Source organism: Tyto alba, unplaced genomic scaffold (genome assembly GCF_018691265.1).
Source record: "Tyto alba isolate M040663 unplaced genomic scaffold, T.alba_DEE_v4.0 Super-Scaffold_27, whole genome shotgun sequence".
Taxonomy (NCBI): domain Eukaryota; kingdom Metazoa; phylum Chordata; class Aves; order Strigiformes; family Tytonidae; genus Tyto; species Tyto alba.
In genome coordinates this window covers 33641416-33713504 of record NW_024881301.1, presented here as the reverse complement: position 1 = coordinate 33713504, position 72089 = coordinate 33641416, and the positions used below count along the sequence as shown (strand labels likewise).

The following is a 72089-nucleotide window of genomic DNA, read 5'->3' as shown; positions in this document are numbered from 1 at the left end:
CATCATCAGTCCATTTTCCAAATTCTCAAGTCTCGTAACCAGTCTGTCAGTCCATGTTCCAATCTTATGCAGTCTTATGTAGCAAGAAAACCACCCTTACAGTTTTAAAAGTGTCAGCAATTGTAACAACAGAGTATGCAATACAGAATGTAATACAGGTTTCACCATGCTGACGTGCGGAAAACAGACTCCACAATCTGATAGATTGTAAAGTAGGTATGTTTATTCAGCGCTGGGCACACAGGGGATCACTCCTCCAAATATGTGCTACCATGTGGCACCGTTGCCTTAGATTTATAGAGCAAATGATTACATATTCATAATATTTCGCAATACGCCTATACATATGCATCACCTATCCCCGCTTCGTATTAAAATTAGCATTTCCATGATCTCCTCCCAGTTGAGTCTGCGCAGTGAGTTCCTTTGGTCCTGGGCAGGGGTCGTGAAGGACTGGGTGGTGGTCGTGGGAGGAAGTATCTCCTCTTCCTCAGTGCTGAACTTTTCACCCCGAATTCCTGCGCAGTCTCTGTCACCCCCTGGACCCACAGAGCAGGTTTGTGCCCTTGTGGGGTAATCTTCGCTTACTCGGGGGTGGAGGAGGCTTTTTACTTAAACAGGAGATAGTGGTCCATCAACACAAACATCTTCACTTACTCAGGGGTGGAGGAGGCTTTTTACTTAAACAGGAGATAGTGGTCGAGCAACACAAACACCTCGTACAAGCTAGGCAAACTCTTATCTCGACTATTTCCCTCCTCATCCCCTTCTTGCTATTCCCACATTAACCCTTACATCCCCTGTTCCTATCTAGGCCCTGTATCAATGCTATGTTCAAAACATTGCAATGAACCCACAACATACAATGAATCCGATACTACATGAACAAGTTTTTGATACCAGTGTCGATGTTGAAACACCATACAATGAACCTGATACTACATGAACAAGTTTTTGATACCAGTGTTGATGTTGAAACACCCAGATGACAGTTCAGAGTTCTAAAGTTCGTAAGGAGTGTCCAAACGCCCCGAGGAGAATCTTGTGATCTTGAGTTTCCAGGTGTCCCCCATTCGTTGTCACTACTGCGCAGGCCAACGCCCCAGCAGCATGCCAGTCCCCTTTTAACAAGGCATCATGAATCACCCCACTCCATCGGGACTGAGCTAAAAGCGGAGGTGGTTCTGATAAGGGTGATGGGAGTGGGTGTGGTGGGGGCTGCCGGCAGCGCTTCCTCTTCTTGTAATTGTAAATGCAGAGTTCTGTTCTGTAGCTTAACTTCTGTAATTTTCTTTCAAGTTCTCGGACTTTGTCACTGTCCTCTACCGATGTGTGACCCTGGTGCTTTAATTCGGACAGAGCCGCCGCTTTTCTCTCTGAGCCAGACGCTGACGCGCTGTCAGGGGCGGAACCATCCGAAGGGTGGGGGGGCGGGCAGAGTTTATGGTGGCACGCCGCTCCCCCTGTCCCCCCGCGCCGCCTGATTTCTCTGCGGCTTCTTGCGCGGTGGAGCAAACAGGAATACTTGGTGACATGCCCTTAATAGAGCGGAGCTGCTGATTAACCCCGAAGAAGGTGGCTAATCGTGACGGACGGTTGGTTTCGGCAGGGACCGGCGGGGATGGTACAGCGCCGACAGCCGCCATGGCAGCAGCAGCTACTTTCTTTTCTGCTTGCATCTCCCTCAGGGCTTTTACGATCGTTCGCCAGACCACCCCTTGCTGTCGTGCTTCACTGCCTTTATTGCCTCCAGTGATGGTCTCGTCCCACAATAAATCACCTACTTCGCACCACTCCTGTTGGCTAAATATTAGCGAGGGGCCATCGTCCCTCTGCCCCTCCGCCTCTGAGGTAGGGGGGGTGGGGGGGGGCATGACTGTAAAGATACTGGGGGGGGGCTGGCCTCCAGACTTTCCCTATTCACATTAACTGTAACTGGCCCTCCTGTTGATGGTACAGGAATATGATCACTGTCAAAAAGCATAGATCCAGATGCCGCACTATCTGGGGTAACAGTGGAACTTTCCTCCCCCAACTTTGTAGTTGCCACAGCTGCAAGGTTCTTTTCAAGCTGATACCGCTTACTATTATTCACCACCTCCCGCCATGGTTTCATCATTTTCCTTGCAGCTTCATCCTCGTCTATTACCATATCCCATAAAATATCACCTAATCGTCTCCACTCCTTGACATCAAAAAGAGAATTAGGATCTTGAAAACATCCTTTGACCCGTCCTAATGCTACTAAACCCGCGAGTGATTTTATGCAATCCACTCCCTGCTTTTCTAAAAAGTGCTGTAATAAATCCAGGGCTACCTCCTGTTCCATCTTGTCAACCTGGTGCTCCTTGATTAAGGCACCTCCGGTCCTGTGCTCCCTGGATAAGGCACAGTACCGTTACTGCTGACCCACCCCTGATTAAGGCACTGTCGGCCCTTTGCTCCCTGCTTAAGGCAAAAAAAATACTCCCACCGGCTTGTGCTCCCTGTTTAAGGCACAAAAATATACTCCCGCCGGCTTGTGCTCCCTGTTTAAGGCACTAAAAATACTCCCGCCGGCCTGTGCTCCCTGTTTAAGGCACTAAAAAATTACTCCCGCCAGCCTGTGCTCCCTGTTTAAGGCACAAAAAAATTACTCCCTTACTGTGATATGTTGCTGATGCTCCGTGATTAAGGCACCAGGTGCAGCTCTTGCCAGCAGCCCTTGCGGAGAGCGACCCTCTATCTTGGTTCAGGACCTCGGAACGACCTGTCGGAGGCCCACTGTCCGATCGTTCTTCATTCGGCTAGGCGCTGCTGTCTCTGATGTTTCCCCTGTGTTTGTTTCTGCCGCCGCTGTATGCAGCACCTTTCCGCGTCAGCTTCCGTCGCCCCTCTGCGTCAGTTCCAGCGCCTCCCTGCTTCCACTGCTGGGGCCACCCTGCGCTCGCCTCCAGCGCCCCCTCACGTCCGCCCCCGGGGCCGCTCAGCGTCTGCCTGTGGCTTCCCTTCGCATCCGCTCCCGTGGCTGCCGCAGTCGGCTCCTTACCACATCAGTTCCGGCGCCTTTCCGCTTCCGCTCGCGGGTCCACTCACTTCCCGTCTCGGGGCCGGTCCGTCTCCGCTCTCCGGGGCCGGTCCCTTCCGTTCTTTGGGTCCGCTCCGCCTCCACTCTCGGGGCCGCTCCGCCTCTGCTCTTTGGGGCCGCTCCGCCTCCGCTCTCGGGGCCGGTCCAGCCGGCTTCTCTCCGCGTACTCTCCCTGGGCTGCCGGGGCCGGCGCCTCTCCATCTCAGCTCGTGGACCCTGGACGCTGCTGGATTTGATGTTTCTCCGGGTCCGTTCTCGAATTCCTCGGTCGTTGCTGTTTTCTCCGGGTCCGTCACTCCGTCTGTGTTATTCTTCTATTCAGGTCCCTGTTCGGGCGCCATCTTCCGGAGCCGCGGACGAACGACACACCAAGACGGGTTCAGTGTGAAAGATAGAGCATCAATCACCGCGCGTGTTTATTGGTCCAGGGTACATATATTTATACAGACAATGATAATTATTATGCCTACTAGTCACTAGCTGATTAGGCTTAAGCTCTAAAGGTTGTATTTGCACGGTCCACCTACTTGCAGTTAGCTTACAGCACAAGCTTCTCATAACACTAAGTTTCTCATGCTACTATTTCTGATTCCTGTTGACTTGTTTTCGATACACGACAGTACCGTAACACAATGTTTCTCAGACCACCAGTTACCATAACACTAGGTTTCTCAGACCACTATTCCTAATTCCCCTTAACCTGTTTTCGACACACCACGGTACACAGGGCTGAAGCGTCCTTGACATTCCTCCTGTATCAGCAGCTGTGAGCAGCTGCAGGCAAACCCTGGTGAGGCCCAGCATCAGCAGCTAGAGCAGGCTCTGATCATACAATTGCTCGGTGGGCTCAGGACCCTTGTCTCTGAGCCATTCTCCAACTATTCTTCTCTTGTTCGGCACTTTACCTGTCTCACGTTAATAGTAATGGCTGATTTAAAAATGTTACCAGTTCACAAGCAATTAGGGCAAAGATAGATCAACAAAAGCAACTTTTTTGTGTGTTAAAATTTAGTTACAATTCAACCCAAATAGTATTAAAGAGAACGGAAAGTGTTGAGAACATGACTTTTGGTTGCTTTTCTTCAAAACTATTATACAGTCTGATTTATTTCAACTGTTGAGTGTAGTAGGACTGTCTACAAATGGCAGAATCACAAACAAAATGAACTTCTAAAAATGCTGATTTTAGTTGCATGCACTAATTAGGAGAACAGTGAACTCTCGGGCAGATAACAAATCATGGCACATCCATCATTTTACACCTATTTGGTGAGGTACTAATGAAATTTGAACACTACACAGGTCTGGTTCTGGCCTCTCCAGCAAACCAGACAAACACTTCAGAAACATTTATTCAGTAGCTATATTAATTATATGTGATATCAGTTACTCCTTTAATAATGCAGCTTTATGTTTATTGTACTGGATCGCAGACCTGCTTCTGTATGCAGAATCTTTTCTCTTGCCATTTTTTCTGTTGGCAGGACAACTTATCCGGTGCTAGTACATCGCCAACCACCTGCTGTGGGCTATGTATCTGTTTTCGTAATTGCAATGAAATCATTTATGCCAAATAATGCCACATTACAACAGCATAATTTAATTTGGAGCTGTTCATTATAGTTTTATTACCCTTCAGCTTTGGCACCCTCCCAGAAAAGGACCCATGAGTAGCAGGTTAGACAGTTTCCTGAAGTGATAAAAATGCACCCCACACAGCTCGCTGCCAGGTCTTTTCTGCTGCAGAATTCTGGCACAATTACATTTCTTGGGTGCTGCTTGTGTCATGCTAAAAAATAATAATATTAACAGTGGGTTTTTTTCTTAGCCCTTCAAGTCTAGATTGCAATCACTTGCTATTCTAACTTAATCATGCTATACTATGAAAAATAAGGGGGTTTAATATACATTACAAATGTTGCTTACATTTGAACAATGTGGCTTTTAACTTAAAACTTGTACAGAATCATGCTCTACATTAATAGACGCTAAGGCTAGAAGAAGTTCAGGGTGCTTCGCAATTATTCCCGAATGAGAGTAGTAATGAAAGTTGAACTTGTGAGCATTTGGCTTTCTGTAGTACTTTGAATTTAATGTTCCTGGTTTAAGGCATTTACTCCATTATAATTTAAGGTATTACCATGCAGAATGTAGTTTATTAACCATTCCACTGTTTCTCTAAAGGTATTTAGAGAAAACTTTTTACAGTTAATCAAAAGCAGACATTGTAAAAACGAAAATCAGATTTATTGCCAAGTTCATAAATGTCAAGTATACTGTTATGCAGGCTTTGTATTACTTCACTTGCAACTTTAAAGAACATTTTAAGTGACTGGAAAAAGGAAGTTTATTAAAGGCTCAGCAGGTCTTCTGTGCACTCTACTGTTATTAATGTAAATCATTGCACCATGTGGTAGAGGAGCAGGCAACATGGTAGTAGCAGTTTTTAATCAGGTTTTCTCTGTGACTGCCAGTGCCTTCAGGAAGAAGCACCCTGTTTCCTCTGACAAACAAATCCAATGAGATTTCAGAAGAAAGGATAGAGCAAACCATCCAGGGTAGTTAATTGCTGAACTTGTCTTTGAATATATCCCCATATCTTCAAGTAGCAGCTGGATGGTTAAAATATACGGACAGGTTTCCCATTCACAGACAAAATATTCCGATGTATTTCTTCCCCATAGCCAGTATCTCAGGATAGGGAATTCTCTGCCAGAGATCTTATCAGAGATTTTGTGCATTGTTCTTTTGGTAGTAGAGTCTTGCTCTACTACCAAAAGTCTGTGGAGAAAACATTGGCCCATAGTGAGGATTGATATTGCAGCAGTTCCTCAGAGCTGCTGAGGAGCACATGCTGAAAATGTGTGATGTCCATGGACCTGAATGAACAGCTGTATTTCTTCCCCCGCCCCATACTGGAAGGCTTGCAGTTTGATATAGTTGGGTGCTGCGAAGTGCATCTATGAATAAACCACACAGACTAACACAGTACAGTGATCTGGAGAGCAGCTCTTTGCGAAGACCGGAGAAAACAGCTGAGCGTGAGAGCGGGAGCACTGACTGTCTATCAAAAAAGTAGTTTAATGACATAACTTGGTAATAAGCCTTGTAATCTGCATGAGTATTAAAGGCTGTGGAAAAGAGCTGTGACTCTGGTGGACAAAGGGAATAGTTAGAAGGTGGAGCTGGAGAAAATCAAAACAGTTGATGAGAAACAGCATTACCTTCTAGGACAGTAGGTGTACAGCAGCTGAGGGAGTTGAAAAAAAGGCTTTGGGAGATTACTTACCTGTATGGCTACTCCATGTAACATGGCCTGAAACACGCATACACACCAAGGAGAGCTAAAAAAGAAGCTGTAAATTTTTTACCTTGCACCATGGTCTTGCATATTGGGACACAAGTTAGCAGACAGAGTTTGTGATGTTTGTAAGGAAATTCAACACTCCCAACTTTTTTCCGGTTTGTAGTTGGCTTTCTCTTCAGTCCAATATAGTTTGTAATGCTTGAGGGAAAGGTTGCTAGTTTTTTTTAGACAAGACTAATATGGTCCTTTAGCTACTAAGCTAGGGAAAAAATCTACTGAGAAAGTTAAATGATTTTAGCACATGATCTAAACTTGAATTCTGGTTGGTTGATTTTTATTACTTCTGCCATGATGGAGACATGTTGAAGACTCAAACATGACCATAGCACAGAAGGCCCTGGGCTGGGATTCTGGCTCTGGCCTCAGCCTCTCCATGTTTCATTTTATATGTCTGTGAAATGTGGGAAAGAGCCAGCATCTGCTTTTCAAAGATGCTAGTAGATTAAAAATGTCACTGAAGAAAAGGACATTGTTTTACTGTTTATATGCACTTAATTAAGTTATATAGAGGACAGAAGAAGGAAGTGAACAAGTTTTCCTCCATTTTTGTGGCTGTGACTTCTAAGCAGGGAAGACTTGGGATAGGCATAGAAGGCTAGAGAAATACTGTGATAGCTCTCCTGTGGACATTTTGGAACCTTCATCTTTGAAGGTCTTTAAAACTATAACTGTCTGAGAGATGAGTATAAAGGATCCTGTTCTAGAGCCGGGTATGTATCGATGCATTCTTGAAATCGGTTTTAGTCCAGCTCTTCCATGAAATACAAAGTAAGGTAAGAAGGTAAGATGAGGAAGATAGGTAAGGAAGAAATCATAACTATTTAGGTTAAAGGCAAAGCTATAATTTCAAATGTTTGGTTCTTATTGTAATGTGTGTTTTCAAAATATTGTAGTCCATGAGATGATTTTAAGTGCCTTTCTGCTTTGGAAAGCCACTGATCATTTCAATTGAAGTGTTAAACACAGTTATTTTCATTATCTGAGAAGCTTTATCACTAAGAGGTGTTAGCTAACACTAAGAAGTGTTTTTGCGCTGTCAGTGCAGGGAAATCTACTTAAAGATGGAGTGAGCAGGACACATGCAAACAATCCAGATTATTTGGAACACTCTTACCATTGATTAAGCTGATAGGAAAAGCTGCTCTTGGGTCAGGGAAGTAAAATGGATATTTTACTGATATTTTGCCTGTTACAGAAAAGATTCTGGCAAGTGATACATTAAGTAGTTTTTGACACTGTCATGAGAAGTCCTAGTGTGCAGGTGGTGGCTGACTTCTGCACACCTTGGAATTCCTCCTACTCACAGAAGCTCCAAGGCCTGACCGAACCTGTTTCTGACTTATGAGGTTTTGCCTCAAACAAGGTGTTCACCCCTTTCTCAAACACACACAGAGCACTGCTTACAAACCAGCATTGCCAGGGATGTAAATAAAACGAGCCCTGTAGAACAGATCCATTCCTGGGACACCGCTTGGTTGATTTTCTAAAGGGTAAATACTCGTATCAGCATTAGACTTGACTTGGAGTTGTGTTTAATCAGCAAGAAGGAATTTGCTTGTGGCTTTCCACAATGCCATTCTGCACCCAAGTAACTGACCTGTAGAGTCACTTTTTAAATATCTAAATGGAAATATATGAATAGGTTAGGTTTTAGTTTGAAGGCTAGTTTCTTCATAATTCTACCAGTTTAAGATTATATTTAGAAGATCTAAATAGAAAGTATCAAGATTTTCAGAGCTGCCCAGGGATAGAACTACAGCCCCGCAGCAAGGCCTTTCCTCTTTTTCTTAGGTTCCTACAAGGAAACATACTTCAGTTGAATTCTCCTTGATACCCCTCTTGCAGTGAGAAGCTTTGAAATGTCTTACAGATTCTAGTTGTGACAGAATGAGACAATTTGGACTTTCAGTCCTTCAAGAGATCTGTAGCATTTCAGCACCTCCTTTCATGTAAATTGACCTCAACTTCTGCATGTGGTGGGACAGTTGATGTCACAGCCAACTCAAGCTGACTTCCAGTTTTCTCTTGGATTTTCCCTGTAGGTTTCCTGACTACAGTTAAATTGCCTACAAAGCGAGGTGTCAGCTGAGATGAGTAGAACTGGAAGAAAATGTCTCTGGTTGTCTAAGGTACACTGCCATATGTGTAATTTGTGGATAAGCAGCAATCAGCAAAACTCACAATAAGCGGTAAGTGCTCTAAATGTCATAATGAGCTCAGTCGTTGAAATTTGAATGCCATTTATGTTGCCTTTTGGTAATAATTTGTGATTTCCACTCAAGAAGGCAATCATGTATCCAGTACAGCTAAAAATTCGATGCATAACCCAGACTTTCCATTACAGTCTGAACTGCTGTGAAGTATACTAAAAAGATCTTTTGACTTCACTCATGTTTACATGGCTTCCATCCATGTCACGCATTAAAAGAGAAGGGAATTTTAAATAACAGAATTTATTTGGGGAAAATGTGTGTAGATTACAGGTGTTCTTTGGAGAACTCTGCAGATAATATTCTAGCTCATAAAATAAATGTTACGATGCTAACTATATCTGGTCTCTTTCATGCCCACGTTCTTATGTTTTGAAGATTTTGCTAATCCAGATCTGTCATACTAAGTACCTCATTTGGAGGGATGGATTTTTTAAATTTTTTTTCTTTCTTCCTCCTTTCTTTTCTAGTTATTTATTGCTGACTGCTGAGGTGTTTTGGCTTGATTTTCAGACTATAACACCTTTTGTTTCTTTTCTGCCTCTAGACAGAACAATTTTTTAGTATTTTCTTATTTGCAAAATTTCTTGAAAGGATGTAATGCTATGAGTCTCCTTTTGGTTGCTTTTTCTCCTTGTGTGTAAATTCCAATTTAATCACAAATGTAATATAAAACCATGTTTGATACTGATGGGCAGGTAAAAACATGATATTGTTGGCAGAGAGGAGAGTACGTGCTTTCTTCTTCAACATAAAAGAGAAAGACAGGAAGAAGAGACTGGATGTAGCTCATTCAGTGCTGACATGAATTATTCCACTGAATATCAGTAAGTAACATGCCCTGTGCACGACACACTAAGTTGATCACACGTCACGTCATCCGGTGGTAATGATAACCAATTGGTAAGTAAGCTTAACATTTGAGGGGCTTTAGTAGACTTATGACAGAGCAAGTCCTCCAGAGAGGTATGTAGAACCAAATTACTACACTGGTTGCTCAGCAGATGCAAAGAGAGGATGTGAGTCTAACGTTCATGCTGCAGATCTACCCCAGTCCCCCACAGTAAATGGCTAAATAGTTTTTCCAGGCCTAAATTTAAGCCTTCCTCAGGGAGTGTGCAGACAGTTTGCTCAAGTGGCTCTTCTCTAGCAAGTTCATTCTCTGTTTTTTACATCATCTGTGTTAGGATCTTGGCAAGAGCTATGCATCCACCTTTGGCTCCTTTTATTCTGCAAGAGCACCACCACATTGACAAAGAACATTTTGAGCTGCAGAACTTGCACGCTTCAGTGTTGCAATACTGTGTATCCAATTCTTAGAGCCGTTGTATTAAATATAGGGACATAAAGACCAGCATACAATTCATACCAACAAGATACTCAGCACAGTAGCCTGTGTCCAACAATAGCCATGATTCACAGACCCGCGATATCTGGAGTACCTTCCTAAATGGTAAGTACTTTTCACCTGGAGGATCTCTTCTAGAGTCCTCTAACTAGTAGCTTCTTGAAAGAGCCAGTCACAAGTGGCAAAGTGAGAAAATTTCATCTTTCCTAGTGTAACAGTTTACCAGGGGGTTTGGAGGTCTCCCAGTATCCCCATATCTCCTCTCTTACTGCTTCCTTCCACCCAACAGATCTTCATCATCAGGTAGTGGAGTTTGGCCTCTGTAAACATTCTTTTGGGAATTCCTGCCATTAGTTATCCAAGAATAAAACTTCCCAAGGTCTTGGAGAAATATTGACCAGATGGTTGTCAGCCTTGCACTTTTTGTGAGTCTTCACTATCATATTTAGTAGTACTTCAGTACCTACCTTTAGGTATCTGATGCTATCTAAGACTATGCTAAAAGTTACAGAATGAAGAGGTAGTGAACAAAAAAGGGATGCCAAAGCAGAAAAGGAAAACTGATGGCAAGGCTAAATCATCTCCATAGGAAACAACTTGCAGAGGGTGTAAGATTTTCCCATTAATGGTCTGTTGCTTCTCTGAGAGGTAAGTGTGGGCATGTCACTCCAGGGATAAGAGGGCAACTCTTTCATGCAGAAATCAGGAGTTCTTTCCCTGCAATTACAGTAAACGTTTCCGTGTTAGTCACTGGCAGGTCAGATGCTGTACATAGCCTTCTGTGCCCTGATTTGGCTTAAGGATATATCAGTAGGTGGGTACATTTCAGACAATGCTGAAAGGCTCCCAAGGTGTGATAAAAGTGATTCTGAATTCCTGAGTTTGATGGAGTTTATCTACTGGAACGGGTGCAGAGAGGTGAGCGTTTCCTCTGTTCATAGCAGTACTGTGCCGTACTCAGCTGATCAGTCCCCCACACCCTGACATGTGTCAGAAAAACTGTCAAAAATAAGATTTGGAGAGCCTGGAAACAACATGAACTGGACTCCGGAGGAGTAACACGTGTATACTGTTTGCATCCGAATAAAAAGACTGAGAGCTCATTCAAATGATTTCAAAAAGCCTACTCCTATTTTTGAAGTAACACATTTGCTTACCATATTTACCAGTTGTTCATTCCTAGTATAACTGGGTTTTATTTTTTTATCATAAATCTTTGCAGAAAAAACAGTCACTACACCACATATACAGCAAAAAGAAATTGTGTGTGAATGTAGGATGCCAATCTTAGAAACATAAACTTCTTCCCAGGCCACAGGGCTCCTGCATGGAGTAAACCTTATTTCGTACTTTCTGGATTTTGCAAGCAGACTTAGAAGAAAATCTGTATTTAGTAAGGGTGTAAAAGTGTGCGTTGAATCAGATGATCATAAGCCACCTACATCAGAGCAGCTTTCCTTTGCTGTGGTGGCTCTTACATATTTTGCATATGTTATGTAAACATTGAGACATTGCTCAACAAGTGAGGTAAATGTAGAAAATACAACTTGGGTACTAAGTACGACCATTTGCTAGTGGATTTTGAGGACTTTTCATCCAGATTATTGCAGCAAACCTCAAAAGAGACTAAAAAAAGTAATTCCATTTGATACTGAAAGAGAAGTATGCTGCAGTAAGGAACTATTGAAAGTGAGTTTGTAATTGTGTTTGCCCAGAGGCCTGAAAGATGCAAGATTTATAGGAAGAGATACTGAGTATCTTTTATTAGACCAGCTGATTGTATCTGGAAAAAGCAGATGAGCTTTGGGTCACGCTGTCTCTTCTTCAGACAAAACAGCGGCAAACTTCAAGCCACATCTGACTGAGACAAATTTGATAGGAAAAAGATAGCTGGCTCTTGCAATAGGAAGCAAATGTTAACAGTGGAAGAGGTGATGAGCTGTGCCTCTAATTAGTATATGTGGAACAAAAAGGCATTATTAGGGGCTAAAGAATGAAGTTTGTAGTATTATAAAACTCATATTACTGTTGATTCTTGTGATTGATTTACTTTTTTAATCCAGCTGTAGTTCCTAGGCTTCCGAAGCCTGTAAAGGTAAGATCCGAGAGGGCAGAGAGAAAGGTAGTGACTTTGTGAAGACATTCTCCAGCTGGTCTGTGAGAGTTTCTGTTTTTAGACAATACGTGTTCCCTCTTGTTGGAGAATGGCTCAGAGACAAGGGTCCTGAGCCCACCGAGCAATTGTATGATCAGAGCCTGCTCTAGCTGCTGATGCTGGGCCTCACTAGGCTTTGCCTGCAGCTGCTTGCAGCTGCTGATACAGGAGGAATGTCAAGGACGCTTCAGCCCTGTGTACCGTGGTGTGTCGAAAACAGGTTAAGGGGAATTAGGAATAGTGGTCTGAGAAACCCAGTGTTATGGTAACGGTGGTCTGAGAAACATTGTGTTACGGTACTGTCGTGTATCGAAAACAAGTCAAGAGGAATTAGAAATAGTAGCATGAGAAACTTAGTGTTGTGAGAAGCTTGTGCTGTAAGCTAACTGCAAGTAGGTGGACCGTGCGAATACGACCTTTAGAGCTTAAGCCAATCAGCTAGTGACTAGTAGGCATAATAATTATCATTGTCTGTATAAATATATGTACCCTGGACCAATAAACACGCGCGGTGATTGATGCTCTATCTTGACACTGAACCTGTCTCGGCGTGTCGTTTGTCCGCGGCTCCGGAAGATGGCGCCCGAACAGGGACCTGAATAGAAGAAGAACACAGATGGAGCGGCGGACCCGGAGGAAGCAGCAACGACCAAGGAATTCGAGAACGGACCCAGAGAAACACCAAATACAGCAGCGTCCAGGGTCCACGAGCTGAGACGGAGAGGCGCCGGCCCCGGCAGCCCCGGGAGAGTACGCGGAGAGAAGCCGGCTGGACCGGCCCCGAGAGCCAAGGTGGAGCGGCCCCGAGACCGGAAGTGAGTGGACCCGCGAGCGGCAGCGGAAAGGTGCCAGAACTGACGTGGTAAGGAGCTGACGGCGGCAGCCACGGGAGCGGACGCGAAGGGACGCCACAGGCAGACGCTGAGCGGCCCCAGGGGTGAACGTAAAGGGACGCTACAAGCGAACGCTGAGCGGCCCCGGGGGTGGACGCGAGGGGGCACTGGAGGCGACTGCAGGGTGGCCCCGGAAGTGGAAGCAGGGAGGCGCCGGAACTGACGCAGAGGGGCGACGGAAGCTGACGCGGAAAGGTGCTGCACACAGCGGCAGCAGAATCAAACACGGGGAAACATCAGAGACAGCAGCGCATAGACGAATCAAGAACGATCGGACAGTGGGCCTCCGACAGGTCGTTCCGAGGTCCTGAACCAAGATAGAGGGTCGCTCTCCGCAAGGGCTGCTGGCAAGAGCTGCACCTGGTGCCTTAATCACGGAGCATCAGCAACATATCAAAGGGGGTAATTTTTTAGTGCCTTAAACAGGGAGCACAGGCCGGCGGGAGTATTTTTTAGTGCCTTAAACAGGGAGCACAGTCCGGCGGGAGTATTTTTAGTGCCTTAAACAGGGAGCACAAGCCGGCGGGAGTATTTTTAGTGCCTTAAACAGGGAGCACAAGCCGGCGGGAGTATTTTTAGTGCCTTAAACAGGGAGCACAAGCCGGCGGGAGTATTTTTAGTGCCTTAAACAGGGAGCACAGGCCGGCGGGAGTATTTTTTAGTGCCTTAAACAGGGAGCACAGGCCGGCGGGAGTATTTTTAGTGCCTTAAACAGGGAGCACAGGCCGGTGGGAGTATTTTTTAGTGCCTTAAACAGGGAGCACAAGCCGGCGGGAGTATTTTTAGTGCCTTAAACAGGGAGCACAAGCCGGCAGGAGTATTTTTTAGTGCCTTAAACAGGGAGCACAAGCCGGCGGGAGTATTTCTTTTGCCTTAAGCAGGGAGCAAAGGGCCGACAGTGCCTTAATCAGGGGTGGGTCGGCAGTAACGGTACTGTGCCTTATCCAGGGAGCACAGGACTGGAGGTGCCTTAAACAAGGAGCACCAGGTTGAGAAGATGGAACAGCAGGTAGCCCTGGATTTATTACAGCGCTTTTTAGAAAAGCGGGGAGTGGATTGTATAAAATCACTCGCGGGTTTAGTAGCATTAGGACGGGTCAAAGGATGTTTTCAGGACCCTAATTCTCTTTTTGATGTCGAGGAGTGGAGACGATTAGATGATATTTTGTGGGATATGGTAATAGATGAGGATAAAGCTGCAAGGAAAATGATGAAACCATGGCGGGAGGTGGTGAATAATAGTGGGCGGTGTCAGCTTGAAAAGAACCTTGCAGCTGTGGCAACTGCAAAGTTGGGGGGGGGAAAGTTCCACCGTTACCCCAGATAGTGAGGCATCCGGATCTATGCTTTTTGACAGTGATCGTATTCCTGTACCATCAACAGGAGGGCCAGTTACAGTTAATGTGAATAGGGAAAGTCCGGAGGCCAGCCCCCCCCCAGTATCTTTACAGTCATGCCCCCCCCCACCCCCCCCTACCTCAGAGGCGGAGGGGCAGAGGGACGATGGCCCCTCGCTAATATTTAGCCAACAGGAGTGGCGCGAAGTAGGTGATTTATTGTGGGACGAGACTATCACTGGAGGCAATAAAGGCAGTGAAGCACGACAGCAAGGGGTGGTCTGGCGAACGATCGTAAAAGCCCTGAGGGAGATGCCAGCAGAAAAGAAAGTAGCTGCCGCTGCTATGGCGGCTGTCGGCGCTGTACCATCCCCGCCGGTCCCTGCCGAAACCAATCGTCCGTCACGATTAGCCACCTTCTTCGGGGTTAATCAGCAGCTCCGCTCTATTAAGGGCATGTCACCAAGTATTCCTGTTTGCTCCACCGCACAAGAAGCCGCAGAGAAATCAGGCAGCGCGGGGGGACAGGGAGGAGCGGCGTGCCACCATAAACTCTGCTGCCCCCCCCCCCTTCGGATGGTTCCGCCCCTGACAGCGCGTCAGCATCTGGCTCGGAGAGAAAAGCGGCGGCTGTGTCCGAATTAAAGCACCAGGGTCACACATCGGTAGAGGACAGTGACAAAGTCCGAGAACTTGAAAGAAAATTACAGAAGTTAAGCTACAGAACAGAACTCTGCATTTACAATTACAAGAAGAGGAAGCGCTGCCGGCAGCCCCCACCACACCCACTCCCGTCACCCTTACCAGAACCAGCTCCGCTTTTAGCTCAGTCCCGATGGAGTGGGGTGATTCGTGATGCCTTGTTAAAAGGGGACTGGCATGCTGCTGGGGCGTTGGCCTGCCTGGTAGTGACAACAAATGGGGGACACCTGGGAACTCAAGATCACAAGATTCTCCTCGGGGCGTTTGGACACTCCTTACAAACTTTAGAACTCTGAACTGTCATCTGGGTGTTTCAACATCGACACTGGTATCAAAAACTTGTTCATGTAGTATCGGATTCATTGTATGTTGTGGGTTCATTGCAATGTTTTGAACATAGCATGGTGAAACCTGTATTACATTCTGTATTGCATACTCTGTTGTTTCAATTGCTGACACTTTTAAAACTGTAAGGATGGTTTTCTTGCTACATAAGACTGCATAAGTTTGGACATGGACTGACAGACTGGTTACGAGACTTGGAAATTTGGAAAATGGACTGATGATGGTTGCAAATCTACAAAACTTGGAAATTACTGAGTGGCTGAAAGCTTTGTTGATGCATGGACTGGTAATGCTGATTCTCATTATGATTGTCATGATGGTATTGGGGTCTGTGTGGAAATGCTTTATGAATGCTATGATTCAAATGTTAAAAGGAGTCTGGATTGTCCAAAAAAGAAAAAGGGGGAAAAGCTGGTAGGAATTTGTTTTTGGGGGGGATCAGGGTCATGCACTGATCCTACAGGGTTTGGACAATCCAGGCTGGGTCTCTGATCAGAAAACTGCCACGTGGTAATCCTGCCCTTGGGATCACCTGGAAGGGCAAGAAGGAGGAAGTCAATCTACTGCTTCCTTCCTGTTTGAATGCCTGGATGCACTAACCACAAAGTAGATTTAGTTTGTTCACGCGTGCTAACGATGCAGACCTATCACAGCACTTCCGGGTGCGTGATAAGTGCCTTTAGCCAATAGATTGTAAGCCTGCATGCTAAAGTTGTGCCTTGTCATGTATTAAGAAAATCTGTGAACGAACGTTGGCGCAGGCTCTGCTCATACAAAAAGAAAAAGGGGGAATTGTTGGAGAATGGCTCAGAGACAAGGGTCCTGAGCCCACCGAGCAATTGTATGATCAGAGCCTGCTCTAGCTGCTGATGCTGGGCCTCACTAGGGTTTGCCTGCAGCTGCTCGCAGCTGCTGATACAGGAGGAATGTCAAGGACGCTTCAGCCCTGTGTACCGTGGTGTGTCGAAAACAGGTTAAGGGGAATTAGGAATAGTGGTCTGAGAAACCTAGTGTTATGGTAACGGTGGTCTGAGAAACATTGTGTTACGGTACTGTCGTGTATCGAAAACAAGTCAATAGGAATCAGAAATAGTAGCATGAGAAACTTAGTGTTATGAGAAGCTTGTGCTGTAAGCTAACTGCAAGTAGGTGGACCGTGCGAATACAACCTTTAGAGCTTAAGCCAATCAGCTAGTGACTAGTAGGCATAATAATTATCATTGTCTGTATAAATATATGTACCCTGGACCAATAAACACGCGCGGTGATTGATGCTCTATCTTCCACACTGAACCCGTCTCGGCGTGTCGTTCGTCTGCGGCTCCGCAAAGAATGAGGTAATTGCTCCTTACAAGTTAAACATAAAATAAATAAAGCGGGTGTCTTCCAAAAGTTTCCTAGGCCTATTTCATCTGTGCATGAACACACAATCGGATGCACTTCACCACTCTTTGAAGATGCAACTGAAAGCTCTACGCAAACAGGGAGCTCCATTTGTACAAACACCCGCTCTGTTCCTTCACCCTGAGCGCTGCAGACAGGTAAGTGCACAGCACAAGGCAGTACAGAAGAGCTCCTGGAGAGCAAGTCCTCCAGAGGTTATAAAAATCTATACAGCCATAGGGGACAACTTGTTTGCATGCACCAAAAGCCATGCAGATCAGGATGAACACGTATATCAAAGGAGTCCTTTCAATGCAAATTCTCCAAGAATATGAAAAAGAATATTTTCAAATTCGTATAGATAGACTCAAAATATTTATGGTGACTCGAGACAATGCTGAAAATGAGCCAAAGTCTTGAGAAGTTTTCATGCTCTATATTTTCTTTAAAGATGCTGAATTATATGAGTTGTTTATTTTTTAATATTGTCGTTCTTCACTGAGATATGTTGCTCTGTTCCCCACATAACACAAAATTATACTTCTCATATACTTTTCCTTCTCTTCATCACATTTCTACAGGCACAACACTAACCATCAACTATCCATAAGATATCTTAATTTTAGTCTGTCTAGTAATACACCTTCTGTTTCAGACCAGAACTAAAGAGCCTCCAAGTAGATGCTTTTCCAGAACCATGCATAAGAGATTTTCCCGGTATTTCTCTGCAGAGGCTGCGATCAGCTGCCATTTCAGACAGGTTAGGGCAACTCTGGTCTTGTCCAGTATATTGGGAAGAATTCGTTGGAGAGAAATAACATAAACACCTGATAAACATTAGGGATTCACATCAGTTGAGTTCTGAAGACAAACTGGCTTGACATTTATTGCTCAATCCAGACACTACAGCTCTTCTCTGTCATTGAAGAAAATTTTGCACAAAGAATTTTAAAAATAAACCACAAATTGAGATCTTGATATTGTTGAATCCCACAGGTAAAAATCAGACATCACCTTAAAAATTAATACCAGAAAACATCAAACAGAACCAAGGTTAACTAATACTTTTCTGTGAGAAGTTCTCGACGTAACCGTAAAAGAGCTTGTACAGTCTCTGCGTAGTGTTTCTGTGTTCCCAGTGAAAGGAAGCAGCTAGACAGGGATTGCTATGTGCAGCGTGGTAGTTTGGTGGGGACACTGCTGTACAGCAACAATCGTACGTGTTAGCGTTTTCTGTGAGAAGTTCTCACCTTGATCCTAAAAGCACTTGTACTAGCTCTGTCTAGTGTCTGTGTGTTGGCAGGCAAATCAAGCAGAGAGACACGGATTGATTAGTGTACATTGGTAGTTTGTAAGGGAGACTGCTGTACAGCAACAATCATACATGCTTACCATTTCTGTGAGAAGTTCTCGCTGTGAGCCTCACAGAGCTTTTACTGGCTCTGGCTCGTGTCTGTGCACTCCCAAGCAATGCAAGCAGAGAGACACGGATTGCTTAGTGTACTGTGTTAGTTTGGAGGGGAGAATACTGCACAGCAACCAGCGTGCATGCTAGTTTCTTGCCATGAGCCTAACAGTGCTTGTACTGGCTCTGGTTAGTTTCTCTGCTTTCTCAGACAAATGAAGCAGAGAGACGCAGATTACTAAGTGCTCCATGGCAGTTTGGAGGGGAGCACGCTGCACAGGATCCTGAGTGCGTGCTAGCCCTATCTATAAGAATTTCTCGCCTTTGGAATTAGAGCGCTTGTGCTGCCTCTGGCTAGTGTGTGTTCCCAGGAAAATGAAACAGAAAGCCGTGGAATGCTCAGTGCACTGTTGTCATTTAGAGGGGAGAACGCTGCACAGCAAGCAGCATGAGTGCTAGCCCTATCTGTGAGAAATTCTTGCCGTGAGAATTACAGCGCTTTTGCTGCCTCTGGCAAGTGTGTGTGTTCGCAGGTAAACCAAGCAGAGAGCCTCGGAATCCTCAGCGCACTGTTGTTGTTTAGAGGGAAGAATGCTGCACAAAAAACACCGTGCGTGCTAGCCTTATCTGTGAGAAGTTCTTGCCGTGAGAATTAGAGCGCTTGTGCTACCTCTGGCTTGTGTGTATTCCCAGGAAAAGGAAGCAGGGAGACACGGAATGCTCAGTGCACTGTTGTTGTTTAGAGGGGAGAATGCTGCACAGCAACCAGCATGTGTTCTAGCCCTAACTGTGAGAAGTTCTCGCTGTGGAAATTAGAGCACTTGTGCTGTCTCTGGCAACTGTGTCTATTTCCAGGCAAACCAAGCAGAGAGTCACTCACTGATTAGTGCACTGTAGTAATTTAGAGGGGAGAATGATGCACAGCAACCAGCATACGTTCTAGCTCTCTGAGTGCGAGTTTCTCGCCATGAGTCTATCGGCGCTTGTTCTGGCTCGGGTTAGTGTTTGGTGTTCCCAGTCAAAGGAAGCAGAGAGACGCAGAATGCTCAGTGCACTGTTGTCATTTAGAGGGGAGAATGCTGCACAGCAACCAGCATGCGTGCTAGCCCTAACTGTGAGAAGTTCTCGACGTGGGAATTACAGCGCTTCTCCTGCCTCCAGCCAGTGTGTGTATTCCCAGGCAAAGCAAGCAGAGAGCCACTGACTGCTTATTGCACTGTATTAATTTAGAGGGTAGAAATCTGCACAGCAACCAGCGTACGTGCTAGCCTTATCATTGCGAGGTTCTCGCTGTGAGTCTAACACCGCTTTTACTGGCTCTGACTAGTGTGTGTGTTCCCAGGCAAAGGAAGCAGCGCGCCTCAGAATGCTCAGTGCACTGTTTTCATTTAGAGGAGAGAATGCTGCACTGCAACCCACGTGCGTGCTAGACCTATCTGTGAAATGTTCTCACAGTGGGAATTAGAGTGCTTGTTCTGCCTCTCGTTAGTGTGTGTGTTTTCCCAAGCAAAGGAAGCAGAGAGCTGCTGGCTGCTTAGTGCACTGAAGTAATTTAGAGGGGACAACACTGCACAGCAACCAGCGTGTGTGCTAGCCCTATCACTGCGAGGTTCTCACCACAGGTATAACAGAGCTCATACTGTCTCTGGTTAGTGTTTGTGTGTTCCTAGTCAAAGGAAGTAGAGAGCTGCAGAATGATCAGCGCACTGTTGTCATTTAGAGGGAGAATGCTGAACAGCAACCATCGTGCGTGCTAGGCCTATCTGTGAGAAGTTCTCGCTGTGAGAATTAGAGAGCTTGTACTGGCTCAGGCTAGAGTGTGTGTGTTCCCAGGCAAAGGACGCAGAGAGACGCTGACTGCTTATTTCAGCATTGTAGTTTAGAGGGGAGAATGCTGCACAGCAACCAACGTGTGTGCTAGCCCTATCTGTGAGAATTTCTCACCGTGGGAATTACAGCACTTGTGCATGTGTGTTCCCAGGCATAGCAAGCATAGAAATGAGGATCGCATAGTGCACTGTATTAAATTAGAGGGGAGAATGCTGCACAGCAACCAACGTGCATGCTAGCCCTGTCAGTGCAAGGTTCTCGACATAATTCTAACAACTCTTGTACAGGCTCTGGCTAGAGTGTGTATGTTCTCAGGCAAAACAAGCAGAGAGACACGAATTGCATAATGCACTGTTGTCATTTAGAGAGGAGAATGCTGCACAGCAACCAGCATGTGTGCTAGCCCTACCTGTGAGAATTTCTCGACATGGGAATTACAGCGCTTGTGCTGCCTCTGGCAAGTGTGTGTATTCCCAGGGAAAGCAAGCAGAGAGACGCCGACTCCTTATTGCACTGTAGTAATTTAGAAGGGAGAACCCTGCACAACAACCAGCGCACATGTTAGCCCTATGAGTGTGAGGCTGTCGCCATGAGTCTAACAGCACTTGTACTGGCTCTGACTAGTGTGTGTTTTTTCTGGCAAAGGAAGCAGAGAGACACATAATTCTCAGTGCACTGTTGTCATTTAGAGGGGAGAATGCTGTACAGCAAACAGCGTGAGTGCTAGCTGTATCTGCGAGACATTCTCGCTGTGGGAATTAGAGAGCTTGTGCTGCCTCTGGCAAATGTGTGTATTCCCAGGCAAAGGAAGCCGAGAGCCGCTGAGTGCTTAGTGCACTGTTGTTGTTTAGAGGTTAGAATGTTGCACAGCAACCAGCGTGCATGGTAACCTTATCTGTGAGAAGTTCTGCGATTAAAATGACCGGCTGAAAATGCCCAATGTTCGATGCTCGGCTGAAAACACCTGACGCTCAATGCTCAGCCAAAAACGCCCGATGTTCGACACTCGGTTGAAAACGTATGCCATTCAACACTGTTGTGGTTTAGTCCTGATTGGCAGCCAACCACAATGCAGCAGCTCTCTCTCCCTTCCCCTCCGGCAATGAGAAGGGACAGAGAGCCAGGCTTGGGGTTCGAGATAGGACTGGGATGGGGAAAAATTCCCCTTTATGATCACGAGCAAAAGGCAGACTCGTTAGGGGAAGAAAAAAAGAACATACATTTATTACAGACACTAACAACACGTAACAGAGTAGGACAGTGAGAAGCATTGCCACATCTTGAGAACACCTTCCCCCCACCCCTCCCTTCTTCCCGGGCTCATCTCTGCTCCCGATATCTCTACCTCCTCCCCCAGTGGCGCAGGGGCAGGGAATGGGGGGTGCAGTCAGCGCTGCCACTTACTTCATCTTCGGTGAGAGGAGTGTCCGAAACTTGTTCCTCCTACTCCATCGTGGTCCCCCTCTCACAGGAGACAGTCCTCCACAAACTTTCTCCGACTTGAGTTCCTCCCATGGGCCGCAGCATTCCCCACACTGCTCCATCATGGGTCACTAACTTCCTCCGACTGGATTCTCTCCCATGGCTGCAGCCCTTCCCGAGCTGCTCCGGCATGGGACTCCCCCGCATGCTGCAATCCTCCCAGCACTGAATTACAGCAACGGGGCTACCTTTTCCCATGAGACCCCGGCCTTCTTCGGGCACAGAACCTTGATCATCTGAGCAGGAGCAACAGGCCATAAATCAGTGTCTGCTCCACCGTAGATCTTCATGGGTGGTGGGGGGGGGGCTGCCCTGCTGTCTCACCACAGGATACAGGGGGGTCTCTGCTCCGGCACACCTCCCCCCTCCTTTCTTTCTCCGTTCCTCCACTGACCTTGGTGTTCATGCAGCTGCAGCAACTCCTCCTCACAAGTCTGACTGCCCGTCACCACGTCCCTTCTTAAATACGTTATCGCAGAGGCACAGCTGATTGGCTCAATTTCCCAAACAGAAGTGGAGCTGACTTGGAGCTGGGGGAGCTTCGAGAAGCTTCTCACAGGGGGCCGCCCCGATAGCCCCCTCCCCTGCCACCAAAAAACTCCACCACTCACTCAACCCAGGACAAACACTCGGCCAAAAACACCTGGTATTTGATGCTCAGGCAAATCTCCCTGCCAAAAAAGCCCGACTTTCGACGCTCAGCCAAAAACTCTCATCTGAAAACTCCTGACGTTCAATGCTCAGCTGAAATTGCCTGATGTTCGATGCTCTGTGGAACATGTCCGACGTTCAACACTCAATTGAAAATGCCTGATGTTTGACTTTCAGCCAACAATTCCCAGCTGAAAATGCTTGACTTTCAAGTATCAGCTGAAAACGCCTGACTGAAAACGCCAGACGTTCGACGCTTGGCTGAAAACTGTCAGCCAAAAACACCCTATGTTCGATGCTCGGCTGAAAATGCCAGACATTTGAAACTTGACATTTGAAACGCCCAGCAGGAAACGCCCGACGTTCAATGCTTAGCTGAAAACGCTCGAGATTTGATGCTTGGGCGAAAACACTTAGCCGAAAAGGCCCAATGTTTGATGCTTGGCTAAAAATGCTCAGAGAAAAATGCCCAATATTCAAAGCTTGGCTGAAAATGACCAAGATTCTATGCTCAGCTGAAAATAGTCGTAGATAAGGCCCAACGTTCAACCCTATCCTGAAAAAGCCCAACCCTCGACGCTTGGCTGACAAGGCCTGGCCGAAAAAGCCCAATGTTCAACGCATGGCCAAAAACGTTAGACGTTTGACGCTTGGCTGAAAACGCTCAGCCAAAAATGACCGACATTTGACACTCAGCTGAAAACATCTGACGTTCTGCGCTCGGCCAAAAACGACGGGCCAAAAATGACCGACATTCAATACACAGCCGAAAACACCTGACATTCAACGCTCAGCCAAAAACGCCTGATGTTCGATGTCCAGATGGAAATGCCTGACATTTAATGTTCAGGCAAAAACTCTTGGCTGAAAACGCCCGACATTCGACACTCAGCTGAAAACACCAGATGTTCAATGCTCTACCGAAAATGCTCAGACGAAAACGACCGACATTCAACACTCAGCTGAAAATGACTGATGTTCAACACTCAGTCAAAAATGTCCGACATTCAACGCTCAGCCAAAAATGCCCGACATTTGATGCTCAGCTGAAAACGCTCGGCCAAAAATGCCCAACGTGCGACACTCGGCTGAAAACCCTCGGCCGAAAACACCCAACGTTCGGCGCTTGGCCGAATATGCCCGACATTCAATGTTTGGCTGAAAAGGCTTGGCCAAAATTGCCCGATATTCAACGCTCAGATGAAAATGCCCAGACAACACTTGATGTTTGACACTTGGCCAAAATTGCTTGGCCAAAAACACCCAATGTTCAATGCTTGGCTGAAAACGACCAGGAGATAACGGCTGACATTCAACAGTCAGCCAAAATTTCCCCATGTTTGGCGCTCGGCCAAAAACGTCCCGCTGAAAGTGCCTGACATTCAACGCTCAGCCTAAAATGCACAACATTCGATGCTCGGATAAAAACAAACAGGCCGAAAATACCTGATGTTTGACTCTCGGCCAAAAACGCCCAACATTTGACACTGGGCTGAAAACGACTGGCCAAAAATGCCCAATGTTCGATGCTCAGTAAAAAATGCCCGACGTTCAATGCTTGGACAGAAATGCCCGATGTTCGAAGCTCAGCCAAAAAATGACAAGCTGAAAACACCCGATGATCGATGCTCAGCCAAAAATGCCTGACGTTTGATGCTCCGCCAGAAATGACTGGCTGAAAAAGCCTGATGTTCAATGGTTGGCCGAAAATGCCCAACATTTGACACATGGCCAAAAACGAATGGCTGAAAATGCCTGACTTTCAACGCTTGGACAAAAATGCCCGACGTTCAGTGCTCAGCTGAAAATGCCTGACGTTCCACCCTCAGCTGAAAACAACAGGCCAAAAACACATGACTTTCAACGCTCAGCCAAAAACAATAGGTTGAAAATGCCTGACGTTGGACGCTCAGCCGAAAAGGACCGACATTCAATGCTCATCTGAAAACGACCAGCTTAAAACGTTCAATGTTTGACACTCGCATGAAGACAACCAGCCAAAAACACCTGATGTTCGATGCTCAGCTGAAAACAAATGGCTGAAAATGCCCTACGTTCGATGCTCACATGAAAACAAACGGCCAAAAACACCCGATGTTCAATGCTTGGCCAAAAACGAACAGCTGAAAATGCCCTACGTTCGATGCTCACATGAAAACAACCAGCCAAAAACACCTGATGTTCGATGCTCAGCTGAAAACAAATGGCTGAAAATGCCCTACGTTCGATGCTCACATGAAAACAAACGGCCAAAAACACCCGATGTTCAATGCTTGGCCAAAAACGAACAGCTGAAAATGCCCTACGTTCGATGCTTGGCCGAGAATGCCTGACGTTTGATGCTCGGGTGAAAATGATTGGCCTAAAAAAGGCCTGATGTTCGACGCTTGGCCAAAAACGACCAGAAGATAACACCTGATGTTCGATGCTCAGCCAAAAATTCCTGATGTTTGGCACTGGGCTGAAAATGACTGGCTGAAAATGCCCAACGTTTGATGTTCGGCTGAAAATGCATGACTTTTGACACTCGGATGAAAATGAACAGGCCGAGAATGCCTGATGTTCGACACTCAGCCAAAAACGCTCAATATTCAACCCTTGGCTGAAAATGAACAGGCCGAGAATGCCTGATGTTCGACACTCAGCCAAAAACGCTCAATGTTCAACCCTTGGCTGAAAATGACCAGCCGAAAACGCCCGACATTCAATGCCCAGTCAAAAACATCCAACATTCAATGCTGGGCTGAAAACGATCGGCTGAGAGAGCCCAACGTTCAATGTTTGGCCGAAAACAATTGGTCAAAAAAGCCCGACGTTTGATGCTCAGCCTAAAGCGACAGGTCGAAAACAACCGACATTCAATGGTCAGATGAAAATGCCCGATGTTCGATGCTTGGACAAAAAGGCCCGACATTACAACACTCAGACAAAAACAAACAGTCGAAAACACCTGACATTCGATGCTCGGCCGAAAACGACAGGCCAAAAACACCCAACGTTCAAAGCTCTGCGGAAAAAGACTGGCCGAAAATGTCCAATGTTCGGCACTCGGCTGAAAATGCCCAACTTTCAATGCTCAGACGAAAAAGACCAGCCGAAAACACCTGACGTTCAACACTCAGCCAAAAACGCCTGATGTTGAAACCTCGGCCAAAAACAACCAGCCGAAAACGCCCAACGTTTGAGGTTCAGTAAAAAATGCCTGACGTTCGATGCTCAGCCAGAAACGCCCAACATTTGATGCTTGGCCGAAAACAACCAGCCAAAAATGCCAAATGATCGATGCTCAGACGAAAAAGACTGGCTGAAAAAGCCCAATATTCAATTGTCAGCCAAAAATGCCCTACGTTCAACACTCGGCTGAAATTGAACGGCTGAAAACACCCGACTTCTGATGCTCAGACAAAAACACCCAATGTTCGATGCTCGGCCGAAAACACCTTGACATTCCACCCTCGGCTGAAAACGACAGGCTGAAAACGCACGATGCTTGACACTCGGCCGAAAACGACCACCTTAAAATGCTCAATGGTCGACGCTCACATGAAAACGACTGGCCAAAAACGCCCAATGTTCGACGCTTGGCCAAAAATGAATGGGTGAAAACACACTATGTTTGATGCTTGGCCGAAAACACCAGACATTTGATGCTCGGATCAAAACGACTAGCCTAAAAAAGGCCTGACATTCAACCCCTGGCCAAAAACATTCGGCCAAAAATGCCCAACGTTTGATGCTCAGATCAAAATGACTGGCCTAAAAAAGGCCTGACGTTCAACGCTCGGCTGAAAACGACAAGAAAATAATGCACGATGTTCGATGCTCAGCCAAAAATTCCTGATGTTCAGCATTCAGCCAAAAACGTCTGGCCGAAAATGCCCAACATTTGATGCTCAGCTGAAAACGACCAGCTGAAATCTCGCAATGTTTGATGCTTGGCCTAAAGCGGCTGGTCAAAAACAACTGACGTTTGAAAGGTCGGCCAAAAATGCCCAAAGTTCAACGCTTGGACAAGAAGGCCTGACGTTACAACACTCGGCCAAAAACGACTGGCCGAAAATGCCTGACGTTCAAAGCTTTGCAGAAAAAGACTGGCCGAAAATGTCCAATGTTCAACGCTTGGCTGAAAACACCCAACGAACCAACGTTCAACGCTCAGACAAAAAAGACCAGCCGAAAATGCCCGACATTCAACACTCAGCCAAAAATGCCCGATGTTCAACACTCAGCCGAAAACACCCAGTGTTCGATGCTCGGCTGAAAACGCCTGACGTTTCATGCTCGGCTGAAAATGACTGGCCAAAAATGCCCAACGTTCAGCACTCGGCTGAAAATGCCTGACTTTCAACGCTCGGCCAAAAACGACCGGCCGAAAACACCCAATGTTTGACACTTGGCTGAAAATGACAACATTTGAGAGTGTAAGGAGTCCTCCCTCTAAGGAAGGAGCTGCAGAGATGACTTGTGATGAACAGACCACAAGCCCCATTCCCTGATCCCCTTCAATGCTCATAAGGAGAAGATAGAGCAAATTTGGAGTGACGTTGGGCCCAGGAAGAAGGGAGGGGCAGTGGGAATGTGTTTGAAGATTTGTTGTTATTTCTCATTATCCTCCTTTGACTTGACTGGCAATAAATCAGATTAATTTCCCCAAGTGGAGTCTCTTTTGTCCATGACAATAATTGGTGAGTGATCTCCCTGTCTTGATCTCAACCCACGAGCCTTTTGTATTTTTTCTCCCCTATCCAGTTAAGGAGGGCAGTGATAGAGTGGCTTGGTGGGCACCACAAACATGCCTAAACATTTGCCTAATCAGGAGCAAAGAACAATTTTTGACAAAATTTGATAGCAACAGGAATTATGTGTTTTATAAAAAGCTTATATATATGAGGAAGTTACAGCATAACAGCAAATGGACTGAATAGGATAAAGGAAAAAAATAGATACTTTTAACCAAGATTTTAAAGGACAGCAACTCAACAATGCAGGGAGTTGCAGGGACTAATTTACAAAGGGAAGATAAATAGGAGGAAGAAACTCTTCTACCAGCAATAGCCACATGAAATCTAATGAGGACATCAGACCGCAGCAAACAAAGTAACAAGTTGAGAACTGAGAGAATCACGTCATGGGTACAGCAATTTTGAACACAGCCTGACTTTTTTATATCTAGTTCTATTAGAAAGTGGACTGACCATTTAAAAAACAAACAAATGGGTAAACTTATAAAATAAGTGAGTTAAAACTAAAGTAATATACATACAAATCTACCTCAGCAGACTTGCTTAGTTAAAGAGATAAGCTTTAGTTTCACAAGCATGTTATTTCTGTCTGGTGACATGTGCAGGGTGAGGTGTGCTGTGTCCCAGGTGCTTCCATTCTGATCACTCCAACAGTACTTCTTCAGAGCTGTGTTAGAAGTCTTCCACCTCCACAGGCCAAATGATGTCCCTTCTCAGAAACAGCTCTGAGAGATTTAAGTGTATCTTCTGGGAGACATTGCTAAGAACATATTAGAAAGCAATGAGAAAGCTGTGCTCAATTCAACACACATGCCTCAAATAAGAAGGGCTGCTGCTACATGCTCCATGTTACACTCCTTCTTATGACTCTAAGCCATGGATCTAAAAATTATGCCCAGGAATGATGCGACAGGAATACTTCCTAGGGGATGCTTAGTGGCAATTAAACTATTAAAGCAGAAGAACCTTACCTAATTTATCTGCACCTAGAGGTCGTATTTCAAAGAGGGTTGTGAGTGTCTTGAGATGGGAATCTCTGGGTGAATGCAGGTTTAATGCATAGTGCCAGATTTTTCCCTTACTATTTTAATGACTAATGTGAAATTATCACAGCCTAATTAATCAAATATATTACCTTATCTCACTTGAAAATTAATAAAAATTATACCCTGTTCATCAAAAAAATAGTTCTCTTTTTGCTCATTAAAATATCCCAGCTCATTTTTAATTGGGCATTTAGTTTTCTGTTCATAAGACTATGCTGCTGTATGCCGTCTGCATAGCTATCCATATTTTCTAAACTACTTTTCCTGGTATTACTTTATCAGTAATGATCATATACTGTATTGTTTTACGCTAGATATCATGCTTAATCTATTAGTCTTTAGCTCTAAGGCCTGGCAAAATTTGTAAGGATTATTTGAAGCATTCCAAAGACTATTTGTACACTTGGATACTGATGTTAGTATATATTAATGACTCTGTTTTAATGCTTGAACCCTTACAGAATAATATTTGGGACTTTCAAGTCAGTTCTCCTGTTCCGGTACAGCCACCATTTTTCAAAGAGGCAGACAGAAAATAAAAGAGGAAACGTATTTGCCCTTGCAAAACATTAAAATCCTACAAATATGCATTAGTGCACTGGGCTTTTTTCATAGGGTTTCCTCCCAGGGCCACCTGCATGTTAACAAAATCCTGGCTCCACACAGCATCTGGTTTTTGGTCTCCTGCAGTAAATACAACATTTGAGGCAGGAGGGCATACCTGGAAGCCTCTCAAACAGTTCACCGATGCACTAATATGGATTAAAAAGATTGGTTCCCAACCCAATACAGCAGGACAGAGTAATAGCAGGTACCTGCAGTAGTTTCTGCTAGTTCACATTGGACAGGTCCTTATTTAGTCTTGACAGTACTGCTCAACATTTGAACTACTGATCATAGATATGATCATACAGCTCTTCCTTTTGTGGTAGGAGTTTATATCTAAGTTTGTACTGGTTTTCCCTTTCAATAGCCCAAGAGAAATGGAGCACTTCTTCCTAGAGCAGCTGGAATATGTGGCTTCACTAATGCTTCCTCTTCAGATCCAGCCACGCATGTCCTATCAGAAACTGAACAGGTAGACAGTTATTTAAAAAAAAAAAAAAAAAAAAGCTGCAAATATTAGGGAGTAGGGACAAACAACATCACTGTAGGACTCTTGCCATCACACTGGTAATGCAGTCTCTCTAGAGAAGCATTATACCAAAGGTACCAACTGTTACATAACTATTTTTTCATCTCTGTGAACAAATAACCTGTTGCTTCCACTATCTGCTTTTACACAACAAAACATAATGTAGCGGTTTTGCTTTCAAAGCAAGCATGGTAAATCAAGGAAGGGATGTACAAAGTGTACTTTTTAAGAAGCTTAATAACAAGATGCAGTTGTGCAACTCTATCAGATGCAGGCCTTGTTTTAGGCTTATCCCTTCAGTTATCTTGCAATAGAAATTCCCACAATTGCTTGCTCACGTCTTTTTGTGTGGGCACATGGACACACACATGCTGATAGACACATTGCATCAGTGCAAAAAGTGGTGCAATTTTACCCAGAGGTCTGTCTTTCTCACAGAACTGCTGATGTATATGTGAAAGGCTGCCCTGACAAGTGCAGCTATTATTGGTTAAACTTAGCAGCATAGAACAGGCTGGGAAATTCTCATACTAAATTTATTAAATTATTTAAATTAACAAACATGTTTGTTAGAGGTGTTTTTGCCAAATAGGCTGTAAAAGTTGTGGTAGGTACTCAGGATTTCTTGCCTGCTGAAAGAATACAAGTTTATGTGACAAGTCATACACTATCTTCATTCCTCAAAAAGACAATATGCTGTTGAACCACAATTAAAATGGTTGAAACAGCAGGTGCTACAGTTGTTCCAAATGAAAAGTTCACCATGGCCTAGCAGCAGAGGAGGAACCCAAACAAGTAGACTCTGCTTCTGTTAATCTTTGCTTTAACCTCAAGTGTAGAACATCTCTGGTATATACTTTGCTTTACATAATTAAGAATACATCACTACACAAATTTATCTTGTGGCTTTTAATAATTTTTTTTTTTGAGTGCATCTCGTCAAGTTCACATATGCAACTAGGTTACTCTAATACAACCGTACTACTACAGTCCTCAAGACCTCTTTGGTGATAATGAAATCTCTGGTACAAAGGCCTTGGTCAACCTCTGCAAGCTATAACAAGGATTACTAACAGAAAAAAAAAAGTATTCAAGCAAGACACCGTAAACCATATTTTATTAGTAGAGGATTTGGGGGAAATATGTAGACAGTCTGAATAGAAGTGTCTCTTAAAAATTGCTACAGATATTATACCAAATAACAAGCGCGCATGTTCTCCATCTGGAATGGGCAGAACAGAGTCCATTTCCACACTACGTATTTTCAATAAAAATTTTTCAGTATCACATTTTCAAACATAAAAATTCTGTCAAAGTTGCTGAAAGGGGAAAGGAACACAAGTGATGTAGGATGAATAAAAGGGATACTGTTTATATAAAAGGCAGTTCTAGCATTTGATCCAGTTGATTGTATGTTTTTCACCAATGTACCTTGGTCTTGAAATGCAAGAATCATAAAATCATTTAGGTTGGAAAAGACCTTTAAGATCAAGTCCAAGTGTTAACGTAATACTGCCAAGGTACTAAATCCGGTCCCTACATCTACACATCTTTTAAATATCTCCGGGGATGGTGACTCAACCACCTCCCTGGGCACTCTGTTCCAGTGCTTGACAACCCTTTTGGTGAAAATTTTTTTCCTAATATCCAATCTAAACCTCCCTGGTGTAACATGAGGCCATTTCCTCTTGTCCTAACACTTATTAGCCGGGAGAAGAGACCGATACCCACCTCATGGCAACCTCCTTTCAAGTAGTTGTAGAGCATGACATGTTCTCCCCTGAGCCTCCTTCTCTCCAGGCTAAACAACTCGGTTCCCTCAGCCACTCCTCACAAGACTTCTTCTCTAATGAACTCAAATAAATTCTGTACTTTACTTAATGTTCCAGCAATATTATGAGAATATAAAATATAAACATGCAAAGAACAAAACCTTATTCTCTCTGTTTTTTTATAATCCAATTGACTAGAATTTCTAAATGCACCGACATTCACATCCCATAGACCCTAGCTTTTACTTTTCTGTATGGGAAAGAACACAGACAAACTATAAGAGCATCACATTTCAGATCCCCACCTTGCTATACATAAACCATAAATGAACATTATGTGAGCAAAACAGCTGAACTTTTCATCAGGATAAATATTTAACAGCATAGCACCAGAGCAGAACTGAGGCATCAGTACAAATTTTCTGTGAACTTCAATAAAGACTACTGACTAGAGAGAGCTACAGCTCTTGAATATAAGGAGACACACTAAACACTAACCAGTTTCTCTCACTGTTTACTATTAAAAGAATCTTTGCCTTTTCATAAAAGGCCAAAAAGAAACAAATCAGAAAAAAAAGTGGTGGATTAGAGACTCAACTGCTGCAGCCAGATCTTTTTGGTGGTCCCGTTAGTGATTTAACAAATATTCCTAAAGATATATTAGTTCACCATAAACCATGCAAGTATTTAAACAACTTGAGTAGATAGTGCTCTTTGAATCCTGTACTTTTTCCCCTAATGCAGATTTTGATAGCTGGATTATTTAGATACCAAGATTTAAAAAACTGCCACAGGGATGTGATAGGGTTTAGAAAGATCTTGGTATATATGACTTGGTTTCTAAAATTCTCTTCAAAATATGCTTTAAGTGATCCCATTGAACTTCCATGGTCCACTAACTCTAGCATTTAGGACTCCCCATCATCCTCTTGCCAGGGAACTTCATGACTTCATCAAAACAGCTAGGATCAAATATCAAATTATAGTGTGTTAACAAAAACAAGGGAAGCCTCAATCTTCCTGTAAAACACTAGGGAAAGATGTAAACACTCAAGAAATGATTAAACAATTTGAGATGACACTGACATCAAAGGAATAGGCATTCCTATGTTCTCCCAAAGCTAGATTTTTGGGATATTCATTGAGAGCAGGATTGCTCATCCCAGTCAACATTACAAGGTGCAACTGGAAGTCTAAGGGCTTCACTGTAGGAGAAGTTATCATCACTGCAGGACTGACAGTTTCTATCCCCTCTCCTTCCACTGACTATTTGTCAATAACAATAGAATTTTTGTCACACTTATTTACACCACTGAACAAATCCTTAATAATAGCCAAGACTTCAGTGCAGTAAGTAATACATAAACAAGGCAGGAAGAAGAGGAGGAAGAAACAACTGTTAAGAAGCAGCTTGGGTTACAGAGTCCTTTTTCACTGCCCATTTCCTGAATGTACTTTTTTTAAACTATTATATAAAATTTTAAAGGTAAAGTTCATCGGGTACATTACTTTGATTACTACAGCAGTGTAACTCAACAGCAAAGACAGAATTTTGAGCTTTAAACACAGCTTACTGCAATACCATACTGGAAAAGTCAGCATCTGGAAAAATTTTATTATCAATTTGTTTTGAAGAACATAACCCAACATATACAGTGTAAACAGATCAGAAGACACATGATAGAAGCTTGATTTCCATTGACTTCCAAAGTATATTAGCAGCAGAGTTTGTGGTGTTTGAGAAGTTTTTTTTGTTTGTTTGGGTTTTTTGTTTCTTTTTTTTTTTTTATTTACTTACTGTTATTCAGCTGTTGGTTTGGGGGGTTTTGTGTTTAGGGGTTTTGATGTTCAGGTATTTTTAAAATTTTCTGTAGAATTTCTTAGATTTTTTTTTTTTTTTTTTTTAGCCATTCTAAAAAAATTCTTTAATATCACAAGGATTCAAAGGACACATATGTGCCTGAAACTTGAAAGTCAGTATGCTTGGTATCCCATCATGTTTTTGAAACCCTTCTGGAGTCCTTCAGGAGAAAAATGTAGGGGTATGAGAACTGAGATTAATAAAACAAGCAGCAGTAAAAGATTCCAGATTTTTGGAATATAAAATCATCTAGATCATTATCAACAGGAGAAGGAAGACACTTCATTTTTTTTTAAACAGCATAGTAAGCAAATTTTGTAAAAATCTTAAGTTTTTTTAAAAAGTTAGGAAACATTACACAATTGTTAACAGTTCTAGACTGGCCTAAGTATCCCAAAGAAAGAATGCCTTCCAAAAAATAGTGTTGAGTGAGAAAACATATTGAATATTAAGATAGTTATCAAATCTGAGAGGTAGACAACAATCTATTATTTGTGAAAGGTAGCACTACAATTGTTTATATAAATGGCATTAAGAATTATCTGTAGTGTCAGTACCTGTTTAAGAGTGCAAAGAAGAGGAAGAACACTGTCACCTAACAGCAAGTATTTTCATCTAGTGTCCTTGGTCTGCATCATCAGTTCTCCTGGAAATGCAGGTGAGTGGAACAAAGGAAAAAGGAAGGCAAGGAAAAAAAGTCAACCCCATTTGTGCGTGCAGGCAAATAACAGGCAGAACAACCATTGGGCTCTCAGCACAATCCTCAGGACCACATGGCTAGATAGATTGAAAGCAGCAGAAGCCTGCATAGACAGAAATCGAAGTCCTGTACATTACTTTCCATTATGTGAATTCAGACACACTACCTAATGTATTTATGATGGTGCTCCACTGTTGGAAAAGCATTTCTGCTCCTATTCACCACATCCCTCAGATTCTGAGTTTTCATTAAGAGGAAAAGCAGTAACTAATAGCAGCACTGATGCAAAGGCTTTGTCACAGTGATGATCAGAGTATGTTAACCTGCCAACACCTAACAGTGTTAGCCATTACAAAAGCATCCATTTCAAGAACGGTGTTAAAAGCACAGCTCAGTACACAAATGGGATCACAATTTTTCTGTTCTTTGGGTAGTCTTCAAATTTCTCAAGGTACCATCTGAAAAACAGACAGAAATCTGATGAGTATTGTGTCTTCAAAATACTGTCAAGGAGATTAAGTAATTGTACAATCTATTCAATTTAATCCATATATTTCCTAGCTACAAACCAAAAAAACACCTTCAGAACCCACTCTGGATAGAAAATTGCCATTAACCACAATTATCCTAATGACATCTAATCACCAAATACAACAAAACAAAGTTAATGCTGCCAGCAATGGGAAATCCAACCAACAGATGTGGCAAGAACAGCCAGGGAAGGAATAGCCTGTTGTTGCAAAATGTATGTTGTTATGCATCCTGAGTGTTTGTATTTTAGAAGGGGAAAAAAAAAATCAAAAGCATTCCAGGGGATAACATATCAAATTGTATGATGACTTCATGTGGAAGCTAGGGATACTTCACATACTGGAATGACAGTCTTGTTCTGGATAGAAACATCTTCAGTTCCAGTCAGGATCTGAATAATCAAACTAAATGTGACAAACATTACACTAGATTTACTCCTAATCCCCCTCAATGACCACCACTATTTTCAAATCCAGACAATTTTAAAATAATAAATCCATAGCACTACCAAATACTATTTGTCTGGTCACCTATGTAACAAACACATTGTTCCAATTTTGAAATATTTATTCTTTTATTAAAAAATAAAATAAAAAACAAAAAGAATCAACTTCATCTGGGATCCTCAGAGATGCAGATATTTATATAATCAATAGCTAACTACAAGATCAAAGCTGGAGTAAGCAGAGAACAAAACATGCAATGCATGATTACCTGCAGCTGTGGAATACCAGCATTACACAATTTATACTTTTCAGACATTTATTCTAAGTTTTTAAAGCTAAGCAGATGACACCAAAATATTTCTTCACTTACATGGATTTGCTCTTTTTTTTTTTTTTTTCCCTGTACCCTTCTTCCATTTTTATGCATTTTTCCTTTAGTGTAAATGACTTTAGCAACGTTTAGCTTTACATAATGCTTTCTAAGTCAGGAGCTCTGAAAGAGTGCTATGAAGGCTTATGATAGACAGAAACCAACCATGGAATTTGAGCCTGAAGAACATAATATACAAGGAGAGACTGAGGAACCTGGCATTGCTTAGTCTGATGAGGAAGAGACTAAGGGGCCCTGTTATTGATGCCTACAGGTACTAGATGGGGAGTTAAGACAATGGAGCAAAACTATGAATGAAATGCAAATTCTTGCAGCTGGAAGGCAGTGGCCCCATGTAAAAGTGCAGGCCAGAGACTGACTGGCTAGATAGCAGCTCTGCACAAAAGGACTCCGCAGATCCTGAGGGAACAGGCAGATGAAGTGGCTAAGCCACTATCCATCATATTTGAGAAGACGTGGCAGTCCAGTGAAGTTCCCGCTGACTGAAAAAGCGGAAACATAACCCCCATTTTTAAAAAGGGAAAAAAGGAAGACCTGGGAAACTACAGGCCAGTCAGTCTCACCTCTGTGCCCAGCAAGATCATGGAATGGATCCTCCTTGAAACTATGCTAGGGCACATGGAAAATAAGGAGGTGATTGGTGACAGCCAACATGGCTTTACTAAGGGAAATCATGGTTGACAAATTTTGTGACCTTCTATGATGGAGTTACAGTGCTGGTAGATAAGGGAAGAGCAATTGACATTATCTACCCTGACTTGTGCAAAGCTTTTGACTCTGACTTGTGCAACATCCTTGTCTCTAAACTGGAGAGACATGGATTTGACGGACGGACCACTCAGTGAATAAGGATTTGGCTGGCTGGTCACACTCAAAGTGTTGCGGTCAACAGCTCAGTGTCCAAGTGGAAAGCAGTGATGAGTGGCGTTCCTCAGGGGTCAGTGTTGGGATTGGTGCTCTTTAACATGTTTGTTGGTAACATGGACAGTGGGATTGAGTGCACCCTCAGCAAGTTTGCTGATGACACCAAGCTGTGCAGTGTGGTTTGAGCAACCTGGTCTAGTGGAAGGAGTCCCTGCCCATAGCAGAGGTGTTGGAACTAGATGATTGTTAAGGTCCCTTCCAACCCAAACCATTCTATGATTCTATGACATGAACATCCTGGTAGACAAGTTGAACATAAGTCAGTAATGGATCCCAGCAATGATGAAGGCTAACTGAATACTGGTCTGCTTTAACAATTATAGAGCTACCAGATCAAGGGAAGTGCTTGTTATTGTCCACTATTCAGCAGTTGAAAGCCTGCAATCTGCATTACTGCCTCCAGTTTTTGGCTTCCTGTGCAATAGAGATGCCCACAGACTGGAGAGCAATCCAGCAGATGGTCATTAAGATGACTGCATATCTGGAACATGTAAAGAGGAGAGGTTGAGGGAACTAGGCTTGTTCAGGAAGAGAAGATAAGAGGCAGATCTAATTGCAATCTTCCACTACCTACAGCAATATTAGAGAAGGCAGACTCATACCTTTCCTGAAGGCAAACAGCAAGTGGACAAATGGCAGGGGATAAGAGTTGCAACATGGAAAATTCCAAATGGATGTAAAGAAAAAACCCTCTTCCCCATAAGAATGAGAAAAATCCTGTTGCAGTGCTTTGTCAGAAGCTGAGGCCTTCACCCTTGGAGTGACTCAGAACTCACTGGATGAGGCAATCAGGTATAGCCTTGCTGTTAGCCCTGGTTGGAGCAGGTCACACCAGATGACTGGACAACCTTCAGATGCTCTTACCAATCTAAGATATTCTGCAGCTCTGCTTAGTAATAGCAGGTGACAAACCAAGGAGAGATGGTCACAGGCAACAGGATTGGAAGGTTCAGGTTGGATAGTAGGAAAAACTTGTTCACTGAGAGGGTAACACAGACCTGGAACACCCTACAAACAAGGTGCAGGAAAACCTCTGTTTCTGGAGGTTTTCAAGACACTACTAGACAGCCATGGCTGCCCTGACAGACTGTTAGCAATGGCATTTTTTTCAATCTATTTCCTCCATAAATTCATGTTTATTTCCCCTTATGCCACTAAGTTTCTGCATAAGAACCAAAGCAGGATGCTGAAAATAACCCAAGATTAAGTTGTTCAAATTCTTTTAAACATGCTATCCCTTAAAGAGAATCCTTTCAAGAAACAAGTCTTCTCAAACTATGATCCTTCTGTTAGCAGTAAAGCCACATTATGAATACAGTATATTAGCAGTCAGACTCTAATTACAGAACACTTTGTTAAATGTCATCTACAAGAATTGTTTTAACATTATCATATTGTCTACAATCAAGTGTATAGACAGAGTTGACTATAAAGCATGCCTGTTACAGAACACTTTAGAGTGATTTTCAAAACGTTAACATTATAGAAACAAGTTTGAGCTGCAAAGTATATTATATGATCAGTTAAGACAATTTTCCCAAACTTGTCTCTAATCTTTAAAGATCTGGGATTAACTATGTTAATTTAAACTTTATTTTGACCACTTCATTGTACACTGTGTGTGTTTATGTTCAGTACTATCCCATTGAAATTCTGCAGTGCTGAATACTCAGAGTATTCTCTATCATATTCTCCACTGCATTAGCAGAGTCTTTCACAAGACTTGCTCTGCCACATACCTATGGGATGAAGCACAATTTGTGAAATTAAGTGTGGCAGAGACAACAGAAATTATAAGACACGAACACTTACTGGTGGTGTTGTTTTGCCCTTGAACCCAAGATGAAAAGTGTACACAGCGCAAATGCAAGGCTTTCAGTGGTGCAGCAGGCAAGGGCAAACCCAAACCATTCCAGTATCTCTCCAAAAAAGTTGGCTCCACTGACGTACTCAAACATTCCTCCTGAAAGCAGAACAGAGTTATTTTAAAAGCACTTTAATAATCAAGGAGATCTCCAATGCTATCTTTTACTGTAAGTCAAATAAGAGCTATAACACCAATATCTCTATATAATTTTTAAAGGCAGTGGAGGCAGTGTTTTTCAGTTCAAGCTGTATTATGAAGGATCACTTCAGACCTCATGCTAAGACAGACCTTCTCCAGCTCCATTCTTCCTCTTTAAATCATGAAAGATAAGCAGACTTACCAGTATCAGAAGTGAGCTCATGCCTCTGTAAATAATTACTTAACAATTATATCAATCTGGCTCTTTGATCATAAATTAAAACTTTTTAAAATATGTAAAAATAGAAAATATGTTCCCCTTTAGGAGTCCCAGAAAATACCCATAGGGTTAGTTAGCACACAATGTTCAATTTCTTTAAGTACTTCAGAAATTAACTTAATTATGAACAATATTATTATTGTTAATTAAAGTTCCTAATTTACCCTCTAGCTTAAGATGTGTTGCCCTTTTTTTCCCCAATCCCGTCAGGTCTACTGCTTCAGCCCTGACACTCAGTAAAAGAAGTAATTGGCAGTCTGCGTTAAATGTGTTTTAGAGCCAATTATGCATAAACAAGCAGTACTCACCTGCTGGGAATTTTATAAAATAAGAACTTTCACCCTAATTCCAAAGTTAGTGTACAAATTGATAACATCTCAGTATGTGCTTTACCAGTAGGACTAAACAAACAAGTATTTGCCAAGTGTAATAAAGGACATCTTTTGACTTTGCTTTAATTTCTTTGCTTTTGTGACAAAAGAAGAGCAGAATTCTAGCACTTAAACTGGATAAGCAATATCAGAAAGGCCAACTCTTCCTGATCATGCAGCAAATAACATCTTATATCCTTTGGAATCTTTTTGTACACTGGATATAGTGCAGTATGTTCATATTAATTTTTCATATGGGCACTTGGATTTACATCTGTTAAAATTATAAAGTTTCCTTCTTGGTGAAAAATAACCATCTACTGCCTTATATAACTAGTTCTCCCAGTTTCACTCTTAAAAAAAATCTCACTAAAACCAAGAGAGAGCACCAACTAAAGGAAAAACTTAGAGCAACATCACAATTCAGAGGTAATTATTATTTTTCTGCTCTCACTGAGTGTAATATACCTGGAAGAGTTTAATGTTTCCAAAAGTGTCAATAAACCTTAACATTTCAGTAGGCTCCATAAGAAGTTTTTTCATATTCTCCATTTTCCCATGAAGGCCAGCATTTATAATGCCTAACTTCCTTTGGTTTTCTGTCCTCTTTTCCCTGTGTCTCCCTACCTCAGTAGCTGTTGCTCTCCGGTTACCAAAGATCCCTCCCTCTTCAGATGTGAGGCAACATAAGATGGGTCAGCCACACACAGTTGCTGAGTACTTTCTGCCTTCCCCCTTGTGCCCCCAAACGGGGATGATAAATTGGGTGGTCTTTCTTCACCCACTTGCTGATTCTCATAGAAGCTGTAGAATGCTATGTTACATTTTTACCACTTTCTAAAAATACAGCCAAATTCGGTCAAGAAACTCAAAGACTTGCACGACCCATGTGATATCATGAAACAGATCCCTTAGAATACTTGGCGTAAGAGAAAAAAAAACTTAAAATGTTTCCCACACTATGAAATCACTTTGATGTAGAGAAAAAATTGCTATTTCCAGTTTCCTTTTATATCACAAATCACTATCTCCCCTAAAATACACCAAGCTTTAGAAGGTCACCTTTACACAGAATCATTTTAGGTTGGAAGGACCTCTTGAGATCACCTAGTCCAAATGCCCCCTGGCTCAAGCAGAGTCAGCTAGAGCAGGTTGCCCAGCACCATTTCCAGACTGGTTCTGAGTATCTCTACAGATGGAGACTCTACAACCTCTCTCTGAGCAACCTGTTCCAGTGTTTGACCACCCTCACTGCAAAAAATGTGTCCAGATGTAACTTCATATGTTTGAATTCTGTGCTCAGTGCCTCTGGTCCTCTCACTGGGCATCACCGAGAAAAGCCTAGCTCCTTTCTTCATTCCCTCCCCCATCATGTATTTATACACATCAGTAAGATCCCCCTGAGCCTTCTCTGCTCCAGGCTGAACAGTCCCAGCTCTCTACCTCTCCTCATACAAGATGCTTACTTTACTATATAAATTTCTGTAACATTTACTCACCTCTTGGTATCTTGTAACCGGTTTCCCCTGGTTTTCTCAGATTTCTAAGAATATGATCAGAATGAATATTGATTGCCATGCCAATCAACCACCCTATAAAACCTGAAGACAAAATATTTAAAATACTATCTTTAATACACTGAGCCAAAGTGCTTGTCCAGAAAACAAACTACAGTCATATATCATGTATTATCTCAAAGCAGTAGTAATGTAAACAGTATAAGCAATCCTGGTGAGATCCTGCACAATCCCAGACCCACATTGAGCTCTTCAGTCAGAAGAGCTCACAGTAATCAACAGGTCTCTAGACAGGAATAGTACTGTAAGTATAAAGTTTATTCTTATGTTGCTAGACTTACATAAATGTATGCATATATACAGACATAATGTGTGTATTTCCCTAAATTCCACACTGAAAAACAAATACATTAAAATTTTAAACACTGAAAGAAACAGACATTGTCATTCCTGCCAGAAGGACATATCTTAGTCCCACCCCCTTTTTTTCTTTTTAACTGACAGTATACCAGATTTTCCACAGCAGACTTCCATGCAATAAAAGGAATAACAACATTGTGAAGGAATTCATGCAGCATTTACTTGTGTCAATCATCAAAATGGTTTAACCATTTATACCAGGCTTTCATAGAAATGGGGATTATTGTTGCGTTCTGCATCCTTATGTCTTGTTGCAATAACTGCAAAAAGGAATTGAGGATTGAAACTCGGTATTTTCACCCTTCCACATTGAGTCTTTGGCTACCAATGTATGTTCCCAATGTTATCTTCATCTGAAGGCAGCATTCCTTGTTACAAGGAGCAGACAAGATTCAGGTTTTAATGGTAGATCCATTGTATTGTTTCGAATCCACCTCCAAAATTATTGATTTTTATTTAAATTACCAAGAAATTGCTACTAGAAGAAAGTCACTTCACACAGCAGATAAAGAAAGCTTTGCCTTTGTGCACCCATAACTTGAGCCTTTCAGATGGTTCTCTTTCAATACAGAGAAATCCAGTAGTCTGACCATCTCAGTAAAGATACTAAGTGGATATCTAGATGTATAAGGCCATGTTGCAATACTAGTAGGTTGCCAGAGCATACTTTACCACTTTTGAAGTGAAGCTACAATGTAAGTGGAACTTGCTGTAAGTGGACCTTGCCTCTCAAACAAATCGTTAGATAGGCAGCTTTCTTCTCTCAATCCCTTGTAGGCTGCATCTGCCTAAAGGACCTAGCTGTCTGCTTCCACATGGATTAGGAAGAAATGACTGCTCTGCAGAGAAATTGAGGTTTCTGAATGAAAGCTCTCTTCATATATACTTCTATAAGTAAAAAATGTTGTTTGATTAGATTGTTACAATCTGCTTACGTGACAAAACTAGAAGAATTTAGTCCTGCGAACAAGCATGTAAATTTGCATTAGCAATCAAGGTGTATAGATGCCACATGTTAAGTGTCTTTTGTAGTAAAATTTTATCATAATCTTTTCAACTATGTATTCAATGTAATTACATCATCGTGAGATAGATTAGATCAATGTCATGAGGAATTTACAGACCAAGTCATATAATGACAGCATTCAAAACCACAGGATGAATAATTCAAATGCTGTTGAATTCTGCTTTTAGGAAAACAGACAATTTTAACTTTTTTCCTTCAAAACAGATCTCTCTCAAAACACAGAATATTGAATCCCCACTGCATCCAGCGACAAAAACAGTTTGCTTCTCTTAGCATTAGTAATTACATATCAGTTTGCTAGTTACCAGAGAAGATGAGACCACCCTGGAAAACAAGGCATGTTATGCCTACAATTAAGTCAGTCTTTTTCTCTATCCATCCAATAATTTGAAAGGAAATTTCTTAACACAGACAAATTAATTCTACTTAAGTGTAAACAATATCTCTACTAATTTATGTCAGTATTACTTGAAGTATTTACTTGAAGTAAATTACTTCAGCATGAGGAAAAGTCTATACTAGAAGTTAGAAATTTAGTATTCTTTCTATACCTGATACTTTCTCTGGAGAGGAAATTAGAAACCCTTTGATTCCTCTGAAATGCCACTATAATTGTGGATAATGTTACCTGTGCATTCTGTATTGGTAGCTATTTGTAAATTAGTATGCGAACTACTAAGAAATTTTCAGATAATGCAAGAAGACTGGAGCTTGCTTTAAGAGTGCCCAATTACTATAGAAGATTAGTTTGATTCTGTGCATTTTTACCCCTCCTACTTGAAAACCATCATGTCAGAAGGAAACAATCAAATCTCTCTTCATGGACAACAAGTCGATGAATGTAGGCTATTTTCACAGCAGCCCTCTTCAACTCAAACATCCACTTTCCCTTGAAGTACTGTATAACCATGTTCCCTGTGGGCATTGTACTTCACTGTCCTCATCCTCAGATCCTCACCATTGTCGAGTCCTAGGACTGCAGTCTACAAAGCCAAGAGCTGGTCATGCACCATGATCTGCATGACTTGGCCTCCACCACAGGGAAACATGGATATGTAGACAGGGAGGGAGCCGCAGCATACACCAGTGGATTCTCAGAACCACAGGATGCACCACACATGATGACCTCACGAGGCTATTAAACTGAAGAGGGTTTTTTCCTTCATCAGGATAAACCTAGAGATTAAGACCTTGACTCACACTAGGACAACACTTGCATAAGAAAGGCAGTAACTAGGTCTATATCACCACATGACCTAGTTCAACAGAATAGCATTGTTGCACCAGCATCCTGTTCACCCTCACCCATACAGAATCTCACACAAAAAGACCTACTCTCGTTCTGCAGGCTATTTCAGAGTCACAGTATGATAACTGCTCTCTGGTTCACCTCCCCACTCCAGGTTTCAAGAATATGCAGTGCAAGGTAATGTATAGAATCAACAGGAGGCCAGTTTCTACAGCTGCGCTGAAAGTATCTGGTAGACACTTCAGGTGAACCAGTGCCTCATCTCAGATTGTGTAGTTAGTCTTTCCAAGAAGGCACAAGATCATCTGGAGCATCTAAATGACTACAGATAATAGGAGAGATATTGAATGACTCACATTCCTTGATCATGAGACCATATCCAGATACAGACAATGCCCTCTGTTCTGTGTAGAGGGCAGAGGTGGCATGTGTGCTTGGTTGCCCAACTGCCAGATAAGAAGCCTCATGAAGCAGACTAGGTGCTGATGTTCTATCACCTGCATCTTCTGAGTCACAGGTGGTGCTGCTGTGAAGAAAAGTGTTTTGATACACAGGAGGTTAGCCACTGAATGGGGAATTAAAGGAATAAGGAAAGACATTTGGCATACTGCAGAAGGTTTGATGAAGATAAAGCAAGCAAAGGAAGGAAGGAGTTTCCAACTAGAAGTGCAGACAGATTAGGAAAGAACACAAGGATGAATCACACAGGTGCATATGCCTCCCTGTTTGTAGCATTCACCACTTCAGCGTATCATGGGTTGTCTTGGTAAACTCACAAGCATCCTATTGGCACACATGTGTAAGGTACATGCTGAAAGATTATGAAGTTGTTCCACATTGGAATGGAAGCTCATGATTTTATCAAGTGCTGTACTGCATTTAAAGCCAAACATTTCCATTTCCTCTGAAAACAGATAAGTTCACTGCTCTGAACTAAACCAACACACAGTCCAGAGAAACCATGAGGGAATGACGTCAGAACTGTATCGCTGCTCCAAATCAATTGCTGCTCTAGAACTAAGCTATTGCTTTCCTAGAACTAACTCCTAAACATCTGAAAATACAATCACTATACTAAGGCTCCAGACAGAGGACACATCATTTGTTTGAAACTTCCCACTGTGATCGTTATCAGCCTCACTTCTCTAAGCTTCTGTCTTCACTGCAAATTTATCTCATTTCAGCTTCCAACTATTAAACCTTGTTTGGCTGCTACTTGTAGATAATCTCCCATTTCTCTTCCACATGTAACTTCATATAGACTGAAGAAATATCTTGTTAGCCTTCAGCAAATATGCTTTCTTGCTATTGTTATTTTCTAATCTTCTACTCAACTTTTTTTTTTTTTAGTCATTTTAAACAGAGACTTAAAGACAGACAGATGCATTTGAAGAACTAGAACACTGCTCCTGACTCATTATTTGTTTACAGTATTGAGATATCTTTTAATTAAGTTACTAAACTGGGACACCAGAAATAAGGCCTACATTGCACCTCTCTTCAACAGTTTTGATCAACAGATCTTTTAATCAGTTTTTTTGTTGGATCCAAGTTTAAGGACACAGGAATTCAAAAGTACCAAGAGAATTTCAAGTCTATCCAAGTGCCTAGCGCCCACTGAAGTCATTCCCTTGTACCTCAATCTCTCCATTTCAGAGAGCAAGCAGTACTGCCTCCTAATCTTGGCAAGATAATCTATTTCGATTTAAATTTCTTCAATCTTATAGTCATGACAGCATTTAGACAGAGTAGTCCTCTATTGTCATCTGCAACAACACTGTCATAAAGAGAAAAACTTCTTATTCTTGCTGTAAAAGGCTTGAGAAATCAGAAACACTGGCTTGCTCTGGCTCCAGAATAACAAGAACAACTGGGTCAGATCAAGGATCCACACAGCACAGTATTCTGCCTTTGACTGATAAGGCAAAAAATTCTGGTTTATCTTCAGATCAAAAAAATCTTTCTGTAAAGATTTCCTTGGAAAATGATATGACATTTTCGACAGCAGGCAAAAGTAGATGCCCAGGAAATAAAAAAATAGGGCAAAGACACTACTTTGTCACTAAACATCTTATGCTTTTAATCATATTCACAGCTTCAAGTATAAATGTAACCTCACTTCCTGATACGAGTGAGCGATCAACCCTGCCATCCCCTTCCTTGTGGGCCAGTTTTGTTCTCTGACAAAGCCTGTTCCTGTTACAAGGGTGGGTGGGATGGTGCATGTGTGTGTATGCCCATGTAAATAACCGATCACCAAGGACTTCTGGCACTAGAAGTGATATCTTGGTATTTAGCAGCCTACCCTTACTGGATTTTTACTCAATTAACTTGTTCACTTCTGTTTGACCACATACATACCTTAAGTACCTAAAACATCAAGAAACATGGGATTTCAGTTTAATCTACACATTATGTGGGAAATCGTTTTGCTTGTTCTAAACCTGTATGCTGCTGGTTCCATTTAAGGCCTCAGGTTCCTATACTGAAAAAAAATACATGACCCATACTTACTTTGGTGTTAAAGAATAAAGATGAGTCAGCTCATCTAGCACTGACATTGTGGAAAGAAGTGTCAGTTCACTGTTCTAAATTCAAAAAGGTTAAAATGCTTCCAGCTACAGCAAACAAGAGAATTAACTACAAGAAAAGTTGTAAAATGGGATTGAAGACACTATAAAATTATAATAAAAAATAAAAAGCTGTGAAGACAAAGGAAAACTACACCTAATGTTCTCATAACATGTTTTAACTCACCTGTAATGAAACGTGGATCTTTTAACCAGCCTGGAGGGTATTTTGCATAGTTGCTTAAGCTTCGGCCTTGCAAGTATCCATTGTAAACACAGAACAGAAGTGCTAGCACAAAAGTGAAAAACGGTGTTGGTTTTCCTTCCCGGATCAGAAGAGGAAATATGAGTGCCCTGTAGTGAACGAAAGGGAAAGAAAATTTGTAGCATTAACAAACATAAAAGATAATTTTGATGTTCAAAACTGTAATCCATAGTCTGCATTATCCTGCTTTTCAAATTCTCAGCAGACTCTTTGATCCCAGTTCAGAAGATAATTATGCTTGCTTTACTACTTAAAGGTTAACTTTGTTGCCTAATTGGAATTACAAGATCAGCCCTCTCTCCCCTTAAGATGGAAATTTTGAACTTTGTATCCAAGGCAATTACTTTTAATTAAACCAGAGCAGCAAAGACAACTGTTGTTAAGCACAACATATTTTTGTCCTCCTTTGGTCCTAAATCCTTGGTAGTATCATCAAGCTTTATGAAATGAGCCAGGTCTCACAATCCCTACACCAAATCCACCAGCACCTTCAGTGGGGAAAATCAATCCCCTTGAAATTAATGCAACTGAGTTCAGCTTCCTCCTTGCCCTGAAAGTCACTTAAAAACATTAATTGATTTGCCTTGACAATCTTGGTCTAACCTATGATACCTGTTAAAATGTGACAAAGTCACAACTGCCATCCCATTTGGGAAAGGAACCCTGATTCCCAGATTACTTGAATAAACAAACATGCTCTAAACAAACAAACAAACAAAAAAAAGCAGGTGAATGTTTTTGTGCTCTGTCCCATGTCACATGCCAACTCCCAATCACCTACCAATTTAATTACAATCTATGATTTAGGAGCAGGACTACTGAAACCTGAGCAATGACCACATGGTTTTTAGCTGCCAAGGGACTACTGCTTTAAAGGAGCATTTCCAGAGGAAGCAAAACCATAACAGCTTTCAAGAAAGCATGACAAATTCATTAATATGATTATTTAAAGCCCCACTACATTACACCAAACAGAATTGGCTAACAGAGGTCTCTTCCAGTCTACATTCACCTACAGAACAGTCCCTCAGTCCGGCAACAGCAATAAGCAACTAGAAAAAAGGAACTGCAGTACAGATCAGCTTTCTGTACAAACCTCTGCTTCTCATTTCCTAGCTTTTCCCATAAGATCCCATGCTTAAGCTAATCCCTTTACTCTTAAAAATGCAAAAAGAGGAAGTAAAGACACACTCCCGGGTTTGCAAAGCTGGTCACCCACCAGGTAGCCGTACTTTGCGTTGCTCTCAGCTGTGAGGATGTGGAATACTGTCGGTCAAAAGCACCAGCCTCTTGCAATAAGCATGGGAAAACAACTGCATATCAGCCACACGCTCGGCTTAAAATCAGCCTGACAAATCTATCTCTGCTGTATTAGTATGGTGACAAAATTACTTGTGGAGTAACACCAGTAATTATTGCCAGTGACTAGAAGGAAAGAGCAAAATCTTGTGTGAGCTCCAGCTAAGCTGCCTTCACCTGTGCAGTTTTACGAAATACCCAGATACCATTGACTACACGGCAACACCCAACACTCAGTCCCAGCTTTCCTCATGTTTTAATCAATCACGGAATATGCTGAGCTGGAAGGGATCCACAAGAGTGATCGAGTCCAACTCCCGAAATGAACACTTGTGTTGAAAGACATAATCGGAAAATAGCTGCTGTTCCACAAAACTAAGAAGTTGTATCAGGATCCAGAGCTGCACTTTCCTTGCTGGAACATTATGTACTTAAGGTTATCTGATCAAGTCGTTGCTTAAACGGGAACCGTCCCAAGAGCCACGGCTGTAGGGTACGGATGACACCGCACGCAGCCCCAAACGCTCCGTTTCGACGCCGACTCTGAAAGGCGCCGCGGCACCCCACCGCACCCCGCGCACCGGCAAAACAAAGCGGCAAGCCCCGCGCCGCCACAACGACCTGCCCGGCTCGCCTAGGAACGTGGAACGTCTGCGCGGAAAAAAAGACCTCGGCGATTAGCACGCTCAGCAACAAACGCTAAGGAAGAGCAGAGAACCCCGGATCCCCGCCGCCGGTCACTTCCCTCAAGCCTGGCCCCGAGCTGCGCTTCTCCGGCCGCCCCGGGCGAGCGGGACCTGCAGCCGGGCGCCGCGGGGACATGCACCCACCCACCCACACCCACGCCCACCCACCCACACCCACACCCCCCCCCACCCACACCCCCGCACCTGTGCACGTAGTGCAGGACGAAGCACCCCAGCAGCAGGCGGTTAGGCCAGGCGGCGGCGACCTCCCCGCCGCAGGCGCCAAGCCCCAGCGGGATGAGGAGGGCGGGCAGCTCCTGCAGCGCCCAGGCGGGCCGGGCGGGCAGCAGCCAGCCGAAGCGCCGCGAGGAGTACCGGCCGTAGGGCATGGGGATGAAGAGGAGCAGGGTGGCGGAGGCGGCGCCCAGCGCCACCAGTCCCCAGGAGAGCAGCTCCAGCAGCCGCCGCTCCTCCGGGCCCGCCGCCCGCCGCCAGAACCCGCACGCGCCGCCGCCATCGTCCCCCATCCCGCACCGCAGGCGAGCGAGCGCCCGCGCGCGCGCCCCACCGCCTCCATTCAGCGGCCGGCCGCCGGCACGCCCGCCGCCACCGCCCAATCGGCGCCTTGGGGCGGGGCCTGAGCTGCTGCGCTCCCCCCCAAACCCCGCTCCGGTTGGTGGCGCCGCCGCCGGCCGGAGAAGCGCTCCCGAGTGGAAGTTCCACCGCGCCGGGGCGGCGCCGCGACGCGAAGTAGCGTAGCGTAGCGTAGCGTAGCGTAGCGTAGCGTAGCGTAGCGTAACGTAACGTAACGCAACGCGGCGCAACGCACGCCCGGAAGTGGGCTGTCTGAGGGGCAGGGGGAAGGCCCCGCGTGATCGCGTCTCGCAGCGAGCACGCGGTGCGGAGTCCTTTCGGCCCCGCGGCCGGGAGGGGCTGCCGCGACGGCGGGGCTGGGCCGGTGCGTGGCTGCCATGGGCCGCCGCGCGCGCGACCGCAGGTGGCAGCGGCAGCGGCGGCAGGAGCCGGGCGGCGGTGGCGGCGGCGGCGTGGATCAGGCGGTGAGAGCCGGGGCGGGGACGGGAGGGAAGGGAAGGGAAGGGAAGCAGCGGGGCCGGCAGGCTGACAGTGGCGGCGTGTTTCAGTGCTGGGCTGGCGGCTACCCCGAGATCGTGAAGGAGAACGAGCTGTTCGAGCGGTACTACCGGGAGCTGGGCATCGTGCCCGCCGGCGAGTGGGGCGCCTTCATGGCGGCGCTGAGGGAGCCGCTGCCCGCCACGCTGCGCATCACCGGCTACCGGAGGTAGGGCCTGGGGGTGGGCAGGGGGCCTGGCGCGCCGGGGGACCCTGCGGTGGCAAGGCCCCGCCGATTTTGCGGCGGAGGCCCCTCTGTCGTCTGAAGAAGGTGTGTCGCCATCCGGTCGCCTTCCGCGGGTCTCTCTCTTGCAGCCACGCCAGAGAGATTCTCCACTGCTTAAAGGAAAAGTACTTCAGAGAGCTGCAGGACCTGGAGGTGGATGGCCAAAAAGTTGAAATGCCGCAGCCGCTGAGCTGGTAAGCGAGCTGGAAGCAAAATAAGGCACCCTGTGTATTCCCGACACCGAGCCGGACGAGCTCGGTTTCTTTCTTTTGCTTCCACCCTTTTCCCATCTCTTTTCCCCCAGGTATCCAGAAGAGTTAGCCTGGCACACTAACTTGAGCAGAAAAATCTTACGCAAGTCGCCACAGCTGGAAAAGTTTCATCAGTTTCTGGTTAGCGAGACAGAATGTGTAAGTTTTGAATAGATCTTGATTTTTTTTTTTTTTTTCTATTTCATATCCTGTGCAGTGTTTTATTTAAAAGCATTATGAGATATAAGAGAAAGGGTGCAGTCTCAATAAGTTGACTAGCTTGGAAGACTTTATGTTGCTGCTGACAGTGATTCATCGCATAACTCTGGCACATAACTGCAGTTGCATATACTTCTCCTAAACTTAATTGCAGGTTTTTTTGTTTGGGAGTGTGAAAATGAGTCACTATAAAATAATTATTTACTGTTAGAAAACAGATTTTTAAGTCTTGTAAAGAGTGCATGTGTGTATGTAACAAGACTTACCTTTAGTAATGGAGATTTATCACTTGGTTGAAGCCAGCTTCTCATGTGTTTTAAGCAGAAACTATATCCAGAGAATTAACAAAATTGGAGTAAATACGCAATTCTCAGAAATTTCGATTGGATGAAATACTGTGATTTTTTTGTTGTTGTTGATGTTAAATGCTAACAAAATGTAATCCTAAATTTATAATAATGTGGGTTTGATTGCTTTATTATTTTTTTATAGAGAGAATTTTTTTAAAAATAATGCTAAACAAAAGGAATTTATTTATTTATTTTTCCTTTCAAGGGAAATATCAGTCGTCAGGAGGCTGTTAGTATGATCCCACCCCTGCTGCTTAATGTTAACCCTCATCATAAGGTAACTAGAATATACAGTGTACTTGATTTTTTTCCTATAAAATAGATGAAATTACAAATTACAACAGCCGTGTCAATGCTGATGCACAATTCTGGTTTGTGTTGGTATGTTTTATGCTTTCTGCCTGTAAACAAGAGCAGTCAGCTAGTGTTCAGGTAACATATACACTGTCAGAGGAACATCTACTTGTTCAGCTCTGTGTAATACCCTGCAAAAAACACTTAAGTTTTAAGTAGTTACATAATCTTACTTTCAAGTGTAAAGGTATTTAGCTGCATCTAAGTTACATAGGCATGTTTCAACCCCCTTTTAAAGATAGATGACTCTTTTGAACTTCCTGCTGTCCATCACACTGTGAACAGAGGTAGTTTTCCAGATCCAAATGATAGTGTTGTCTACCCGGTAGTTTTCACCCCGCTATGCCTTTTGAAGAAGTTGCAAACTTCTGCTCTATAAATCTGTTAGGCAAAATAATTTGAGTGAGCTGAAGCATGTTGTTGATGGTGGCTAAACTGTATAGGTTACTAACTTTAACTGAGGTGTCTAAGGAATGCCCATGATATTTTCTAATGGCAGATTGTAGGAATGGGGGTATCTGGTAGCAAACTGCTGTCCTAACCTTAGTGTTGTTTTCATACTCTGTTGGATGGCATTATTCTCTTAATCTGTTAAATTAACAAGCTAGTTAGAAGTGCCTTGCTATCTCAAGCAGCCATGTGCACTTCTTTCTTAAAATTTTCATGTTGTATCTCAAAATTTTAAGTCTTTCAACTTTCTGACCTACATGTTTTAAACACTTGTTTGTACATACTCACTTATATATTAACATTGCTTAGCATATGTAACTTTTCAGTTTTTTTCTTACTTTCACCCCAACCCAATGCATGACACAGGGCTGATGGCTATTTTATGTGAAGCCATGTCTTCTCATCTCTTAGATGAATAATGAATTGAGTGATAGATTCAGTCCCAAAGTGTCACATGTGCATTTTGAGTTTTGTCTGCAATTGAGCAAGTACTGAATGTGTTTGACTTAATGTAAAACACAAACTGTGAGAATATTTTTGCACACACCTCACTTATATTGCACATACTAGCTAGCAGTATATGTGTTTTGCGTTGAAAGTTTAACTTTGGTGACTGTATTTCAGCAAGCACCTTCCAAAAATGCATGTAAAATTTCACAAATTTGCTCATAAGTCAGACTCAGAATAGGTTCTTTATCCTGTCTTGTGACAAGACAGCAAGTGGTTGCTGTCATGATGCCTTGGCTGTTGTAATTTAGGACCTTTTATGGTCCTTGGTACCTTATTTTCTGAGCTGCTTGTTACGACCAGAATTGCAGGGTTTAGTCTTGTTCATGCCAGGGGCTTGCATATGGATCTGAGCAGATCCATCCCCATCTTTTATCTTGTTGCATTATTTCAGCTAACTTTTACTGGAGCTAAAGGTCCAGAAGATAGTCATATGCTTCTGAAAATCTGTAACTAGGCATGAGGAAAGACTCTGAGCTTCCTTACTTAAGAAAACAGCTGTCAGATGGTTTGCTGTGAAAGTAATTCTATGAATGACTTGATCACAAGCCAAGTTTGCAATGAACTGGGAGGTTCACTATATACTCGAAATCAGGTGTTGGTGCCTGTGCTGTTCTGTTCTGCTGCATGAGGGCAGTTCAAATACTTCCCAAGTGCTTCTTCCAGGATATAGAAACAAGCAGTTTGTGCTCCCTTGATTTTTTCATTAAAGTGAAAATGTGTGGGGAGGGAGAGCAGTTCATTTTTATAAAATTAGCTGTGTCTAATAGTCTCTGATTAATTTATTGATAGTTAAAGTAGTGCTTGCTCTTGAATGTAACTTTGCTCTTAATGTGTGTGTATATGTAAAGTTCAGTTAACTTCAGTCAGAATTGCTTGTGAGCTGATAAAATGACCATATTCCCATATCTGTATTCATATTTCTCTGTCAAATTTTTTGTCAGCAGATGTATTTCTTCCGTGCAAACCAAAGTCCTTTTTTATATATTAGACCCCTCAGAGAAAAAGCATACAAAGAACAGAACTGTACTTTGTTTTTGCAAATTGGTGTTCAGCACGATCATAATTCTTCAAGTGTATGCAGAAATATTTAACTTAAACTTGAACACATAGTAAATTTATCAATTATTTAAATAATACAGGATGGGACTTTTTTTTTAACTTTCTGGTGTTTGTAGATTCTAGATATGTGTGCTGCACCTGGATCTAAGACTGCACAACTCATTGAGATGTTGCATGCAGACATGAGTGTTCCTTTTCCCAGTAAGTCTGGAAAAACTACCGAAAACTTTTGTGACATTGAATTTCTGCTTATCCTTGTAGAAGATTATTTTTTAATATCACAGATAAGTAGCTGCATTTAACTAAATAATGACTTTCCAAAATGTTTGAGTGATATGAGATGGGAAGTACCCCACCTTTTCCTTGAAAGTTTCTGGGCTTCATTTGCCTTGAAGGAGAAAGATGGACTATATATATATCTTCACAGTTCAGACTATAGTATGTTTGATTAGATCTTAATTTTTGTATATGAATCAGATTTACTTGGTAGATGGTGGCCCATAAGCCCTTGTGTTTTAGTGGTATTCTGCAAACACTGGATTAAGCTGCTTTAGCCTTAAAATGGTCATGATAGTTACCTTTACTGTAAGTTTCAGAGTCTTTACTTTCAGTTAGATGCTCACAGAAAATAGTTTGTGAAGTTGGGGGAAGTGGATTCTTTCTGTGTTCTACTGAAAATCTGCTGATGCACGGAGATTGTCTTTGGTGGCAGTGGAGGTATCCTCTGTTACAAGGGTTTTACTTTGAAAAGTTGAAGAGCTTTGGGTTGCATCTTATTGCAACTACATGGAAGTTAGAACTCTTGAGACTATATTTGACACAGCAGTTAAACTTCAACATGCTTTATGTTATTTTATGTTCAGTAAGGGCTCCTCTATTCATAAGCAGTCTTTTAAGTAAAAAATCTCTAGTGAAAGGTTTACACAACTTTGAAGATAAGCCAATAAGCTATGTAAAATTATTTAGCTGTTGAATTGTAAAGCATCTTCCCACTATTTTATGTTCCCAGAGGGTTTTGTGATTGCTAATGATGTTGACAACAAGCGCTGCTATTTGCTGGTTCATCAGGCTAAGAGATTAAACAGCCCGTGCATCATGGTGGTAAATCATGATGCCTCCAGCATTCCTAATCTACAAATAGATGTTGATGGAGGAAAAGAGGTCCTCTTCTATGACAGAATTTTATGTGACGTCCCCTGCAGGTAACTTGCATATAATCTTCAATACACAGATTTTAGTGCAGTGCTAGAATTTTTGTGTTACTGAGCTACGCTTTTTGAGTCACTTAGTGTGTTATGATTTATAGTAACTTCCAAAACAGATGAATGCCTTAAACTGTCTTAGGTAATGGGGTACCAAATCAAGGTGAATTTTTTTCATTCCAATTGATACTTAAATTTGGTCAGTTGAAGGGCTTCAAATTTTGAACTTACAGTCAGGATACTGAAATACAAAGATAGTGTAGAAACAAACAGTATAGCATAGAAGAACTAGTTAACATGGGAAAAGGACTGTTAATTTTTTGTTGTTATAAATGACTTGAGTATGAAATGAGTTTTGTCCATAAATAATACAAATCTGTTCAACCTCTGTTACAGTGGAGATGGAACCATGAGGAAAAACATTGATGTATGGAAGAAGTGGACAACACAAAACAGTTTGCAGCTCCATGGGTAAAAATGTTTATTACACATCTGTATTTCTTTCATTTGTTTCCTCCTTTTCCCATAGCTTTAACATCTGCATGTATTCGCATGTTAATATGTGACAAAGCAGAGACTAAGAAGAGCCACTTTTCTTTCAAATCAAGAGCTTATGTGCTATTCAGAAAGTGTAATGTTTCAGCTGTGAGGAGTGGAGCGTGTGAATCTAAATTGCTTGTATTCTTATGAATATCTGACATATTAATGTTCATTGAATTAATTTAGACAATATGCCTAATAAAATGGGGAACAAATAATTTGGTTGGGATTCTCAGCATTTAGGCAGGTAAAACACTGTTGGAAAACACAGAAACTTGTAAAATTTAGTAGTAATGTTTTAAAGTCTTTAGACTATTCGAGATCAAACATAACCAGCTTCAGTTACCTGAGATTGATTTATGTTAACTGATGGCAAATGAGTACTTAGCCTTGTGCAGGTACATGGTAAAAAGCAGTAATTTAAACAGAGATGAAAAATCTTAGAACATTTTACTGTGCGTTTGTAACAAGCTGCGAATGCTGTCAGTTACTGTGACACAGCTGACCTATGGTGACTTGTTACAGCTTGGTAAGTCATTCATAATTGCATGTTTTATTTTAGTTGTAAGTATGCAAGTAGGGTGTAAGTTGGTGATCCAGCTCAGTGACACTTTCCTCAGAAGGCCGATGCTAGCTAATCTGTGTTGTTCATAATATTTGTAATAGTCAGATCGCTCCTCATTTTAGCTCTAGATTTCTGAAAATAAGAGTCAGCTTTTGGGGTATAATTTCTCTAGTGATGAGTACTTTATAATAAACTTGATGGGGCACTAGAAAGAACAAAATACAGAGTGTTAAAAGTTACCATGCATGTTGTGTTAATGTTTGACCTAATTGCTGTTTAAATAGGTGTAATTGTGAGTGTGTCTGCAGTATAGACTGCACTAAGCTGAGTTACTTTAAACCTGACTTTAATTTGTGTACTGGTGACAGCTGTGGAACTCAGTAAGTACTGGCTTAGTCCATGGAGAGTTACGTGTCTACAATATAGCCTCACTTGTAAGAAATTTGATGGCAAATCTTTCTGGTTCCTGAGTCATACCTGGCTAGACCAAGAGTGTTCTGTTAGATTGCAGTTAAGAATTGCAACCCGTGGTGTTGAACAGCTGGCAGAAGGCGGGAGAATGGTATATTCTACATGTTCATTGAATCCTATTGAAAATGAAGCTGTGATCGCATCTCTGCTGGAAAAGAGTCAAGGTGAGAATGTGGGCTTGGACTGAGTGAGAAATTTTTTTCTCCACCCAAAGAGGTATATGTATATGATAGTGCTAGAAATAAGCTTAATGTAGGTAATGTGCTCCTAGTATGCAAAACCGCAGCAATTTTCTGGTACTGGTAGGATTTCAGTGGTGTTGATATGAGCAGTCTTCATGAATGGGTCTAAATCAGATGGAGACACAAAATCTGAAGAAGCTGTGTTAATGATACACAAAGACTTCTACAGATCAATGGAATTCAGCTTGTGTTTATCTGGCTTCTGCTAACCTATTCCACTGGTTGCAATCCATGTCTGACATTCATATTTCCTTTGGAAAACACATCATGGGACATTACTACTGTATGTTATAGGAGCAAAAAGCCCAGAGCGTACTTAAGCAGTTAGAGGAATGTTATTGTGCACCAGTAGGTGGGAGTCACTGATACTTTTATTGTCCTTTGGCCCCCATTTTGGCATGGTTGGAATTTTAATGTCTTTAAGATCATGGGGGTTTTTTTACACTTTTGACTTGCATATGAAGGCTTGCTTAAGTTAAGCCTCCATCATCTGAAGTAAGAAAAGGTGGGAAAATTGAGATGAGCTGAGAAGCTGCACTGCATCAGTTTGTGGTAGTATGGTTTAGCAGCCCAAATTTCTGGCCTTGAGCTGATGGACACTTTTTTCTGAGTCAGTAACCTGAAGTTTATAGACATCTAACTGGATTTTGCATGAAAAGTTCCATGCCTTTAAGTTGCTTTGTCCAGAGCAGAAGCAGTTGTACTGCTGCTGGAGCTGAGCTCATTCTGGAAGTAGAGAAGTAGAAGCCCGTTTTGTGTAACATTTTCTTTGTGCCAATCACTCTTCTGGCCTGAAATTATACATGAAGTGTCATTGACTCAGAAACAGCAGTTTAGCTAAAATGCCTGTAGATAATTAGGAACTGACTATTCAATTTCCATTCAAAGGACATTTTGATTTGGAGGTAGTTTCTTTGGCAGACGAGTGAAAGAACAACATAGACATGTTTCCAGTAAACTATAGTATGTTTGTCTTATTGAAGTCTGTAGTATGCCAGGGTTAAGTTTAATGATGACAAGACTGGAAGGCAGTAAGAACTAGTTTGGATAGGAGCATGTAACAGTATGGATCTTAACAGAGGCCAGCAACTGCAGCATCTGGGGCAAATTCAGTACTTGGAAGTAAGGATCTTTGACTCTCTGTGTCATTCAGACTTTGTCTTTGCGCAGTGCAGGTATTTTGAGGCTTACATGGATGCTATGATGTCCCAGCAAGCAAATGTTACCCTTGGGGCTTGAACATAGGTGTTGCTAAAGAAGGGTGAGGTAATGCAGTGGTCTGCAAGGAGCATTGTACCTCAAAGATTTGCTCAGATCAATCCAGAAGGTTGTTAGTTCTTCAGTGTTAACTTAGTGGCTAGCACTGTGTTACACTGCTACTTGGGGAGCAGATCAGAGATTGCTTCCACCTTACGGCAGAAGGAGTAAGGAAAACACATTTTTGTATCATGTCTCTCTACTGGGAATTGTAACACTTCTGACAGACTGTTTAGTACCTGATCAGTCTGATGTAGTCTTGAGGCATCAGCTGAAGTCATGCTGTAGGTAGGCAGGAATATTCAAAGGACAGATGCAAACATCGAGTTTAATCATATTTGAAATGTCATTTTGGAATTTGTGAATTCATGTATCACTTTTTCATTTATTCAGAAGACTTGCTTAAACTCTCACTGTAAGAGTAAATGGTTAGTCATACAGAACAGGTTGATCAATTGTGTACAACATGAGAAAAAGCTTACCTAACTGTTAAATAATTAGGTATTCAGAATCACAAAAAAAGAAATTTTAAGGTTATTCTTCTCCAGAGAGATCAACTATGTAAACAGTAAGTTTTTATATCATCCTTTCTGGACTTGGGACAGCTTAACATTTTTATTCAGTATATTAAATTATACTCTGTTGATGTTTCTTGTAATCTGACATATTTTAGTCACATAGCCTTTTGTCCTGTTAGGTTGATAGTACTTACCTGTTTAACAGTTTGGAATTTTCCTTTCCACTTAAAAAGTAGTAAACTCTTTTTCCTCTCACACTGGAATATATTAAGATTGTAAGTCCATAAAATGATAATATATCAAGCATTTTAAAAGGCTTAGTCATCCCAAAAGAGTAGTCCTCTGAAAAATACTTAATTAGTGTAGTAAATCGAAATACTAAGTAAATGAGACTAAAACTTCTGTGACTGCTTTGCCTTCAACACTGACATTTAATGATACAGGTTGTAGAGTATTAATCTGTGCAGCTGCTACAAAAAGTATCTAAGCATTATATTTTGGTTAATTTATAGGTTGCAAACTTCGGTAGTTATTATGAACAGTTCTAATCATCTTTCTTGTTAATTTACACAGTAGTAATTGTATAACATTTTATTCCTTGCAAGTTTTAAAAAGCAATGGTTTTTAATTGTTCTTAAAACTTAAAGGAAAACTTTTTATAAAAGTTAATAAGGAACACAGTTTCAAATTCTGTTTTCAAGAATGTTTATATTAATTGGATTTCAGGTGCCTTAGAACTTGCTGATGTCTCTTCTGAGTTACCAGGTTTGAAGAGGATGCCAGGAATTACAAAATGGAAGGTACTTAATCTGGTATTTCTGTGAAGTTCTTGGTCTGTGATAGAGTGTTAAATTGGGGAAATTTTGAAGTGTAACATTTCAAAACATTAGATTCAGCTGAAGTAATGGTAGTGATTTGCTCTTTAGACTTTTAGACAATATAATATTGTAGGTGAGAGGGCTAAAAATATTTCTGGCGGTAAGTTCTTGTCTCCTCAGCATCTCTCCTCTTTTTCCTCTAGCTTTCTTTGCTTTTGTTTCCTATGCTTAATATAATTCCCTTTTCTGTTGTGTGCATGTGGCCTGTAGATGGCAGCATAATTTCAGCCACTTTTTTAAGTTATCCCTCCTCCTGTCTTTACAGTCTGTGAGCTTTAGATTCTGCAGTTCTTTAGCTGGTCCATTTGAATCATTCGGAAGTAAAAGCTGTTAAACCCTTTCTGGAAATAGGCTATAAAACGTGTAGTGTTATGAGTAATCTAGAGTATTAATAGAATCTTGTATTTTGTTCCAAGCCTTATGTGATTTCAGTTCTGGAAACAGACTAGTAGGGAGGGGCAAAAAACCCCAAAGCTTCTTCAGCTTCCTGTTAAGAATATAATCAAGAAGAGTAGAAGGCCATCCTGGTAGTAGGGAGAGAAATTCATATTAAATTTTAATTGTGAGCACATGCCTTTGCAACACCATTGGTTTTTCTGTCCTCTCTCACCATCTCACTAGTGTCTTGCAAAGGCAGTCTGCAAACTTATGCCTGTGTATAAGCTAATGAACAAGATGCATGGAATAAAGATTTGCTTATGTTCTGTCATGGAAATTCAGCTTAGAAAGTAGCTGTTTTCTTTCTTCTTACAGTTCCACAAGTTTAATTTGTATGCTTTTATCTGAGGATAAAGGTAAAATGTGTAACTGTGGCTCTGTGATCTCAATTTTACTTTCTTCTTGTACTGTGTAAGTCTACAAAATATATACATAAAGATCACTATGAGTATATTGTATTCCCTGTAACATTTGTTGCTCTGTTTGCAGTTGAAATATAGTTCTCCCTGAGGGGTATTTTTAAAAGTAGACTAATAAAATCTGTTGAAAGTTTGCAAGACTTTCTTCAGCCCTTATTTGCTGCTACTGTATATTTTTCAGGCCTCATTGGCTAGCTCGGCATTGAATGTATTTGCGTGCCTTGCTGCTGTTTTTATTTGGTGTAGTCTTTTGTTTGCTGGTGAAAGATCTGTTTAGTGGCAGCTCTGCAACTTAGTAATTACATTGAATATTCCTGAGCATCAGTTGACTGTAAATATCTGGAAACAGCAAAAAAAAAATAAGGTTTTGTTCAAGTGACACTTTGGTGCCTAGAAATAGCATTCAGTACTCTCTTCTTCAGCCATACAATGAATAAGCTCCAATGAATTATTTTAGAGTCTTGAAGGAAGAGGCCTTTTTAACTCTAGGTCTGGTATTCTACTTCCACAACACTTTTAGCCTTTGTTCTACCCAAACAAGAGCCTGGTGAAATGTGCAGTAGGGAAGAGTTCAGCATGTTCTTTGATGCTCTGTCATTCTACCAGTTACATTATGTGGTCAGGCTGGTAAACCAAAACTGAACAGAGCAGGGCTGTTAGGCAGTTATTCTAGTACATCCAAAGTAGTTCTAGACTTGTTTTCACTTCCAGTTATTTATCAATCCCATTGTTTGTTTCTCTTAAACTGGACTTGCGTCTTCCAAAGAAGAGCAGTTCAAAATCACAGTCTATCTTGTCTCCATCTAGCAGTATGATATCTAGCCTATTTGGACTTAAAATACTAATTCTGGAAATACAGTAATTTCTATCTTGGGAACATGCAGAGGCACAGTATTTTAGGTGTGATCAGATCAGTGTCTGGGAAATGCCAGATTTCATGATGCTGAAATCTGTGTTTTAACATTCTTAGTGAAATTGTAATCTAGATAAATCTTACATTTCAGTTTCCAGTAGAACACTTAATTAAACCTTCAAGTCAATCACAGTGAGATGTTTGAAAACACTTCATTGTACTTTTCAGTCCTGAAGTCACTATCGCTGTGACTTCTCTGTTTTGTTGCCTTAACAACAAAAACAGGCCTTCGTTTCAGTCATTATTTTTATGCATTTTCTCCATGCATCTCCAAATGTGACTTTTCTTACTGCTCTAGCATCCAGCACAGAACCGTGTGTCTAAAGCTCTGAAGTCAAATTTTCCTTGTTTTTATTTTTTTTTTCCACTTTGGTATTCTTGCTAAAAGAGCATTCAAAATGCCTTGCTATGAGCTGTGGCTCTAACCTGCTTGTATCTTAAGAGTTCAAAAGCTTTGATGCTTAGACAGAATGAGGCACTGTTATGTCTGTACAGTGGATTTATAGATGTGTTCTGATTCCTGGATAAAGATACAGACACTATAAAATTCATGGGGACATGCTCCTTCAGTAACTTTCCTTGAATACATCTCTATCTGTGACCTATGTACACCTGTGTCATGGGGTTCTATGCTTACCAAGCTGTTGTGTTGTACTGTTGCATCTTTATTATGTAATAAAATTGGAATTCCTCATTTTTAAGCTCTATTAGTCAGCAGTAGCCCATTTGTATACTGCTTGGAAGCTGCTTATAGCAGTGTTTCACAGCCAGTCTCATGGAGAAAAAGAAATAAGAATATCCTAAATCTGATGGTTTACTAATCTTATATATACTCCACCACTATCCTTCCTTTGGATTTTGGTGTTCTGCATGTTCTAGTAGGTTACCAGAGATCATTGCAGTTGATTCTGCACCAGTCTTTGCTTGACTGCATGCTTTGAAGCATACAAAGTGGATCAAAGAGATACTGCTGGCAAGAATCTCCTGCTCTTAAGTACATAAATACAATGCATAAAGGAACAATACACTTTAAAAAACTTAGTTTACTATACCAGAAAATAACTTCTCTTTTTGACCTCTGAACCTTGGTTTGAAAGTATTTTAATTAAAACTTATAAAATCGGTATTTATATTTACTCCTTTGAAGGTAATGATGAAAGATGGACAGTGGTTTGAAGAGTGGAAAGATGTGCCTTCAAATAGACAAACACAAATACGTCCCACTATGTTTCCAGTAAAAGATGAAGAGAAGCTGAAGGCAATGAATCTAGAGCGTTGGTAAGTTCTCCCAGAGTTTCATGAGGTTTTGATGGTTACCTTATATGGTGGTAGGCATATTATAATCAGGTCAGATTAGGAATGTGTTGCAGTATAGACCCATGCTTGTGTAGGTCTGAGTATATTTTGATGTGAAGTGGCAGTCCACAATATTTAAATTCCAGTGAACTGAGGGAAATTATTAGAAGCTGATTACAAGAAATAAGTACTCACACAAACAAGTCAAATTCTTTGCATCCAATAGAGATACATAGCCAAAATTACTGGAAAAGTATGTAAAACTTTAACATTTTAACAGACTTCTTTGCCATGAAAGACTTTCATAGCTATTCTAAAAATAGTGTTTAGAAATGAGTCACTAAAGCTCATTTGAATGGTGAGAGGAATGCATTGCACCGATGCAAGTTATTTTGCCAGAACGCTCTATTTCAGATCCTGTTTCTAGCTTGATAAACTAAATCTGCACAATCCTACTAGGAATACTTAGTTTACCCTGAAAACAAATATAAATGTGACACTTATCGTACTTTGTGAGAGCCTGAATGTTGATGATGAATACACTGCAACCTTTTTATTTTTCCCCCTCCCCCCACCTAGTCTTAGGATATTGCCACATCACCAGAACACAGGAGGTTTCTTTGTGGCTGTGCTAATAAAAAAATCTCCAATGCCATGGAATAAACGCCAGCCTAAGGTAACTTCTTTTAAAAGAGCTAAAATGTTCACTTCTAATAACATTTATGGAATGTTTTTGAAAGCTTACATAATAGAAAACATGCTATAGCTGTTTTGCCCTTCGGTTATAGTTCCGTATGCTAATTAAAAATAAATTCCTAAACCCCTTAATAACTTTTTTTTAAAAATCTCCTTTTAAAATAGAGAAGCAAAAAAAAAGGAGGGGGGAATTTTGAAGTCATAGTAAAATAGCAAGATAAAACTTGAACGTAAAATTAAGGCTTTGAAAGAATTACAGAAGCAGATTAGATTGGGCAGCTGCAGCTATCACTTCCTTCATCTGTGTGTGATCCCTCTGCTGAAGGCTTTTTTCTTCTGTGTTGTAAGCTAATTCCGATTTCGGTTTGTCTTACTCTGTAGCTGGTTGCTCAGGAGTGATTCACTAGCAGATTAGTCTAGCAGATCAGCATCAGGGGCGATAGATGTAAAACTGTTAAGAGCAGCAGCAGCTTCAGCCATCTGACTAATCTGTTTGTTGACAATTGTCTTTATATTCCTGTCAACAGGATTTTAAGTTGACATGATTTATTTGATCTCTTAAATTGTTCATATCATTAAGAGACATTTCATTAAGAGACATTTCTTCTGTGAATCCCTTTTAGCTGTTCCCATTTATCTGATTTGCTTCACCTTATGAACAAACTCTTAAGAACACCTTATGAATAAAATCTATGTGGCAATAAGGAAAAAGCACTTACTCAGAAGCAAGAATCATCCAAATAGTTTATGCCGTTCTAAGTTTAATGTTGTAGGACTCTTATAGAAAGTGTGCAGCAGCAGGATGAGTGTGTCACTTTGAGCACTAGGAGGAAAGCAGCAGATCCTGACTTAAAATAGTCTTCTCTGTGAGTGCTTGAGCATGATTTTGTAAATGGCACAAAAATAGTTTTATTGGACAGTTACTAAGAAGTTGTCCAGATCTGTACTAGAGGTAAATGCAACTTTTATCTTGACTTAGCAATCAGATTAACTCTCTAAATGGATCTGTTTAAACACTTACATACAAATTGATAAGAATTAAGCACATGCAAAGAGAGAACATAGAAGTTAGATACTACTTACACTTTGTTGAAAATACTATAATTTGAAATAGATTCATCAGAAATTACCACAAAGAACAGGAGATACTGAAGTGACAGCAGCTAATTCAGATAATGGTTCTGAATGTATTACTGAAGAACCAACACTTGCTGAAAATGAAGAGTGTAAGAAAATGCAGGAATTGGAAAATTCAGACACTGAGCAACGCAAAAAGGAAGGAGTATGTGGGTAAGAGACCAAGTCTAAGTGTTTGTCCTGTGACAGCTTTGTAATTGCTGAGTATTTTATAGTTCTTTCGTTATTGGACTCATTTAGAAATCAGTCCAGAAGAATTAATAATGAATTTGCTCAATTGCCCTATGATTCCATGTTTTCTGTTTTGTATTTCAGTAAGTTATGAAAATAACCACTTTTCTTATTAGCACTGGCAAAGTCTGTTAGTTCTTTCTTGTATGTTAAGGAAAAAAAACTACTTTCAGAAGTTAACCTTTGGAAGATCTTTACAATTACTCCCTCAGAAATCTCTCTTTATTTGTTTTGTGGTTTCTGTTTTGGATCATTGCTTTCACTTCCTTATTTTAAGAAGTTAGATTGTGGGTAGTGTTATCTTAGTGAAGCACAGGAAAATGTTAGTTTTCTGTTTGACATCCTATCGTTACCACAAGGCAAGTGTTGACTAAATGAACTGAATATACTGATATTAAACCAAGTACTTTTACTAAAATTGACAATGCAATGGCATTTTCTTTTTAGACCACCACCATCTAAAAAAATGAAGTTGTTTGGTTTTAAAGAAGACCCTTTTGTGTTTCTCCCTGAAGATGATCCATTGTTCCTTCCTATCCAGTAAGAAAAAAATGTTTCTGTTTTGGTAGTAAGATTCATAGTAGTTTAGGAATATTAGTAGTTCAGTTCATCGCAAAAGACAGGTCTGGTTGGTCACACATAAAACTTTTTCCTTAACTTTGCACCAAGTACCCATCTCCTCAACACTTAAACTCTCCTTAAATGAAAATAGCCAACTATAGTGTGCACTGGAAATTTTCAAGTGTATCTTAGCTTGTCTTTCTGCTGTCATGTATCTTGGAAAATCTGATCTTTGTGTTCTGAAGCCAAAGTGTTAAGTGTTTGCAGAGATAGCTCAAGGAAGCAGGCTAACCCATGCATTTTAAGTATGTGATGTCATTGTTCAGTTAATCAAAATAAGTATTATGACCACAGGAAGTTTTATGCATTGGACCCAACATTTCCCAAGATGAATTTACTGACTCGAACTCAGGAAGGAAAGAAGAGACAGCTGTACATGGTTTCTAAGGAGCTAAGGAATGTGCTTCTGAACAACAGTGAGAAGATGAAGGTATGGTTCATCTCTTCAGTTTTTCAGAATGGAGATCATAAGCATCAGTGGATGTCTCTTTGAACTTTATAGCTGAGATTATTGTTTATATAGAGGATTAGTAGGCCGACTTCTTTTTTTTTTTCTTAGTATGAATGAATGTTTTCCTCTCTATCCCTCCTCTGTTAAAAAGATGAGGAGTTGTCTTTGAGAGGTAAATAACAGTCTCCAAGATTAAAATTAGTATGCTTTTTGGCAGATGGAAGGGAACTTGAAAGTAGAGGAAGGGAATATGTAACTGCTATGTGTGTACCAGCATTTTTATGTGGTCTTCAGGTACCTTCATAAGTTTATATTGACACTGTTGTATTTAGGAGCCCCTTAATTATAAAAGCATTAAGAGCTTTAAAAGCCTACCAGAAATAATGGATGACTTCAGCTGAATTATTAGCCAGCTGTGTTACGTGGGGACATTGTTTCACAGTTATTTCAACAACTTAACATTTTCAAAAGTTAAGTTGAATGATAATGGGATAAGAAGTAGTTTTTGTGAATTAAAGGGAAAAATTACTTTTTTTTTTTTATATGACTCCCCATGTAAAATGCCTTGCAAATGTTAAATATTAGTCTTAAAATTCATTGAATAATTTCAGTTAGAATGAGATCATCTAGACCAGCTTCCTTCCTGCCCCAAGCAGAGCTAACTTCAAAGCTAGATCAGATACAGTTCAGGACTTTGTCCAGTCAATTTCCAAGGATATTTGTTACATCTTTGCAACAGATTTTTGAGAAGGATAAATAATTATCCTTTTATCCCATATGCAGGAAATAGCTACATAATTGACAAAATTTTAAGAAACTGGTGCATTATATTAGGCAGTGAGACTTTGGGTACCACAAAGGATATAGTGTGCATAGTGTCCTAATATTAAGCACCTGTGCATTTTTAAAATCCTATCCTTGATTGACTTTCCCAGAATCACCCAGAAAATTCTATTGCAAACTACAATTAAAATTAGATCTTAATAGTTCATTGCCCTCATTTTAAGACTGCTACTTCCTCACCATGTTCAGTTTTCAGCATGGAAAGGAGTAAAAGGTGTTTACACTGAGAGAGAACTACGTTTTGATAGTGGGAACTCCTTTTCCCTTGAATGAATTTCCACATGAATTTAATTCAATGTCCAGTGCAAATGAACAAACGTTATGGCAGAATTATCCTTTTTTCCTCCTTTTAGACAAACAGTTGAGGAAGAACAAAGTTCAGAGTAATAATTTAGAATTTATACTCATTAATGATGCTTATTGTCTTTGCTGCTTGCAGGTTATTAACACAGGGATAAAAGTCTGGTCTCGCAACAGTGATGGTGAACAGTTTGGATGTGCATTCAGATTAGCACAAGAGGTAATTACATAGCATTGTATTTTCAAAGGAGATACTTTGGTTTCCTCTAGAGACTATAGCACAGCTGGCATTAACTTTGTCAGATTAATGACAATTTGCATTTTCAGTATAGTTTAAAATGTGAAAATTGTTTTCTGATATTAGCTAAGACATACTGGTTTTAACATTTTCACTTCAAAAAGTAGAGATTGCATTTTGAAATAATTATATTTATTTATTAAACAGGGAATTTATACTCTCTATCCATTCATTCATGCAAGGATTATAAATGTCTGCATAGAAGATGTTAAAATTCTGCTAACCCAGGAGAATCCTTTCTTAAGTAAATTTAGCAGTGAAACACAGAAGAAAGTCAAGGACATGGGTAAGTCTTTAATTTGTGCCATGAGAAAATTATTATTACATGATACATGGAAGAATGAAAATGCCATCACATAAACTGTGTTTGCTAAAAATTTTGACTAAGTTTAATCTTAAATATACTTGATAATTAGGTCAGTAAGCATTGCTGAAACCCAGTGTGCTACTAGAAACTGTAGTTCTTTCTGATCACAGCCTTTAAAGTTTATGAACTCCACTGAACAAATTTGTGAATTCTGTGAAGCAGTGCTTTGAGGCAACACTTAAAATATCTGATGAATATAGATTTTATATATGCTACTGATATTTATGCCTGTTAGTGCTCCAGCTGAAACTGTTGCTCATCTGCAATTGTTTGTCATGATTTTACATATGAAATGTAGTTATTCATATTTGATTTTCTTAAGTACAGGGAACAATGTCTACTCATATTAAATTTTTATTTCCGCTATGCTGGATGCTTGAAGAATTAAGACTGGTTTTCAGTCTTAAGTAAAAGTTCCTTTCTAGATTCACTCAATGAATGAATCCCCTATGTGGTTTTGTATTTAAGCTTGTTTGTTTAGGGTTTGGGAGAGAGCAGGGTTGGCAGTTGCTTTTGTAACTATATAAATACTTCGGTCTGGAAAAAAAAAAAAAATAAAAGGCATAAAAACTGGTATTGTCTGTAGTTTACTGTACTGATGTAGATAACTGCAATAACTACTAACCAGGTCATGCTGTGTGGGTGTCTAAAAACTTGTTTTCTTTAACATTTTCAAATTACAATCATTCTAACGTTATACCAAACCACAAACCATTTGTTTTTTGTTCCTCCCATCCCCCTTCCCTATAGCAATGGGAAGTATAGTTCTGAAGTACGACCCAGACCCTGAGTAAGTAGATGTGTTGCTTTCCATTTATGTAGTTTTAAAACTTGGACAATAATTTACATTCACTCAGCAAAAACAGAAGGGGAGGCATAGAGACTATCTTGCCTGTGTATTCTTAAAACAGTTGTAGGATTTAGCTTTATAAAGGAGAGCTACTAGTTCTGCCAGAGGTCCGCAATATCTCATTGCATGTGATTTATTTGTCTGTTTGCTTTCCCTGTGAAGACCAGCATTTGGAATAGAAAAGTTAAGTTTTTCGCTGTTCATTTTTGTTAACAAAGTAGTATTAGAAGCCCTTGAGAACTTTTTAAATGTAAACTTTTAGCTTGCTGTTGCTTATATTGGTTTTGAAACCAGAGCCAGAAAATTATTTTGTTTGTTGCAGAAATTTAATAGCATTGAGTTGTTTTTTTTTTTTTTTTTACTTACTTGCTTATAGACAAGCTGGTACCTGTTTGGATATTGAAGTTAAGACCAATGTATTTGTCTTCTATGAATAGTTGTAAACTGTATTCACTATTAAAGATTGTGCACTTATTTATCAGGGTATGGCCATGAAATTAAGTTTTGAAAATGAACTTTCTCATAGTTGACTGAACGTAACTGCTTGTTTGTAGAAAACCTGATGATCTTCAGTGTCCTGTAGTGCTGTGTGGTTGGCAAGGAAAGACATCACTCCGTGCCTTTGTGCCCAAGAATGAGAGACTTCATTACCTGAGGATGATGGGAGTTGAAGTGTTTAAAGCAAAGAGAAAAGAGGAGGAATCAGAAAGTAAAACAGAGGAAGAAGTTCAACATAGGCTGGTACAAACAGAGGAAGGAATGGATGTAGCAGATAAAGAACATGATCTAATCACAAAAATGGAAGCAGAAATAAGTGAAAAATCTTCCCACAGTCCTGTGGAAAGCAGTGCTATGGAAATAGAAAATAAAATTGAAGATTTAGATCATTCTAGTAAAAATGCCAACAGTCATGTAAGCCAGGAAAGCAAAGACACAGATACAAGTAATGTCAAAGATTAAGTTTCTTTATTACTTCACAGCTTCCATGAGGCTCACATCCAGACTTTTGCTTTTAGCATGGAAGTATATTTTAAAATTTCGGTTGGAATGGAATGTTCCTCTCTTAAAATTTCACCTATTTTACTTTTAAAATGAAAACTATAAAGAGATTTCTCTTCAGGTGTGTCGTCTTTTTACCATTTTAAGTTCCATATCACTGGTGGGTTTGTGTGTCTGTTGCTGGCAATGGACCGTGCACCAGAAAAAATCTAAAGACCGTATTTGAAATGGGATAATGGTATGTACAAATGAACTGCCTATGTAACTGGTCAGGAATTCCTCCAGAAGGAAAAGCTGTGGTTTCATTCAAAGCACATAAGTTCTAGAAAAACACTTTTTCTCTTAAGGTTGCTTACTGCACCTACCACCCAATCTGATTATTACTTATACAGGTTCTTTAATGGATAAGAAAATCAGCATGAGTATGCATACAAATTCACATATAGGATATCTAACTAAGAACCTGGTTAACGTTTATTCGAAATAAAACTGTGCACAACATCCTGGGAAAAAAAAGTGCAGAATGCATTTTTTCAGAGACTGATGTTTTGAGATTCTTCTTCAGAGTGATGAATTGCTTGACAGCTAGTAATTGTCATTAACGAGATCTTCGGGTATGGTGAGCATGCCACAAATTCATCTCTTGAAATGTGCGTATCTAAGTGTCTGTGACTATCCCTCAGATCTATTGCTGTCATCTGTTTCTCTGTCATTTCTTCAGGTGAGAGTCATCTCTTAATTTTTGCAAGATACTTGTTTAGAGCTGAAATAATAGTTAAAAACAAAACAAGAAAATGTGATGGTATTTATATTGTATAGTAGATGTTTAAAATAAGTTATTTAGGTCCAAAAGAGTAATGTACTTAATCTGACACTAAAAAAAAAAAATCAGTTAGCTACCTCAGAAACTTATATTATAAATTCTGTCCTTTGTGGCTTAGTTTCAGCAATACTCTTTGTACTTGTATCAAGTTGACCTGAAAGGAAAGTGGCCAGTGGTACAAGATATTGTCCTCCACTAGCACAGTGGTGATTCAAATACTTGTTGCTAGTCATACTGAATTTTACCATGTGTATTTTAACTCACAAAGTCCTAATGTGGCTAGGATCCACTTGTCCCCCTACAACAGACTTTCTGATGCCTCCCCTTGAACTACTTCATCAAAGGGAGTATTCTTGAGGGAGAGATGTAAAAGTGAAATAATGCCATGTCCTCTGATAAGATACTAGTCTCATGCAGTGAAGAACCATTGACAGGACTCATTTTCCTCTTGAGAGTCAGTAAAATAGGTTAGTAAAAAAACAGTTCTTGCCCTTGTATTTTGCTGAAGTTTGAGTTTGTTCTTTGAATCGGGCACTGCGATTGGACAGGTGCTTTTTTGGCAGCTCCGTAGGCTGAAGAGCAGCATAGCAATATTTTCTGTTGAATGGAGGTGTACACAAAGCATAATTTTTAATTCTCAAGAGTATACGAGGAAGAAAAATGGTAACAACTTTAAGCATGAAATTTAACATTGGTTCTTTGCATTTATTCTGACATTGGGCATTTGAAATGGAAGAAGGGTGAAAGAACAGTGTCATTTTTTTTAGTCCTCATCACCATCAGTCTGCAGTACTCAACCCTGAGGATGGCTGATTTTAATCCATCTAATCTTTTTATGCTCTGATGATCTTCATAAATTATTGGAAGGTCAAGTGTTAAAACTTCTGTGAAGAAACCAGAATTTGTTTTGAATTATGCATGCTGTTACCTTATCTACTGATGGTCCTGAGCAGCATTTTAAGCTTTGTCTCAGTCAGTGAGTCTAAGGATATAAGTTTATGACAATTTAAGCTGATAAGAATACTTTTTCATACAGACAATCCAGACAATTAAATCAGAAAAAAAGATAACTGTACAGCAAGTGAACAGTCCTGATTATTTTCTTTTTGACTGAGCTTACCACTGGTAGACTAAAATGAGAGTAGAAAGCTTTTATCTGGGAGCTAAAGAAAAGTAGGTTCCTGGATCATAAATGGACTGAAACTGGGTATAACTTAAACTTGTAATAGAATAAGAGTCCACATCTGCATAATCTTAAATCTTTTGAGTAGTCCCATTTTCCTGCATTATCTGTGAAATTTTGCTTTGCTCTTAGCTTTTTGGAGGTTTTTCTTTTCCTGTCAAGTGGGAGATTTCAGCCAAGAAACTGGGAGCCTAATTTTCTTGTGCTGATCAGCAGTTTCACTCCGTATCTCAAAAAAACTCTAGAGACTGCAGTTTGGGGTTTGTTTTTTTAATACTATGAGTTTGCTTACACCAGTTGCTCTGTCTCAGTTACTCTTGCCTTGAGTGCCAAAAGGAAGATGCCCCAAACTCTTGGTAGCAGCTGAAAATCCTGTCCTAGTTTTCCAGGCTGGGAGCCTGATTAAATTGTTTTGTTTGTCTGCTGAGCTATGTGCCACTATGGCTCTGATGTCCAAACCCTCTGCTTGGATGGTTTTGAATGTGGGTTGGTGCAAATAATTTAAAAGGAAGATGAAAGAATTGATATGCAAGCATGTTAATTTTGAAAATGTGGAAGTCTTAAAAATCACTAGGTTTGAAGTTCATGAATTAAGTCCATCCTTGTAAGCAGTCCCTATTAAATGTGAAATTTCTCTAGTAACATTGCTGTTTTTTAGAAATGTAGAATGGTAGATGTTAGCACTGATGGCAGGGGGTTTTATATGTGCTAGAGGGGAAGCAAGAAAAAAATTCCTACATCTAAATGTATAGTCTGTTCATGTTCTGCTTGGAGATGCCCTCAGGAGAAGCTGCTGGATCCTCCAGAAAATAATCTATTGATTGAAAAGCCTAGAAAGAAAGGAGGGAAGAGACCACATGGGATACTTATTTGTAGCTTTTTCTTCAGTGTTTACTCAATGTTAGTTGTTGTTTTGGAAGTTTGTTAGACTTTTTATGTTTTAGTTTGATGCAAGATGAATATTCCATAATCTGGTGCCACCAAGGTGATTTATTTTTTTCTTAAATGTCTGAATCCTATTAAAAGTCCAAGACTTCTCCAACTCTACAGACCCGTTGAAAAATTCCTGTCTATAAACTTCAATTTCAGACTTGGCAGTAAAAGAAAGCATTTTAGCTCCTGTCACAACCCTTCTCAAAGGCTGCAGCAGAGGGAAATCTGTGCATGCATTTCTTCCAGGGGAGGAGTCCATCCCAGAAAACAAGCAGCGGTGTGCTCGTGGAGCTGAGCTCGGCAGCCGGCCGTGGCCTGCTGCCTCTCCAGGGCAAGTGTCGTCACCAGCCCCCAGCCCAGCACCACAGATGCACCCGCCGCTCCATGACCCCACAACTGCCCTGACACCATCAGCTGGCATGTTCATGGCACCGTGTGTTTCTGCCACCCCACTCCATGGTGTGGGGGGCCCGGCGGCCCACCCCGAGCACCTTGCGGGCCTGTTCCATTGGGAGCGGGGGCAGCACGGCGCTGTGCGTACCCCCAAGGTGCGGTGTTGCTCGTGGGGTGTGTGCACTCTTTGCTCCAGGTGGATTTGCCACACCTGCCACTGATCCTTGTATCAAGCACGTGGTTATATTTAATTATGATGTAATTTGTTGCTCTGTGCTGCTTAAACAGACCTGATTATTGGTTTTTTGACTAAAATCTGGTTTACCTCTTATGGTATGACTGCTTGTGTAAATGAATTTAAATTAAGCTACTTCTGCACTTGGTATTCCTATTCAGTTACGTTTAAGCAGGCTGTTGGCTATGTGGGTATTTGTCTTTAACCCTGTCATTTTCTTTAAATGAGTTACCCATGTGTGACTTTGGCAGGATGGGTAACTCCAGGCACTCTGTCACTGAACCATCCCTTGAAAACATACCTGTACATTCCTGCCTCACCTCTATACCTCTTTGTGAGTGGAAGATGCAAAGCATTAGAAACACATTTTCCATTCATCATCCCTTGCACTTATTGACTCTTCCAGTTTTCTTTTAGTGTAGCTCAAAGCGTCGTGGTTTGAGCTTAGTCAGGAGCTGAACGCCACGCAGCCGCTCACCCACCCTCCCCCCACTTGGGAATGGGGAGGGAATCGGAGGGGCAAAGGGAGACTCATGGGCTGAGATAACGGTAACAGAACAACACGCTGACAGCAGTATCAACAGGTAATGTACAATACAGTTGCTCACCACCTGCCAACTGACAACCGCCTGCTCCGGGCCAGCGGTCCTGAACGCAAAGACGCCATGGCCACATTCCCCGAAGTGAGAGCCCCTCCTGGTTTCTCCTTCCTTTATATGGTGAGCATAATGTCACATGACATGGACTATCAGCCAATCCGGGCCCAGCACTCCAGCTGTGCTTCCCCCCACCCCCGCACACAGGCAAGGGCACATGGAGCTGGAGAGCCCTGTGCATCAGCTCTCCTCCAGCTACCAAAACAAACATGAGCTCTGTTCCAGCCTGAACCAGGACACAAAGGCTTTCAGGTATGTTAGCAATGGACTTTTCTCTGTTTCTAAAGAGAAAACCAATACGAACAGTGACCAAAACAATTCTTACAACGTATATAAGAACAGGGCAAATGTACAGTGATCCTTGTCCAGAAC

At 41.5% G+C, this 72089-nt stretch overlaps 2 protein-coding genes across 2 annotated transcripts; one reads left to right on the top strand and one right to left on the bottom strand.

Moving 5' to 3' along the window:
• Positions 1-32737: 32737 nt before the first annotated feature.
• LOC104356347 (3-oxo-5-alpha-steroid 4-dehydrogenase 1) lies at positions 32738-47978 on the bottom strand. The gene is made up of 5 exons (XM_042798248.1): positions 47617-47978; positions 45350-45516; positions 39879-39980; positions 37536-37686; positions 32738-33889 (listed from the first exon to the last, which is right to left on the bottom strand). The coding sequence occupies exons 1-5, from the start codon at positions 47937-47939 to the stop codon at positions 33823-33825; spliced, it is 810 nt and encodes a 269-aa protein (XP_042654182.1). The 5' UTR covers positions 47940-47978; the 3' UTR covers positions 32738-33822.
• A 270-nt stretch (positions 47979-48248) lies between these two features.
• Positions 48249-70385, top strand: LOC104363767 (NOP2/Sun RNA methyltransferase 2). The gene is made up of 19 exons (XM_042798155.1): positions 48249-48470; positions 48555-48712; positions 48859-48963; positions 49074-49179; positions 49795-49866; positions 52079-52163; positions 52972-53164; positions 53561-53635; positions 54774-54904; positions 57484-57557; positions 60553-60683; positions 61281-61377; positions 62512-62687; positions 63213-63305; positions 63681-63816; positions 65120-65200; positions 65426-65564; positions 66396-66435; positions 67050-70385. The coding sequence occupies exons 1-19, from the start codon at positions 48384-48386 to the stop codon at positions 67453-67455; spliced, it is 2385 nt and encodes a 794-aa protein (XP_042654089.1). The 5' UTR covers positions 48249-48383; the 3' UTR covers positions 67456-70385.
• The last annotated feature ends 1704 nt before the right edge of the window (positions 70386-72089 follow it).

Coding starts and splice junctions, on each gene's coding strand:
- LOC104363767 (XM_042798155.1), top strand. CDS start 48,384: ATGGGCCGCCGCGCGCGCGACCGCAGGTGGCAGCGGCAGCGGCGGCAG. Junction 52,164..52,971: donor CATGAGTGTTCCTTTTCCCA/GTAAGTCTGGAA, acceptor TTATGTTCCCAG/AGGGTTTTGTGATTGCTAAT. Junction 65,201..65,425: donor CATTCAGATTAGCACAAGAG/GTAATTACATAG, acceptor TTTATTAAACAG/GGAATTTATACTCTCTATCC.
- LOC104356347 (XM_042798248.1), bottom strand. CDS start 47,939: ATGGGGGACGATGGCGGCGGCGCGTGCGGGTTCTGGCGGCGGGCGGCG. Junction 39,981..45,349: donor AGATCCACGTTTCATTACAG/GTGAGTTAAAAC, acceptor TTTTGTCTTCAG/GTTTTATAGGGTGGTTGATT. Junction 37,687..39,878: donor CGGTTACAAGATACCAAGAG/GTGAGTAAATGT, acceptor TTCTGCTTTCAG/GAGGAATGTTTGAGTACGTC.